General features: G+C 46.4%; 1 protein-coding gene across 5 annotated transcripts; it reads left to right on the top strand.

Moving 5' to 3' along the window:
• Window positions 1-16,419: 16,419 nt before the first annotated feature.
• On the top strand, window positions 16,420-40,484 carry Adamts15 (ADAM metallopeptidase with thrombospondin type 1 motif 15). Of its 5 annotated transcripts, none has more exons than XM_048458769.3 (8): window positions 16,420-17,778; window positions 27,286-27,418; window positions 27,883-28,050; window positions 28,292-28,575; window positions 32,955-33,132; window positions 34,241-34,422; window positions 34,522-34,697; window positions 36,779-40,484. In XM_048458769.3, the coding sequence occupies exons 1-8, from the start codon at window positions 16,822-16,824 to the stop codon at window positions 37,551-37,553; spliced, it is 2,853 nt and encodes a 950-aa protein (XP_048314726.3). In that variant the 5' UTR covers window positions 16,420-16,821; the 3' UTR covers window positions 37,554-40,484. The 5 variants fall into 5 exon arrangements, with proteins under 5 accessions (XP_048314726.3, XP_085545907.2, XP_085545904.2 ...); XM_085689781.2 differs by lacking the exon at window positions 16,420-17,778 and adding an exon at window positions 19,234-19,811; XM_085689778.2 differs by lacking the exon at window positions 16,420-17,778 and adding an exon at window positions 19,823-20,290.
• The last annotated feature ends 30,900 nt before the right edge of the window (window positions 40,485-71,384 follow it).

The raw sequence follows: 71,384 nt of genomic DNA on the forward strand, positions 1-71,384 counted from the left end.
TTCCCCTTTGACATTAATGCTTAATACCAAGTTAGGGGAACTAGAGGTTGTTGGTGCTTTCTGTCAGGAGGGTTTTGGAAACTGCAGCTGCCACTGTTTTAAAATAGGAAGAAGAATCGCCTTTGGATGCCGTCTTTGGAGACAGTCAGCTGCTGAACTTTGGACTTTATCTTGCCCCATTTCATCAACAACTGCAACTATAATAACACAACAATTGTGGGCTGGCAAACTTGATCAGGAGCCAGCCGGGCCTCCCTCTGCTTGCTTGGTTCATCTTTTTGAGAGGGTGCATGCACCTCCATGGTAACTTCCAGGGAAGTGCCTGCCATTTGCAGTGCAACCACAAGGTGTCTCCCGCACTTTAGCTATGCTTAATCCTTGCTTTGCAGGGGTGGTGGATGGCTTGGATCAGAACAGCAAAAATGAACACTCTCACACCCCACCACTGAAAATCTCAAATGGGCCAATTATGGAGTTTCTCTATTATCATTTTTGTCCCCCCCCAAAAGAATATAATTGCCAGAAGGGTCAGCAAACTGTGATGCATGGGCTAAGTCTGTTTTTGTACACCCCACATAATAAATAAAATTGCTTTGTATATTTTAAGCAGTAAATTAAAATAAAAGACGATTAATATTTCATGACCCTTGAAGATGCCATGAAACTCAAACTTCAGTGTTTGTAAGACAGTTTACTGGCAACAGACATTCATGGACTCTTTGTAGAAAGGAGACTGCCTGGCTGTAGAAAGTCTCATACTCGGCTGCTCAGTATCAGCACGAGACTCTTAATCTCAGGGTCATGGGTTCATGTACCATGTTGGCTGCCATTTGTAGAAAGGAGGCTGCTTGTTCATTTTCTGCCCACCCAGACCTGAATAATCACACAGAAACTTTATTAATTACTTGGCCAACAGCTTAAGTGTATTCCTAGCTAGCTCTTACATCTTAAATTAGCCCATTTCTATTAATCTGTGTATCATCACGAGGCTGTGGCCTACTGGTAAGGTTCTGGTGGGCATCTTTCTCTTTCGGCAGCTACATGGTGTCTCTCTGACTCTATCTACTCTCCCTCTATGTTTCTGTTCAGATTTCCTGCCTGGCTTTACTGTGCTAAGCCATTGGCCAAAACAGCTTTATTTATCAACTAATAAAAGCAACACATATACAGAAGAACATCCAACATCAGGTGCCACATATGTGATTCTTAGGGGTAAGAAGACTCAAAATAATTTTTTGCTCTGAATATGAAGTTATATTTAGCAGCCATTCATCATTTAATTAGCATTTAAATAATTAATTAGTTTATACCAGTTTTTATTATAAGGCTATTGCAAATGTTAAATTGTCTTTGGTTATCTTTCTTTTTTTTAAAATATTTATTTATTTATTCATTATGGATACAATATTCTGTGAGTATGTCTGCAGGCCAGAAGAGGGCACCAGACCTCATTACAGATGGTTGTGAGCCACCATGTGGTTGCCGGGAATTGAACTCAGGACCTTTGGAAGAGCAGGCAATGTTCTTAACCACTGAGCCATCTCTCCAGCCCCTGTCTTTGGTTTTCTTAAAACTTATTTAGATTTATTTATTTTATAGGTATGAGTGTTTTGCCCACATGCATGTATATGGACCACGTGTGCCCATGGAGGTCAGAAGAGGGCATAAGAACCCCCGGAACTGGAGTTACAGACAGTTGTGAGCTGCCACGTGGCTACTGGGAATCACACGGAGGTCCTCTGGAAAAGCAGCTAGTGCTCTTAACCACTGCTCTATCTCTCTGGCCTCTTCAGTTTCCTAAAAATATTCATTTATTATGTGTGTGTTTGTGTGAGTGCGTGTGTGTGTGTGTGTGTGTGTGTGTGTGCATATTCTGCACATGTGTGGAGGTCAGAAGAAGGCGCTGAGTATTCTACCTTACCACCCTGTACCCACTGTTTTGAGGTAGGGTCTCTTCCTCAGTCTGGGACTTACCTTTTCTTGGCTAGGCTGGAAGCCAGCAAGCCCCAGAGATTTTCCTGTCTCCATTTCCCTTGGAACTGGTTATGAGGGATGTTGGGCTTTTGTGGCTGCTCATGACTATGCAGCAGGCTTTCTTAACTGGTGAGCCATCTTTGTAGTCCTGAAGTTTTTAATTAGTTCATACCATTTCTCCATTAATCACTAGAGTTTTACACAGTGCTTACTCCACAAATCTGTAGTGTGTGCTAAATTCTGGTAGCCTCTAGGCGTCCAGATTCTTTCAAAACTGGAAGTAATGCTGGTGGTCAAAATCCACTTCTGTTTGCATTTTGAGGAGGAAGGCGAATGCAGGTTTCAGCGATTTGCCCAAAGTTGTGTAAATGGTGACAGCTTTCCTACCACGAATGCTTTGGTACCTTCTGCAGGGAGATTAAAGCCTGCTTTGCCCCAAAGTTTCCTTCACAATTTGTACTTTTTCACTAACACTCACTGCAAACCGTGGGCGAGGCACTGTCTTACACTGCTTCATTTGCTCCGCATAGTGGTAGCTGTCGTCCTTAGAGTGCTTCCTGTGTGCTGAGCACGCAGCAGAAGAGAAAACCGCACAGGTGAAAAAGCAGGCTTGGAGCCCTTAAGAAATGCGCCCAAAGTTACTTGGCTAACATGTGGTAGACACAGGCTTCCTCACCAAAGCTAAGTGCTAACTAAATAGAATATTTTTGGGGAAGAATGTCTCTCGCAGCAGCGTTGACCATGTTGACCATGGTACTAGGGAGCTAGAGAGGAATGTTGGGGGTACACTGGGTCAGTGTCCTTCTTCGGGAGGATGCTTCGAAGTCTCTTTTTCTGGAGCCTGGCCATTTCAAGGTTTCAAAGAAAGAAATAAAATGACTTCTCTCAAAGTCCAGCTACAACCCTTAAACATAAGGAAAGATCATTCCTTCCAAACCTTTCCATGCCACAAGTCATATCCACTTTCTGGCATCTTAGCTATGCTACGATGTCCGCAACTCCACCCAGCAGTCACTGGGGAAAGGACTTCACAGTCCCTCTCTGCTCTGCCATTGAACACACACCCCAGGCTTGCCATATTCCATTTACCAATTTCGTGTTGGTTCATGCCTGTTTTCTCCAGCACTCTGGCTCTGGTGTTAGCACTCGCGTGTGAGAGGGCTCCATGTGCATCTCTATGTGCTCAGTTCTTTCTCAGTCCTAAATGAAACTGCTGGCATAGAGTTCGGTATTCGCAAAAGCATTTGTTCCCTTTCTCAAGGTTACCCTGGCAAAGAATCAGTCTGATCAGTTCCTGCTTTCACCTGGCTTCTGTGTTATTCTCAGACAGTGTCCACAGGCAAGCTTTCAATTGCGTTGTCAGTACCAGTGAGAAGCAGACCAGTACAGACATTATGGTGATACTGACATTTTCTTCCTAACAAGAGTTTAAATACACCAAGAAGCAAACACCAATAACTTCGATATTGACGTTTTCAGTGTCTGTTAATGCATGCACCAAATTGCTTAAGAGATGATCCCTGCCTTCCAAGTTAGTCTCATGAAAGTGTGTTTCAACACACACACACACACACACACACACACACACACACACACACACACACAAAAGGTACCCAGGATTCCAGATAGAATGAATTCATGGTTACAGTTTGTGAATACTAGGAAACTGGTTTGTAAGATTTGGACATTGGAGCAATACAGGCAATGACTATGGGCACAGGGAGACTACTCTTGGGCCGCATATGGCCAGAAGGTGGCACTGCTGGAACTTGGTGTTTCTAGAGCAACTATCTTGTGAAAGAGTAGAAGGAGCGGTCCTTCCCACTTTTACACATCTGGGAGCTAAGTGCTCACCGGATTCCCGACAGCCATTCGTTGAGGGAAGCAAACTGCCCATCTTAGTCAGTGCGGCCAGAGTGCTCTCTCCCCGACTATCTTTCTTCACCTCAGTCTGTGGTCTTCATTAAGACCTCTCAACTCAAAAGGGAGTCTAGGAGGGCAGAAAAAGTTGAGATATTCTCAGTGCCTGAGGCCCCCTCAATCTCAAGAATGCCTTGGCTCCTGTACAGGCAATTAGTTACTCATGCACGCAATACATTTCCCCAAATTGTCACGATTTGTTGCAGCCGCCAGATGGCAGTCTTGTTACATTTGCCTTTGTAGCTGCTCTAAAATTTAGCCTTGTTTTCAAAGGAAAGGGGAGATGAATGGAAGGAGTTAGACACCTCAGGATAGAGAATGATTTTTTTTTTCAGATATGGCAAGGTCCCTAGTCAAGATTATGAAGGGAATTGATGTAAACACTATTATATATATATATATATTCACAAGTGAATATATTTACAATAAGTTAGATTGTGAAGTGGCATGCACATGTAAGCATATATAAATCGCCAGCAGCATCCCTACCACCACTACCACCTCCATCACCATCACCAACATCATGGTCATCCTCTGTCCTTCCATCATCTGGCCTGGGAGAGCGGTTGTAAAACATCTGGAATAAATCTCACCACCTTTCCAGCCAGCTCTCAACTCTAGAGTTGCCTGGAGCCTCTTCTGACCTCATCTGCTTTGAGGACCAGCAGAGGGTCCAGTAAGTGAGGAACACTTAGGCATGAGAGGAACAAGTACTAGGGATGCTCACATTGTAAGAGAGCTGAGAAAAGAGAGCCAGGAGGAATAAACCACGAAGAGGCTCTCAGGCTTTCACGTCTGTCACTGTGGCTGGGGGGAGGCCAGGGTCATATGCCATGTCCCCAGCCGTTGCGTTGCCTTTTGGTTTTTGCATCTAGGCAGACCTCTGTCATTTTAATATGCCAGTGGAAGTATTCAGGCAATACCAAGAGATGTTTGTAAGAGCTTTCAAAAGGAGGATTCCTGAAGTGTATAGGAGATGCTATTGTAGGATACACCTGTTGGAATTAGCAAGTATTATTGAGTAGTGGGACATTCTTTCCAGTTGGAATTTTAAAAAAATCTAGTTTCTATTGTTTGTTGTGTCTTGAGACATCTATTCTTACTGGAAATTCTTCACCTGTCTGCCAGTCTTACTTCCTTACTTTACAAGGATGACTTTTTCCCCAAATATTTTTCCAGACAGCCCAGTCTGTTTGGGACTCATCCTACTTGCTGGCATTAAGGAATTTCAAAGAGAAGCATGGACAGCATAGGGAGAGAGGCCCTGAGGGATCCCTCTGCTGACAGAGAGGGAATGCAACTCATGAGGCGGTCATCTGAACAGAGTCACGCAGCTGGTTGACTTTGGGTTCTCTGGGTTCTCTGGGTTCCATCTGGGCGTAGTGTAACCCAGAACCGTGGGGCTGCTGCCAGAACTGGCTCCTCAAGGTTCAGGTGCTGTGCTGATGGGTTCCAGCATCTCCCTGTCACAGTGACTGTGCACCTTCATCCTGACCTCTTCCTTTTATGATTGCCTTCTTTTAAAAACAAGACTCATTCTCTAATTTTGTTTATGTGTATGTGTGTGTGCCTGCACGCATTTATGTGTACCTCATGCTTGCAGGTTCTCGTAGAGGCCATAGGATGTTGAATCTCCTGGAACTGAAGCTATTAGTAGCTGTGGGTCTTTTGATACTATGTTAACAAATGAACCTGGCTCTTCTATGGGAGCTGCGTTTTTAACTGCAGAGCCATCTCTCTAGCTTTTTATGTTTGTTTCATTAAAAGAATCTCCCATACATTAGAATTTAAGGTCTTCTGGTTTTAGTCATATTTAGTGACCTACAAAGAAGTGCTTTAGTTCATTGAGAATGTGAAACTACTTTTGTGTGCCTTAAAGATTATTGGGAAAGAAGCCAGGCCTGAAGACACAGGAGGAGAATGGTGTTTACAGCCTCAATGCAGCAGGGGAGGAAAGAGGAGGTGGGGACAGACATGGCTTCTTGTGTAATCAATACAAACATTTCAATAATGTTGAAGCTTCAAACGCTGAAGGTTTTTCTTGGAATATTGCATTATGTGTGTGTATAGATGCTCACTTAAACTCAACCCACATACCCATCCACCTACACGCACACGTACATAAACTCACACGCACATGCACATGAGTGCACATGTGTGGACACACACATTTGAGTGGCGATAGGAGACAAAGCTCACTTTTCTATTTCTCCTTTCCTCTCCCAACTGCTTATCACCTTTATCTTCATTTTCAGTCGCTCCACAAATTTACTGTGTGCCAGGACTGGTCCTGAAGTTTATTTCATCAAGCCTTCCCATGGTCTGCCTCAAGATAGCCTAGTACCTGTCATGTGATATTACAAGTGCAAGAATAAAGTTGTGTCTGGTCAGTGGGAGCGTATGCCTTTAATACTAGCACTCAGGAGGCAGAGACAGGCAGATGTCTAAGAGTTCGAGGCCAGCCTGTTCTACAGAGCTAGTTCCGGGACAGGAACTACACAGAGAAACCCTGTCTCAAAAAACAAAAAGAAAATTTAGAGAATAAAGCTGTGTGAAAGCCTGAAACAGAGATTGGGAATCCAGTGAACACTCCTGGGGTGGACTTAATCAATAAGTTATAGGATCATAGAGATAGCTGTACTTTGATGCGCAGAGAGCAGGTTGTGAAAGATTCCATAAGGGTTTTTTTCTTCTTAACTTTAATGAACGAACAGGAGTTTACTAGGTACTAGAAGGAGAAAATCACTTAGAAAGGTGTAGGAGCATGCTTGCAAGTACATGCTCTTTCACACAAAGACATTAAAGTGCCTGGCGTGTCTGGTAAAATAGAATTAGAAGGATGTAGTGTAGCAAGCCTGTATACCAGTGTTAAGGGGTCGGAGGCAGGAGGATTGCAAGTTTGAGGCTAGGCTTCAAGATGGAGGGAGATCCTGATTGAAAACTAAGGGCTGGAAATGTAGCCCTGGGATAGAGCACTTGCTTGTCACACTCTGGTGCCTAAACCCTTAGCCCTAGATCAAGAAAGCAGCCTCACAGGTCTGCAGCGCAAAGGATCACAGAGGGACGTGGTTGGAGGCGCTGGGTGGGCATGGCCAGTGTGTGAAAGGATGTGTTTCTTGCTCCGGGTACTGTGAACTCTCTTCCTGATGGCAACATAGATGCACCAAGGACTTTTAAGCAGGAAAATGGCACGGCTGTCTGGCAGTACTTGGTGATTAGCCTGAAGACCTTTCCTGGCTAAGGTGGCGAGAATAGGAGACTTTAGAATTCTCAGCCCTAAAAGAGACGTCTGTATCACATGTCCTCCTCCCAAGGCACAATGATCGTTGAGGAAGAATGGATGAAAAGACTGCAAGAGCCAGAGGTTGTGGGTGACTACAAGAAAGTGTCCTGCAGACAGCACAACTGGCTGCACATATGAAACCTTGGCAATCATAAACTGTGCATAAGTCCCGTGCAAGGTGAAGCCAGAACACATCCCAGCACAGAGAGGGAAGTCAGCATGGATGTTTGCCTGCATGTGTGCCTGTGCACAGTTCATCGGCCTGGTGCCTGTGGAGGCCAGAAGAGGGCATCTGATCCCTTGGAACTGGAGTTACAGGTAGTTGTGAGCCGTTGTGTGGATGCTGGGAATCAAGCCTGGGTCCCCTGGAAGAGCAGCCTGCGCTATTAACTGCCAGCCCATCTCTCTAGTGCCAGTTTTCAGCCCCTTGATTCCCAGTGTCTCTGAAGATGAGAGAATTCGTACCCACAGGGCTCATCTGTATGGGGCTGTGGGTGCTCAGTAGTAACTTTTTACTCCACTTTGGGCTGTGCTTTTACCTCGGCCGTGCACGAGGCTTGCTCCCATGGTTTACATTCTTTTCCACTTCCAGAGTGAAATGGAGAGGCATGAAGCCTAGAGGAAAGCAATGTGCATCAGTCAGGTTAGTGCCCAAAATGGAATGCTGAAAGATAAGCAGCCGGTGATTCAGTTCAACATGAGCGGCTCGACAAAAAAGCCTCGAGGGCCTGCATATGTGTGACAGCTGTGTAGCATGGTCTGTTTGTGGGTTCCTAGCAGTGGGATCAGGACCTGTCCCCGCCTAAGCTGACTGGTGGGAACCTATTCCCCATTCTGGGTTGCCTTGCCCAGCCTTATGCAGGGGGAGGAGTTTGATTCTGCCTCAAGTTGGTGTGCCATGCAGCGTTGATGCCCACGGGAGGCCTTTCCCTTTCAGAATGGAGGTGGGGGAGGAGAGATGGAAGTGGAGGTAGAGGGAAGGAGCGGGTGGATGGGGACCAGAGGAGAGGAGGGAGGGGAAACTGTGACTGGGATGTAAAATGTTAATTAATAAAAAATATTCATATCATTAAAAAGCAACTTGAGGGCAGTAACTTACTTACTGGGAGCCTCCCTGTCACAGCCCTGTTGGTGTCAGGGAAATGTTGGAGGGATGGAACACAGCCAGTGGACTCAGCTGTTGCTGTATGCGTTTGCTGGTCTTCACTGATGAATCGTGCCCCCTAGAGTTGTGTACGGCCTGTGAATCTGCTGGCAGCGACTCTTGCTGGGAAGGTCTTTCTTTCTCCTTCCCTCCCTGGGTACTATCTGGAGTCTTACCCTCAGAACTTGGCTTCGAAAAACAATTTGATTCTTTTACGCTGCAAATAAACGCACACTCACGGGAGCCATTTTCAAGCTGTTTCCAGGACTTTCACATCAGCGTGAAGGAAATGCTGGCAGCAGGATTTGGAGAAAAAGGAGGGAAGGTGTGCGGGGAGTGAGAGAGCCACAGAAAGCATAGTGGTGGAGAGGCCAGCCAGGGAACGTGTGCACAGCGGGGAGGCAGGCCTTTTCTGAGAAGATGGGAATGGAGGAGCCAGGAAGGGTTTGCCGCTTCTGGGTTTTGCACAGGCTATAGGCCTTACCCTCTAACTTTACCTAAATGAAGTGAGCAAGAATCCGTGACTCATCTCAGGTTGTCTTGGCATAGCAAATAAATTTCAAACTCCTGAAGTGAGAACTGTATCATACGTCCTGATTACGAGGCCCCAATGGCGCTACTCACTCTGCGGATCCGATGTGTCTGTGCTTGTGATAATAAGAATGTCGTCTCTAAGGGGATAGAATTAGGAATTCAAAACACCAGGAGACTGGAGCACGGAGCAAGGTGCTTCCAAATGGAACAGCATCAAATAACTAACTGCCTGGGCCCTGGCTTGCCGAACTGCAGTTGGCCTGTGAGTTAGCCTGTTCCGTGCCCTTCTCTCTCCATCACAGATGGGCTGGCTCATTGAGCTTAGGCCTAGAACAAACCCTTCTGATTTTTCAAACATCTGATCAACTTACCTGCTGTGGGAGAAGAGATTTTTTTTTTTTCTACTTTTTGGACAAGGACAGGACTGGCTATCCTTCTAGAAGTCAAAGACTGGGCTTCTGAGGGGCTGCACATTCCCCAAACTATGGGTAATATCTATGTGTGTGTGTGTGCTTGGGTGGTCTTTCGGGGGAGGTTATGACCTCTGAGGTTACCAGATCATTAAGAATCTTTGCCGTGGTGCCCTGGCGAGCCATGGTGACTTCCAGGAAGTTGAGTCCTCTCTGTGGGACTGAGCAGGGAGGGAATGAATACCATGGACAATACGCTCTGGGTTCCAACTTGAACGGTGCCATTCTATCCTGAGGGTTCATTGTAGATTGCTGTAGATGGTCAAAGAAGATAGACTAAGCCACTTTAGGACTTTCATGCCAATCGTTGACCCAGGCAACTCATTGGATTCTTAAGAACACCATTGAAGCCAGTTTGTATGTGATAAGGGTGTGAGAAGGAATATGTGAGGGAGGGAAATCTGATCATGATGGATACTGTAGACAGAAAACAGGAAACACTGTGGGCTGAGGAGTCCTCTCGGTGGATTTAATGTAAAATAAGTGCCTTGGTCTTAATTCTGCCACTCCTCAACAAGGAGATTTCTGTCAGTCATTCAAATGCTATGAATCTTATTTCTTCTCTGCCTAAATTATTATTTAAAACTTTTTATTATTTTTGTTTATTATTAGTGAATGAGAATTAGTGAATGTGATGTGTGTATCTGATACGTGTAGAACACCCCAGCTACATGGGGGTCTAGGCAAGGCCTGGCAATGGCGCCACGTTGGGTGCCAATTTGTTGATGTACAAAAGAGTTCCACAATCGCCAGAAATGGAGTATAACAAAGGTTTATTTATTTGGGAGTAAACTCACAGAAAAGGTAGTGATTCACAATCCTCTGAGTGCACTGGGAAATGGAACTGAATCCAGCAGCCAAGAGGCCTGTGCAGGCTTTTTGTCTGCATTTATAGTGCATGAGACCATGCCCAAAGTGGGCCGGTGTCTTAAAGGCTATTGGTTCCCACAGCAGATATGATGTGTGTGTGTGTGTGTGTGTGTGTGTGTGTGTGTGTGTGTGTGTGTGTGAGAGAGAGAGAGAGAGAGAGAGAGAGAGAGAGAGAGAGCAAACAAGAGCATGTGTGTGCCGTGTGTGCTGTGGTATGGCTGTGGAGGTCAGAGGACAATTTTGGGCTTCTTGGAGTGGTTTTCTCCTTCCAATATGGGTTCCAGGATGCATTGTACCTGATTAGAAATTTCTTTATCCACTGAGCCATCTTGCTAGCCCAAGGTTAAATGTATTTTACCCAAAGTAGAAGTATCAATAACTCCTATCAGTCCTTTCCCCAAAGTTATTTATAAGGGTAAAGTGAGATAATATGAATGAATTCTAAATTGCATGGAATTTTGTATGTTCCTAGTGTCTTATTAGAAAGAAGAATTGGTTGGTGGAAGAAATTAATTTACTTCTGGAGAATGATAAAAAAATTTAAAAATTATTTTTTTTTTAAAAATAATTTCACATATGTATACAATATATCTTGATTGTATCCCCTTCAACTTCCCATTCTCCACTCCCACTCCCCAGTATGTTCCTTTTCCACCATCTCATCCTCTGGAATGGTGGATTTTATCTTGGAGTTTCATCTAAAGTCTAAAGGTTGCCCTTCATCACTATCAGGATGGAGCCTGAGGTGCTAGGTCAAGTCGGGTCTCAAAGGTTCTACTGTAAATGCCGGTTAGGAAAAGGAGCACAGTGGATGAGCAGCGGAGATGGAGGTTTGCCTGGCAGGCAGGACTGAATTGCTTTCGAAGTCTCTAGATAGGAGTTGAGAACTTACGTTTCAGTTTGTCTCCACTGAAGGCATCCATCCAGCAGAAAGCAAAGGTGTGGCTGTGTAGTGCATAGCCAAGAAGTCCAAAGTAATTGACACTGGGGTGTGGACATGCAAAGCTATCAGATAAATGACTGAATTGGGAAGCCTGAGCTACGGGGTGGTGGCTGGCATTTCAAACTACTCGAGTAGAATTTAGGTCAGAAGAAGGATACAGTCTGGAATTACTTGTGGAGTTTGTTTAAGCCAAGTCAAGACCCTTTCTTTGTTCTGATCTAGCATTCAAAGGAACTAGTACTGGAAGTGCCAGAAGAGCTTCTACTTCAGCTCTAAAACCCAGAGAAAAGAACAAGAGTGGGTGGTTCAGAGAAAAAAAAAATAGAGTTAAAAATTTCCTTGAGCAATGAAGAATAGAACCAGGCCCAGAGCTGTAATTCATAGGGCCTTAGATGAACCTCCAGCAGCCTCAGCTGTCCCCACATCTGGAGAGCTCAAGTAGTAGTGGGAAACAATGGGAAATCTCATTCCTTTGGTCCCCCAAGGCGCTCTCCAAGGTTGTGCCCATTGACATTCTGTTTGCTTTGCTTTTCCCTGGAGTGTAGATTCCATGATGAGAAGATGAGACACCCATGACTTTTAGGGATCTTTGACAAAGAGTGATAAAGACACGAGGGGACAAGGGATGAATTGGTAAGTTCATAAGTTTATTTTCATGTTAAGGTATAAAACATGGTTTGAATTCCAAGGTGGTGAGCCAATGATTCATAATCTCTCATCTGAGAAATCAAATGCTTCCAATCATTTTCCTCCCCAGAAAAATCTTGCCTAACCAACACAGTGCTTATTCCCCTGGTCTCTGCAGGGTTCATCTTGGTATTTTGGGAAGAACTCCCAGGATACCCTAGGCCAACAGAGTCATCTCTGGTCTTGATGTTAGGAAATCACCAGCCTCACCTCTGAAGGAAGGAAAATCGAACCTGACTGTGGCTGCCGTCTCTGGCCTCAGCACTCCCCTTACTGGGCGGATCTTCTGCCTGGAACCCTCTGGATGAACCTGGCCCAGCCACAGGGTCAACACCTGTGCTGGAGACCATCACACAGACTGACCCAGGAGGAAAGGGAACCCTGATTTTGATGAGCTTTCTGAGGCACGACGACTGTAGCCCTGTCTCAGGATGTGGCTCCACACAATTAGAAAAAGTCAAGCAAATGGAACCTTTCTGCATGAGTGCAATAAATGAGGGGCGTCTGCCATCTTTACACAGGCATAGGCGAGATTAGGATGATATCCTAGGCAGGAGAAATGGCTTCCACAGAGCTCCTCATGCGTTAAGAGCTGCATGAAGCAGCTAAGCTGGTCGATTAGGTTGGAGCAGGTGTTCAGTGTTCAGGGAGGGTAAAGACAGGTGAGTTCATGAGCTGAGTGAGGAAGCTGGCTGGCCGGCTGACTTCATATAAACCAATTGACTCATTTAAACTCGAGACATCTCAACCCTGAAACACTGGGTTAGGTGATGAGGTAGTGGACTTCGGCTTGTTTCAGAGTTGTGGGGGGGGGGCATGAAGAATGGCAAGAGCAGTTGGGGAGTCTACTTCATGGGGCAGGCTTACTCCATTTTGGAAGTGAAACTGTTTGCCAAATATTTAATAGACTAAGATAATTAAACTGAGCCTAGAATAGGTTTAATCATTCGGTCAGGATCTATGGAGAGTCTGGTGTGCCCAGTACTATGCTAGGTCCCGAGAGAAAGAACAGTGGACAAGACACATGGGGTTCCACTCTTACTCTATCGGGGCACAGGGAATCAATAAATAAAGAAGACCCAGGGCCAAAGAGATGGCTCAGTGGGTAGAGGTGCTTCTGCATAGGCCTGATGACCCGAGTTCCTTCCTCAGACCCCACAAGGTGGCAGGAGAGAACAGATTCCTGAGAGGTGTTTTGTGACGTCCACACGTATGCTGTGACACACACACACAGACACACACACACAGACACACACACACACATCTATATACTCACAAATAAATGTAATAAGAAAATTAATTTTTAAAAAAAATAAAGATAAATTCTAGGATCTAAACAAAGTATACCATTGTAGTTACTTTGTGACAACGGGTGATTTGGAGACAGCCCTCGGAGACGCTGCATGTCGGCTGAGACTTCCAGGGTATTGAAGACCAAGCAGACACAGTCAGGCTTCCAGTCTCTCTCTGGGGGTGGTGGCACCTTTTACTTTCCAAGGACAACTGCATAACAGAGGACAGAGAAAAGCAGGAGGGTGGTAGCTGTGAGGTCCCAGCATAGACATTGGCAGCAGAGGCCACGAAGGAAACCCTTCCCAGAGCTGGGGAGGATGTTTCCATAAGCTTCCTTCCTTCACCTGTTGGGAATATGGAAAACTTCAGGAGTCTGTGATGCCGATCAGAGGACTTAGGAAAGCCTGGTAGTGGTGACGTTGATGATGATAGCAGATATCTCTAGTACTAATATGTACTGTTGTAAGAAACAATTTTTATGTGTTCCAAACACTGTTGTACTCTTTGGAAGTATTGTTTATTTAATCTTCATGACTATTGGAGCTAAGGTATTATCCTTACCCTCTTCCCCATTTTAGCAGTGGGGAAACTGAAGCTTAGGAAAATACTGTGCAGCCGGCATCTGATGAAGGATTTGTGATTCTGGTCTCTGTTTCTCTGTCCCTGTCTCTCTCTCTCTCTGTACCTGTCTGTCTATCTGTCTCCTCTCTCAGTTATCATACATATAAAGGGTTCCATCCCATCAATCCCATCAAGTTTTCATCTATCTACATCTATTGATCGATGTGTCATTACACTGATCCTGTGCTCTTACCCTTACGCTCTGCGCCTTTTGTAGGCCTCAGTCAGACAGTCATCAATATCTGATATAGTGGTGTCTTTAGAGACCAGAGCATCCAATGTGACGCTCTGACAGAGGACCCCTTATCTAGATTGGTCCCTGCTCATTTGACAGACAAGGAAACCCAGAGTCTGAGAATCAGATCAGTAATAAGAGCAGGGTGGATTCTGAGTTCTCCTAATTTCCACTCGCGTGTGTTTTACACCATCATGTTCCTCTGCCTTGATTTCCTCACTAGAGACCCCTGGCAAAAGTGATTGAATAGCATTGTCTTCCCAAGATGGGAGAGACAAGTAGTAAATAAGATAATGCACATAAAGCTTTTTGTGTAGTGACTGGTCGGTAGTAAGTGTGCAGCATCGCTAGTGTCTTTGCATAAGTCCACAAGGCAAGGTTCCGTGCTCAGGGGTGAGCTCTTTGGGCTGTGACGGGAGAAGGGAGATTGGAAGTTCTTGGGTGGGGAGCAGGTTTCCTCTCCCTGGGCTTGCCATGTTGACTGACAGGCAGCAAGACCTTGTTCAAACCCATCATAGCGAGAGTAAAATGTGGTTGGAAGTCTTGTAATCCACCATCAAAACTGTCGGGTGTAGGAAAGGAACTGCTTGCTCTAAATAAGTGGCTTTTCCTTGCTGAGTTGCTCTTTAATTATAGGCCTCCTTTGAATACTCAAACACAAGGCCTTTGTAAACTATAACTCCCTCTTACACACATTCCTCTCCTAGGCCTACTTTCCCTTTCATTTATAGAGTACAAACACCCATCTCTTACTCATTCACGTAATGAATTTCAGATCTTTTGTCTCAGTTAAGGAGGGGCCTCAGTAGAATTACGGGCCTCTATCAGTCTTCCCATTCCAGGGCCCTAGAGGGGAGAAGATAATGGGCAAAAGGTACTCTTTGTTGATGGACCTCTCCCACCTTTTTCTCTCCTCTGACAATGGAATCTGTTTGCTTGAGCAGCACTTCTCTAACACAGCCCCCCCCCCCCACCCCAGCCTTTCCTCACCACCTTCTTCATCCTTAAAACTGCCGCCATTCCCCTCTGGTGTTTTCTTCTTTCAGCTTATCAAGAGAGACTAGATAGGAAAGCCCCCCCCCCCCCACCCCTTTGGTTTCTTCCTTGTTAGAGAAAAAAGAGATTCTGCCGGGATTTATTTATTTCATGCATGTGCACATGAGTGTTTTGCCTGCATGCATGCCTGTGTCTGAAGAGGTTCGAATGCTTCGGATCCGCTTGCTCTGGAGTTCCAGATGACGGTGAGCCGTTATGTGGGTGATAGGAACTGAACCTGGGTCCTCAGCAGGAACAAGTGTTCTTAACCACTGAACCACCGCTTCTAGTCCAGATTCTGCAAATACATGAGAATCCTGAAGTCTAGTGCCACGCACAGGTCCCCAGCTTATCTCCAAGGTGGGTGGGAGCAGCTGTGCTTTCTCCAGCGGCGGAGCCATACTCTCCCACCCCAGTGCCCTGCTCTCTACTCAGACTAGGATCAAATGACATACAGAAGATGCCTGGTCTACTTTTCTACCGCCCACCAGTCCCTTGGCTCTCCCTGGTAGAAGACAATCAATATTTGCTGGTCTATCTCCTTCAGGCACTAGGGTATTGGTAAATGTTTATTAAAGGCTAATATTAACAGTACCCCCACCGAGACCTATTTTGAAGGCCTATTGCTATGCCCCTGTAGGAGAAATGGAGACACTATGTGGCAGGCGATTTGTATTTCCACCTTCCCCTAATCTCTTCTCTGGGTGCTCTGGGTTGTGGGGAAGGGTTGAAGGTCTCAGCGGCTCAAGGCCAGAGACCACAATCAGATAATTAGGAAGTGATGGAGTTTTGAGAGTTCATCATCTTTGTTTTAAAATACAATTTATTTAATTGTAAGTTTACTTAATTTAATTTTAAACAATAGTTGCATTTAACAGCTGCCTGGCAGAATTCCTGAAAAATCTGACTGCCTGTCTGGGCTCATACAGTACAGCACTGACCCCACAGGGGTCAGTGAGCCATGGTGACTCTGGATTCAAGAAGAGCTGGTTTTGTTCCCTGGAGGTTGCTCTCACAACACTAAGACATTTAAAGGGACCTCCTTGGTTTGAGGTCTTTTAGGAGACTTGATGTTTAAGAAGCAGGGGTGGGGACTGGGAAAAAGAGGTGGCCCTGGGAAGGGGGTGCAGTACTGCCTTGGTTCCAGATTCCAGACTGCAACCGCCTTGAGTGTAAGGCTAAGACTTAGGGAGCTCACAGATGTGCATCCAGGCGGTAGTGACTGATGCATCTCAGTACTGGGGTCCTAGGGCAAAAGGCAAACAGACTCCAGCGTTGGTTTTCTTAGGTCGGTCCACGCCTCCTTCCTCTGCACAACGCCACTCCCTCCCGCCAAGTGGCTCTTGTTCTGGAGGCGGGACCGAGTTCTCCGGTGGCCCCTGGAGGCTCCAAGCTCTGGGAGGCTGGGAGGGGAGTGAGGGGAGGGGCGCTGACTGGGCAGTCCAAAAGAGAAGGGGGCCTTTAATAGGCTCGCCCAGCGCCTGGTTTGCTGCACCGCGAGTGGCTGCGGTTAGCGAAGCAGCCCGCTACCTCGCGCCACTTCTCCACGACAAATTTTCGCCAGTGCACTTGACAGCAATCGTACTTAGGGCTCCCAGAGCGCGTTTTGCTTAGGGAGGAACAGGTAGGAGGCGCGGGCTGCCCTGTGCACGCTTGCAGCTCTGGGAGGAGTCTCCACGAGTTGGTTGGCTGTGCTTTCTGGTAGCTGCCCGTTGTCCCGGGCGTTGGTTTGTGGGCTGCAAGGGGACAGTGCCTGCCGTGGGAGCCGGTCTAAGTCTCATCCCAAAGTGCGGCTGTTCGCAGCCCGGCGCCATGCTTCTGCTGGGCATCTCAATCCTGGCTCTCGCCTGGCGACCTGCTGGCAGCTCCGAGCCAGAGTGGGAGGTGGTCGTTCCAATCCGACGGGACCCGGACATCAATGGCCGCCACTACTACAGGAGGGGTACGGAGGACTCCGGGGATCAGGGTCTCATTTTTCAGATCACAGCTTTCCAGCAGGACTTTTACCTACACCTGACGCCCGATACCCAGTTCCTGGCTCCCGCCTTCGCTACTGAGTATCTAGGTGTCCCCCTCCAGAGGCTCACCGGCAGCTCTCTAGACCTGCGACGGTGCTTCTATTCCGGGTACGTGAACGCGGAGCCAGATTCCTTTGCTGCTGTGAGCTTGTGCGGGGGTCTCCGCGGAGCCTTCGGCTACCGAGGCGCGGAGTACGTTATTAGCCCTCTGCCCAACGCCAGCGCGCCGGCGGCGCAGCGTCACAGCCAGGGCGCACACCTTCTCCAGCGCCGGGGTGCTCCGGTAGGGCCTTCGGGAGACCCCACCTCTCGCTGCGGGGTGGCCTCGGGCTGGAACCCCGCCATTCTGAGGGCCCTGGACCCTTACAAGCCACGGCGGACGGGCGTGGGGGAGAGTCACAGCCGGCTCAGGTCCGGGCGCGCCAAGCGTTTCGTGTCTATCCCACGGTACGTGGAGACACTGGTGGTGGCGGACGAGTCAATGGTCAAGTTTCACGGCGCGGACTTGGAACATTATTTGCTGACGCTGCTGGCCACGGCGGCACGACTCTACCGCCACCCCAGCATCCTCAACCCCATCAACATTGTTGTGGTCAAGGTGTTACTCCTAGGAGATCGTGACACCGGGCCCAAGGTCACAGGCAACGCAGCCCTGACTCTACGCAACTTCTGTGCCTGGCAGAAAAAACTGAACAAAGTGAGCGACAAGCACCCTGAGTACTGGGACACAGCCATCCTCTTCACCAGACAGGTGAGTTGGTCTGTCACCTCTTAGGACTCAACCCCATTTTCTTAGGGTCATTGTGTTTAGCTCTCTAAAGCCCCCTTGTACCACTCAATACCTCCTTTAAATTGGTTTCTCCCGAATTCTAGCGTTGGAAGTTCTAATTAGAGCCCTCTCCTAAACTCACCAAAGCTCCACCTCACGTGCTTCTGAGAGGTTTGGAGGAGAGTCTCCTTCTTCCGAAGGTGTTGTCCTGATGTGGCCAATCAGAGCCTTCTGGATCAGGCGCTGAGGGGCTGGAACCCGGGAAGTTGCCGCCCCCAAGCTGCAGTTCGTCTTCATGGTCGATAGGAAGCGCTATGAGGATGGTGTTGTAAATGGTGGGAGTGGGAACCTCCGCCTCTCCTATGTGGGTGGCTAGGTTTTCTTTGACATCTCCTAGCTGGCTTACTTTGCTGGGTGTAGTACTGGAAGGTGATTCAAGGTCAGTGCCTGCTACATTTCTAGCGGACAACATGCCATCCTTTCTCCGTCTTGGGTCTTGGATCCTGGATTGAGATGGAGAGGTTTGCTAGAATAGTTTGTGGGATATTGTGAAAGGCCAGACTTACACAGCAGCTACTCCATTGCTGCTTCTCCTGACATCCTTCTCTGTTAGGCCTTGCCCAGTGACTTCCATACTATTCTGAACATGCAGTCTAGTAACCTGTTTGCAACTGGGACTATTCATGTGGAGTTTCACTTAGAATCGAGCTGGGGAAACTGCCTTCCAATTTCCTCCGATCCTTGTTAGTAGGCGATGAGGACCTGTTTACCCAGTTGTATTCTAAGGGACAGAGCAGGCAAGACAGCTCATGTTCCAGTCCTCAGACCCTCTCTTGAGGGCAGGGTTCCTGCTCTGCCCTTGCTCTGCAGGATGGTGTGTGTAAGTAAAGTTGAGAGCGTTTGGACATTCCAGCTGCAGGGCTGGCAAGACACTAAGATGGGACTAGAGAGATGAACCCAGATGGGGGATTATAGCCCTGCCTTCCTCACGTCTTTACCTGGCCTTCAATCTCAAGAAGCTGTCAATCGGGTAACGTTTAGGGCCCTAAGTGTTGACTTAAAAGTTGGGCACGGTGACGATCTGGAGTCCTGAAATTCTTCAGACACTGGAAGAAAGAGTCATCCAAGTGCCCCGCTTCCTTTGATTTCGGGGGCTGTGGCTTGACTCCCTTCAGTGCTCTTGTTTTTTTCATTATCATACCCGCAGCATTATGGTCACAATTGAGGGTTCTTGGTTACCTCCATGCCGCTAACTCTCATTGTTACTGAATGGCCACTTAGAGTTGGTCTGGCGCCCACGAGCTGGAGCCAGAGTCTTCCACAGTAACCCATTTGGCACAGCTAATCCCTTCCTGCAATGGAACTTCCTCCTTTCCCAGCCTCTTCTCCTCCCACCACCTGGTTTCTCTAGGGAGGTCTTTGGCCTGAGCCTTGTTTCCTTGTCCTCATTCTTCCAACTGAGGCTCTGTTGAGCAGCCACAGCCCAGCCCGACCAGCCCTGCTTGAGTCATGGGGGAAACTGCAGCAGAAGCCTCAATTTCTGCACCTAGACCAGCTCTGCTGTCAGATTTCTGGGAGAGAAAGCAAAGGCCAAGAACAGGATCTCTTAATGGGGAAAGCAGCTGTTGTTCCATCTGCTACCTGAGATGCCCCTGTGGAGGTCGCTCCCTGGCTCTAGAATAACAGACCTCAGTCCAGTTGTTCAGGCTGAGTTTTGGACCCGGCCCCTGATAAGAAGAACCCCCGCTGGGAAAGTAGGCCATGCCATCGGAAGGAGATGGCCTTTTTGAAGAAGCAATCAAACAGCGTGGAGAATGACAGCTTCTGTTTCTCAGTGGTGTGCTAGACCCTCAGGGGGCCGTGTCATCTGTGTATAATGGGTACAAGCTGCGTGACCACTTGGGTCAGAAGCGGTGGTGTACAAGCTGTGACTGTTAGGAGCCGCTTTTCTCTTAGGCATTAGAGGGCAAAGACAGAGAGAGCAGGGAGTCTGTGTTGGCAGGCCCGCCATCAAGGTACGTGTGTCATGCTTGTATGGACAGCTCCTCCCCCACCTCCTTGCCAGCACAGATTTTGGGGCCTGCTGTACTCTCAGAGTCTTAGGAACTTCTCATTCCTGAGGCAGCCCCCACCCCCAGTCTCCCCAGGGAAGGTACAGTATTGGATGAGAACACGGGCAGACAGCTGTTCTTTCTAGACCAAGACAAATGGGATCTCCAGGAACCTTAGCTGTCCGGAAGAGAGAATACATTGATCATACAACAAGTGTTTTGACAATTGGAAGAGTATCTGTAAAGATTCAGACTAAGTTCATGGACAAAGAGTGCACATCTGATTTTGCAAAGCAGCCAGCCTCTGGGCTCATAACAGCAGGGTGAGGTCAGCCCAGGGAAGGAGCGAGGAGCTGCCGGGATCAGAGCCAGAGTCATCCTCACTTATTTCTATGAGGAGCACAACATCTCTGGCTTCTCACTGCACCGGCTGCAAACGCCAGGTATTTACTGCTGTGACTCAGTCGATCCCGAGTTCCTGTGTCCTCCTTGATTTTCGGTCCAGTGCCTCTGTTGCTTTAGTATCCCTTTGTGGTAACATGGCTTTTGCCCATCCTCTCAGACATTCTCTTGGTACTTGGGCATCTATGACTTCTAGGTACTATTCTGACTGGAGTTGTACGTAGGAATAAGGTATGGCCCAGCCCCCAGCCCCCCTCACCCCTTTGTGTGTGTGTGTGTGTGTGTGTGTGTGTGTGTGTGTGTGCATGCGTGTGCACGTGTTCTCTTTCCAGGAGCAGAGGATGCTCTCTAAGAGCCTGGGTGCAGTATGGGCTCCCGGCCCCGAGGAGCACCAGAGTAGGGAGAGAAGTCTGTCTCTGTGTTGTAAATGACCTTCACGCCTTCCGCCATCTGCTTCACTATTTGTGACATTTCCTCTCTTGACATGACTTCATTTTCATTTTTATGGCTTGTAGTTTATGTTTTCCTCCTGCTTTCGTTCATTTTATTTTTCTTTGCTTAGAGTCATTTCACGGAATCCTCCATCCCTTCTTTAACCTCTTCTCCTTCCTCTTCTGGGGTTATCCAAGGGCACTCAACAGACTTTTTTTTTTTTATTCAGACTCTGAACATTCCCCTCTTCCAACCCCCAAAGTCTGGCACTGATTTTGTTTTCAGTCTAGAGCAGTATCATGGTGTGTGTGTGTGTGTGTGTGTGTGTGTGTGTGTGTGTGTGTGTTTGCGTGTGTGTATGTGTGCATGTGTATGCACACGTGCATACGTGAGTGTAGGTGCCAGTAGAGGTTAGACATGTGAGATGCCCCCCCTCCCCCCCAGAGCTGGAGTCGCAGGTGATTTGGAGCAGTTTGTCTTGGGGCCTGGGGACTGAACTCAGGTCCTCTGCAAAAGTAGTATGTGCTCTTAACTGCTAAGTCATCTTCCCAGAGTCTATGTGGGGCACCAGAAGGGGTGTTTTCTACACGGTGGAACGTAGCCTCTTTCAGGGAACAGACTCTAAGGTTTTCTGTAGAGCCAATGCTTGCAGTGGGGTAAGGCCTTCAGCGTTCAGATGAAAAGCCGCGACTAGTAAGATGGGTTTGTGTGTGATATCCTCCTCCCAGCATGACAAGAAGGAATCTTCATTTCATCAGGCTGTGTTTTGAAGTCAGACTTTGGAAGACATTAGGAGAGAGGGGACGTTTGAAGATGTGGTATTGTCATTTCTTGGTCGCAACATGACAGTGCACTGCTGTTTTTGAAACGAGAAAAGGGAGGTGGGGAAAGAGAGGAACAGTGGAACGTCGTTGTTCCGTGTCTCATAGAGTGAGTACTCCCCTTGTTCTTTCCTACTCCAAATAAGTAAGCCTAATATTAGTGGCAGAAGATGAAGTGGTGGTGGGGAATCCTTCCCTTTGTGTGGCATCTTTCTGTGTATCCAAGGCTAGCTTGAGTGCATGGGCTCATGGGGTCCAACTGCCTCAGCTTTAGCCTGCCTTCCATCAGACCCTCCCTCCCTCCCTCCCTCCCTCCCTCCCTCCCTCCCTCCCTCCCTTCCTCCCTCCTTCCCTCCCTCTCTCCCTCCCTCTTTCCCTTCTTTTTCCCCTTCCTCCCTCCCTCCTGCTTTCCTTCCCCTCCCCTCCCTCCCTCCTTCCCCCTTTCTCCCTCCCTCCCTCCTTCCCCCTTTCTCCCTCCCTCCCTCCCTCTCTCCCTCCCTCTCTCCCTTCTTTCTCCCCTTCCTCCCTCCCTCCCTCCTGCTTTCCTTCCCCTCCCCTCCCTCCCTCCTTCCCCCTTTCTCCCTCCCTCCCTCCCTTGCTCCCTCCCATTCTCCTTCCTTCCCTCCCTCCCTCCCTCCCTCCCTCCCTCCCTCCCTCCCTCCCTCCTCCCTTCTTGTTCTCCCTCCCTTCTTTTCGTTCTGTCTTAACTTTCTCCCCCTCCCCTTTCTGATAAATTCTTACTAAACAGCTCAGGTTGGCCTCAAAGCTCCTGCTCTTCCTGCCTCAGCCACCAGAGTGATGGCTTCCTTTCATCCATCCCTTTAATTAACGGAAAAAAAACCCTGCTGATTTATTCATTTTTATTTTATGTGTATAAGTGTTCTGTCTGCGTGTATTCATGTGCATCACATGTGTGCCTGGTGCCCTTGTAGGTCAGAAGAAGCTTTCGATCCCCTAAAACTGGATTTGTGCATGGTTGTGAGTCACCCATGGGTGCTGGGAACTGAACCTAGGTCATCTGCAGGAGCCATAAGTAAGAGCAGTAGCCACCTGCAAGCCATCTCTCCAGTTCCGTGCCTCCTTTTCCACCACCGAGTTAGTTAACTAAGACCGTTTCTCCTGCCTTAGGGCTTGCTCTCTACCTTCCTTTGAACTTGACTGTGGTTGTGTCCTTCCCTCCACACCTCAACACTCTTCCCACTGTGTCTTGATTCCTTGACTTGGACACATGGTACAGTGGAAAGAATAACTGGCTTGGAGTCAGACAGAGCTGCGTTTCAATCTCAGCACTTGAACTGCCTATCAGTGAGTCAGCCACTTGAACTACGCTGTCCTCATCTTTGGAAGGCGTAGCATCATATTCAACGTGTGTGACTATTTTGAGGATGAGCTGCCTTGTCCTTTAACATAGGTATCCAAAGGTGGCAGCCATCATTTTCGCTACTTTAGCAGTTCCTTTGGCTCTGCTTCTTGTTCTTGGATGAGTAGATTCAGGTCCCTTGCCAAAATGTAAATTTGGGATAGCCTTGATTTAAGGCATCTTGTACCATTGTTCTTGCAAGCCTATCATACTTGCCTGATTCATGCTCTTGTGTATGTGTGGGGATTGTGGGTGCCAGCACTTGCGAATCCCTTCAAGACAGGCATCACCTCCTGTCTTGGTAGCCCCTGCACAGGCCCATCCGTCGAATGGTTCATCAAGTACACGGAGGGAAGGTTCAGGGGAAAATGCGGGCTGCCTGAAGCGATTGGGTGCTTGGGTACTTTGCCTTTGCCCGGGGACCATTAATTCAGCTTTCAGGCTGTCAGGCTGCAGTGTCAATTTCTTCTGGCATTTCTTCTTGGCACTCTGCCGCCAGGCTTTGCCCTAGAGAAAGGTGGGGCCCCATCAAGGAGCATGTTAATCCACCCTGGAGTCAGCAGACAGGGTGCACAGCCGGGCCAGGGTCAGTGTGTCAGTGCAGGTGTGCGGCAAGGAGCCAGCAGCTTGCTCAACCAGCATGGCCTCAGCAGATGCTGCTGTTAGCACTTAGTCTAGCCAGTCCCCTCTCCCTGGGGGCTCTCCTCACCTATGGTCACCAGCACTGCCTTGACCTGGTGGTCTGGGGGTGGGTGTGGGTGATCATTTCCCTTTTGAGTATCTTCTACACCTTCATTCTTGGAGTAAGCTCACTACAGAAACAATAAGTTGTTCTGTTAGAACTCAGCCCAGGGGCTACACTCCCTACCTTTGAAGCTCTGCTCTGCCTAAGTTGGGGCTCTCGGCAACCCTGGAATAATTACATACTTTATGTGGGTCTCTTCTGTAAAACAGAACTTAGTAATGGTATCTCTCCCAAAAGGGGATTCATTGAGTAATCCAGGTAAAACTCTTGCTGCAGTGTCTGGGACTCTGCAGTGACTCAATAACTGCTGGCTGTCATCATATAGTTGACAAGTAGCCTCTCTTGAAGCACAGTTTCTGGAGAGGATCAGCCTTCCTGCAAGTGTTGGCTTCTCTTCTTCCTCAGTGAGGCAATTTCTGTCCTTTGGACTCTACTAGTCTCTTGTGGTAATACCATTTTCTATTTCTGAAAGAATTTATATGATGGTTATATCCATTTTCTACTTTTGAAAGGATTTAGATGATGTGATACCACATTTGTTAATAGGAATAGCCCACCTTCCAGGCTTCACTGCCTACCTATTTTTCTTAGTTGCATAAGCTCTGAATTGCTAGATTTCACTTCTGGAAAAGCCAAGCCATCATTAGAAATTATAAACTAATTGGTTTTGTGATGGACAAAATATATGGTGAGATTCATGTGGGAAAAAAATCAGGGGTCCAGTTAATGCTTTCTGTTGGTGATCGTGGTATCATTCTTAGCAGGATCCAATTTAGAGCAAAGCACACTGTTGGTCTGAATGTCAAAATCTGTGAATTCAAGACCTCGAGCTTCACTTAACAGAACATGACCTTGGGTGTGTAACTTCAGTTTGTCTGCAAAGTGAGAGGCTGGTTCTGAGGTTCTGTGATGGTTTTGGACACTGGAATGTGGTTCTGACAATGAGCTCTGCTCAGGGGTTGGTTACATAAGAAAAGATAGATACTTTTTCCACTGCCAAATTGAAAAAAAAAAAAACTAATGTGCTTGAATTTTGTGGCTCCCCTTCCCTTTTTCTCTGTGCTGTTGGGAAACGGTGTCTCAGTACCCGTGTGTGCAGCAGAGGAGGTGAGGAAGAGGAGCAAGGGAGGCAGCGAGGGATCTTGGCAGCAGTTATGCATGGTGAACGGCATTGTTAAAGAGGTATCTGGTCACCACAAAGTGTAGCCTTATTTACATAAAGCTCCAAACTTAACTAGGAAAAGTTAGGAAAGAAGAGTCCAGGAAGATCAAGTTCTTGGCTAAGAAGATTCTTGGATCCTCTGGAGAAGCTGCTGTGACTATAAGTGAAATGGCCAATTGCCGGAAATAGTGAATCAGGTAGGGACTGGGCTGAGAGATGCCTGCATCTTCTGGGCAGATAGAAACTGGGCAGTGTCTATATTTTAGAGACGGGTGCTAGAACTGACGAGGTTAAAGCAATTCAAGTGGGTCTGAGTTCATTCATGAAGGGTGGAGACATTCCGTGCCATAAATGAGGTACGCCTGGGCCCTGTGTGAATACTGCGGGCGGTCTAAGCTCTAAATCCCAGAAGGGTCATTTGCTCCCTTGAATGGGTGAAGGGGGACAGAACTTCTGACCTCAGTAGCACGTCTTTCCACCCTGAAGGTGCTGGTGATAGGGGGTCTTCTGTTCCTCGCAGCATCCTTCCCCACAGGGACTGTGCTGGCTTTACTTGTTCCCCTTGTTTAATCCATGGAGCTGAGGTTTCCTGATACAAAACCAGGTTGCTCCTGCTCAGGAAGGGCCTACAGCTGCTTGTCTACAGTAGGGAGGATCTACTGTCTAAAGAGGCAAGATGCCTTGCTGCAGAGACCTTCCAGCTGTAGACACTGCTTCAGGAAAGTCAGGATCCATGTCAGCTCTTCCTCTGGTTCCGTCACTTTGAAGGGACAGTGTGGGAATAGGCAGGGGAATGGAGCCTGTGTCTCCCCGAGTTACACTGCTCAGCATGCATCGGTAGATTAGAGGCCCCTCACAGTTCTTTCCGTTCTAAAAGTAGGTCACGCTGTGTGTTCCTGTCATAACCAACAGGGCCAGAAGGGGCTGAGCACTTAGGACTGGACAAGGGAGGAGAAGAGGCTTAAGTCGTTGGATGGTTCAAGTTCTAGTTGAGAACTGGCTCTTCCCCAGAGCCGTAAGGAAAAGAGGCAGTTGGCCAAAGACACACAGCCACTTAGCAATGGGACCTAGATCTCTTGGTTCTTATCCCTGTGTGCCCGCTCTCTTGCTTGAGGTCAGCCTGAGTGTGTGGGTGGCCTGGAAGCCACAGAATGTGCTTGCCCTAGGCACTGTGGGCTTCAACCGCAGGGCTGAAATCTTCAGATCACCACCTCCACCAACAGGGATCTGTGTGTTAGTGTCTATAGACATATGGCCCTGGTCTGAAGGGATTAAGTTATATATTAAGAAATAAATAAATTACTATGCATTTCTTTCCTATCTTCCACATTCCTTCCTGTCCCAAGCTTGTCTGTGATCTTTCGACAGGGGTTGTTTCTTAGGTTTTTAGGGATCTAGGGAGGAACTCTCTGGGAGAGGAAGTCTTTGAAAAGGGAAGGGCGGGAATTTGAGGTCTCTTGTGAAGTTCCTGGAAGTGCGACATCATTCACACAGGCAGTAAAACAAAGATAGAGTTTGCACAGCACCCGTCACTGACTCTGGCACCTCAGGTTCAGGCTGGTCACCCTCACGGTTTTCTCTGGCCAGAAAAACTGTTAACTCATTAGGTGTGATTATCACCTGACTGTGGGAAGCCAAGTTTGACTGCTCGGCTGGTAAACTTCTGAGTGCTTTGGATTAATTTTTGCTGATTCTCTCTGTACTATGACCACTTTCCTCCCAGGCCTTCTGGCCCCACTAACCCTGTTGCTTCCCACCACCCCCAAGGTCAGCGTATATACGCACACACACAGACAGAGACAGAGAGACAAAGACAGAGAGACGCACAAAGGCAGCAGAAAAAAAGAGGGACCCTCCCACTTCGGTGATGATCGCTTTCTTTTATCCCTAGCAACCCTTCAGCCTGTGTTCCCCTTGAGTTTTGGTAGCTCATTAAACTGTGTGTAGACAGTGTCCCAGGTCCACTTCTCTCTGCTTCCTGTCAGTTCAAGGAAGCCAAGTCTCTGACTGGGGTAGATCCTTGGCTGGCCAGCCTATGACTGAGAATCTGAACTTAATTCATAGTTGTCCAAAAGGCAGTCACCCAACAAAGACAGGGACTGCTCAAAGCTGCCAGTGGATGGGGAACGTGGTTGCTTTCTACCCCCACATGGCTCAGGGAACTGTGATCAGAACCCCACCCTACTGTGGGAGTCACTGTTTTCCTGACCTTCTCTCTATATAAAGTTGTGGCCCTTGTGGTCTAATTTTGTACCTCCTAATTTCCTCCCACAGTACTTCCCTGTGTAGGGTACAGTCTTCTCAGTGAGCCACAGAACTTTCTTCTTGGGGCCACTTCCTTCAGCCTAGGTGGGTTCCATGAATAGCCCCACGAGACTTTAGCAAGGAAGATCTGGCTGAAAGACCTGGGGCTGGATGGCAGCGGCAGGGCCCGTAGGATGCCCTTTCTTTTCTTCGGGCCGCTTCTGTTATTATCTTTAACTTTAGCCTGGCTTTGCTTCTCCTCCACCTGGCAGGACCTATGCGGGGCTACCACCTGTGACACCCTGGGCATGGCTGATGTGGGGACCATGTGTGACCCCAAGAGAAGCTGCTCTGTCATCGAGGACGATGGGCTTCCCTCAGCCTTCACCACTGCCCATGAGCTGGGTAAGACTTCAGTGGAGAGAAGGTGCCTCTGGGGTGGATCTAGACTTGTGCTGGGTGCTTTGGTGGGAGAGGGAACGCTTATATTTGATTTATCATATTTTGGAGCTTTAGGAATCCTTTCTTGGGGCCAGCATCTGCCTTGACATTGGCTTTAATTTCTTCTGCTTGCTGTAGCCCCATTGACACTTGGACACTTTGGTGAGGAATACCTTAAGGACATGGTGACACTGCTGTCCTTAGCTGGCTCACAGCCTGATGGAGGAGATAAGAGATACAAGCTTGTGTCCTACAAGATACAAGTTAGGCTGTAGGACATCTACAAAGAAGACAATGGATAGGTGACAGTAGCCAACTTAAAAACCATCGCAGGGTTTTCTTGCTTCTCTCACCTCCTCTTGCAGCCGCTCCTACCTGTTCTCGGGCCTTTACTCTTGTCTCCTGAGTCCTCTTGTTTCATCCCACAGGTCATGTGTTCAACATGCCTCACGACAACGTGAAGGTGTGCGAGGAGGTGTTCGGGAAGCTCAGAGCCAACCACATGATGTCTCCAACGCTCATCCAGATTGATCGTGCCAACCCCTGGTCAGCCTGCAGTGCTGCCATCATCACTGACTTCCTGGACAGTGGGCATGGTAAGCTAGGAGACAGAAAGGAGGAGGGCTGAGTGGGAAATCCTTCACTGCTGTCCTTGGTGACAGTGTTCTGCCACCTCTTTAGATGGTCTCTGTACCTGAAAGATCACAAAGAACTGGGCTCTGATTTGGGTTTGTTCTGTTTGTCCTGTATGTCACTTCCCCCTACCATTTAGATTCAAAGCCAGTCAGGCCTCACTTTCTCCGGCTTGTCCTAATACATGTCCTTGGATCTATGCAGGTGACTGCCTCCTGGACCAGCCCAGCAAGCCCATCTCCCTGCCTGAGGACCTGCCGGGCACAAGCTACAGTTTGAGCCAGCAGTGCGAGCTGGCCTTTGGGGTGGGCTCTAAACCCTGCCCGTATATGCAGTACTGTACAAAGTTGTGGTGCACTGGCAAGGCCAAGGGGCAGATGGTGTGCCAGACCCGCCACTTCCCCTGGGCAGATGGCACCAGCTGTGGTGAAGGAAAGTTCTGCCTCAAGGGGGCCTGTGTGGAGCGACACAATCCAAACAAGTACCGGGTGAGCGCTTATGTCAGGGAATGCTGGGAGAGGGATGGGCCGGTGTCTCCACTGCCTTGGTCTTCTATGGAAGTTGCTGGTCACACTATGACTTATGCCATATTGCCTTACAGTACCTCCAGTTCTGTCTGTGGTCTCTCTCATGTGGTGTGTGTGTGTGTGTGTGTGTATGTGTGTGTGTGTGTGTGTGTGTGTGGTGTGTATATGCATGTGCATGTGTGTGCTTTTCCAAGTGCATTTGCCAGAGATTTATGTCAGGTAGTTTTCCTCAATTGAACTTCCACTTTATTTTATCTTATTTTGTTTGTGAAAGGGTCTTTCATTGAATCTAGAACTTTCTAGTGAGCCCATGGGTTACACCTATTTCTGTTCTGTAACACTGAAGACACAGGCACCCAGTACACCCAACTTTTATGTGGGTGCTGGAGGTCCGAACTTAGGCCCTCAACTGCATAGCAAGCTCTTTATCCACCGAACCACCTCCCAAGTCCCCTGTCCTTTTTTTGACACAAAGACAGAGAAACACTATAGTAAGCCAAATAAGGTCAAGAGACTTTGCATGCATGAGATAAAGCCTTCGGTAGGACTGGGGATTCTCAGATCCAAGCCTTGGGCTTTCTTGCATAGGGAGATGCTCTGGGATAAGACTGAAAGTCTTAACATGAGTCTAAGCTCGCTCTGTCTTTCTTCCCTCATCAACCACTTCCACATCCAGGGAGGTGGATCCCACAGATGAACCAGGTGTAGGAATGAAATGAGTGAACCCCTGGGTGTGCTTCAGTCACCTGACACACCCCGAGCTCAGCTACAGTTGTGCTTTTTCTTTCTTTTTTTCTTTTTTAGCTGAAATATAATTGAACAAAGTTTTCCCCGAGGTAAACAAGATTATCAATTAAGCTGGACCAATAGCACCAAAATATTCTCTGACTGTATAATCTGTAGGTCTCATGTTAGGAAAGCAAAGAAACCTGTCCTTTCCCAGTCAGGAACAAGAAGTCCATCCTTGACCCTGGAGATGATGTCCTTTCTCTTACTCTTGTTCATAGCTAGGAGAAAACAAAGTACAGTGTTTCAAAGAAACAGCGTTACTAATAAGCATTTACCAAGAACCCAATCCATCCATTTCTGGAAATGGGTGTGGTACAGAATTACTTTTTTAGAATCCTTTTCTGTGACCTGAGAATATATATATTTAACTAAGCCTTCAGCTACTTACTAGGCCAAATCCATTGAGTTCAAGGGTTTAGGAAACATTTGAGGTAGAAAACAAAATGCCACACAGGCTGTCAGAGAGACCATGGTCTAGTGTGGGTTGTCATTAGAGTTCAAGACGGAGTCATGTGTTCCTTGTTGGAAAAGATGGGCATGCGTGCTTTACGGAAGAACTGAGGGTGAGAGACTAAGAGCAATTGGATGCCACTGAGGAACCTTTGAGGAGGAGGAAAGCTTGGAGGGGCAGCAGGATGTCGATCGGATGGGTAGGCAGGAGCAAGGCCAGAAGTGATCTGAGTGAAAGATGGCGGTGGCAGGCTCGTTTGCTATGCATTTAGGTAGACAGTTTGGGAGGAAGGTTGTCTTGACTTGATGGTCAAGCTGATGAGCTCAGACCGGAAGATTCTGAGGACAGGTGAGTCATGACTGGCTTCTTCTCTCGTGAAGAGAAATCCAGAGCATGTTGGATGCAGGCAACATTGCCAGGATACAGTCTTTCCACTATAGTCACACCTCCTATACTGAGCGGCCACTTCACCACCCCATGAGCCCGTCCCTTCATGGGGGACATTACCTTGATCAGCCAAAACCCAATGACTTATCCTATAAATGCCTGCAGCCTTGAGAGAGTTCTTTAGCTCTCCCTCTCATAGCATCCATCCGACCACGGTGTCCCGTCCTGGCACTTACTTCTGTCTAGGATTTGGATTCCAGAAACTCTTCGGTCTGGACCTATAGTCGCTCATACAACGGCATTTCTCTGTTTTCCTTCTCATGCCCCCCCCCCCCCATTCTTCCCTGTGCTGCTGAGGGACTGCAACCCATTGCTAAAAATCCCTTTGATCCCCTTGCCCCATCTCTCTGCGTCACAATCTCTTAGATTAGTCACCACCTTGGTTCAGTCCCGTTCAGTCTCCTCATGTGCGCCTGCCTTGATGAACGTGGCTGGAGTCAAACTGACAATTGTGCTCATTGGTCTCAGTTTAAATAAAAACTCTGGAAACTCCAATGGGCCAATAATGCATGTAGAGGACCGAGGTCAACCTTGGGTGACGTTCTTTGTCCACACCAGATTAAGTTGTGTGCCACTGAGCCGCTTCTCTAGCTCCGAACTACTTCTATGTTTAAGTGAATCTTGGCAAGTCAGCGTGGACACCTGATAAACATTTTAAACATGGCAGCCATAAAACTGGGCTCCTCACCACATCCCCTAAACCTGCCTTGGCAACCGCACCTTCCACTTGTTTATGCCAAAACCCATTTGCTTATACACTTAACATCTGATAGCTCAGCAATTCCCATTGACCCTGCATTCAAAATCGACCCAGAACCTCATTTCTCTCTACTTCCTTGCTGTCAAACCGTTCCAGGCCACATTCCCTCTTCCCTGGAATTTGGCAGTTTCTCCACATCTGCTCTCTGCATTTCTGATCTTTCAGACTGTGACGAACAGAGCAGCCGGTGGGATCCCTTTTAAAACAGGAGTTAGGTTTTGCCGCTTTTCTGCTTGTACCCTACAGGACCTTCATACTTAGCCTGGAAGGAGACAGCGTAGTGTCTGCCTCCATTACCCACTTCTGGTTTTCTGCTCACTCTGCTGTGATGACACTGGGCCCTCCATGTACCCTTTCTTGGCCACGTCTCTTGCTCTCCATGCTTGGAATGCTCTTTCCGTAATACCCACCTGACTCATACCCATAATTCATTGAGGCAGATGCATATCTGAGAACCCAGCAGCCTCTTCCATGGAGCAGTCTACCTCACAAAGGCTCCTGTTAGCACTCCTGCCTCTTCAAATCACAGAAACTCCAGCTCCTTTTTATTGTCTGTCTTCCCCTGACTGGGCTGTCACGGCTTTCAGGGCAGGGACTTGCTGCACCTAATGCCAGGTATACAGTAGGAAGTCAGCAAATCTTTAGTGAATGAATGGATGAATGGCAGGGGCACAGTGAAAGTTTTTGTACAAGTAGGTAGGAAAAAAATTCTATCAAGTAGATTTTGTCTACGGTGCTGGGCACTGAAGAGAAGCTGAGACACGAAGGCCTGGGTGTAGTAACTCGTTCTTTAGATGGTCACTGCTCACTTTAGAGAGAGCATCCTAGTGAGGGGCTACTCACATGTAGAAGGCTATCACATGCAGACTTCAGAGAAGCTCAGGTGAGAGAAGGGCAGGCACAGAGATGACTCTCAGAACACGAAGGATGGAATGTTTGAACTTCATGCAAGTAGTTTCTGCGTAGGGCCACGTAGTCCAGCATCTATGGATGCGCTGTGAGTGACAGCTGTGCACCCAGCTCAGCTGCTTCTCTATGCCCACCTGACATGTGTGCAGGGAGTGAGAAGCCTTTCTGCTATCCTCCTACAAATAACACCATACAGATCAGGAATCTTCTATCCTCTTAAAGAAACTAACGACAACAACAAACTCACTGTAATTTATCCCAAAGCTGAACAGTGGCTTAGGGTTGTTTCATTCCCTCTAACCCATGTTGTCTCTGGGCACAAATGTTAGCATTGCTGATACACGTGGTGCCTTGAACTTTCTCAAAGGCAGTCCTAATGGAGGACGAAATCATTCTGGTTAGAATGATAGACCATTTACACCTAAAAATGTTCCAACACCCGTGGCAACATTGTGTATTGACTTGGCTGTTGGCTACACCTGCCCAAGGTTTGGAGACTATAGACACACTAATGCAGGCAGGGAAGACTTTGAAATCCTTCATGGAGGTAGGCCAGGGGCTTTCATACATGCCACCCAATTTGAATCTTCCATGCAACCTCAGATTGGAGTATTTCTGGCCTCATTTCATGCAGGTGAATTGTGAAACCCAAGAAGGTTTGGTTACCAGCTAAGCCCACTCCTGTGGCGCGGGCCCAGGCACTGTAACGCTCAGTCGACTGGCTTCACAGCCAACGATGCCTCTTCCCAGAACTTGTTTCTAACTGGGAGCAGTTGGTGTTTGCTGATGAATCAGTTTAAGTGTTGGGTGGGTCTTGAACATACAGATTGTTTGCTTATCTTTTTTTGTAATCTCATGATACAAAGTGGACTTCATTCTAGTGAGGTGGGCTGGGAACTGATAGGTTTTACTGGGAGCTTCTGTGGGTGAGGGGCTGGGTGTGGCACCCGAGCCTGCTGGAGTTTAACCTGCCCTTCCACACAGGTGGACGGCTCTTGGGCCAAGTGGGAGCCTTATGGCCCCTGCTCTCGCACCTGCGGCGGGGGCGTGCAGCTGGCCCGGAGGCAGTGCAGCAACCCTACCCCTGCCAACGGCGGAAAGTACTGCGAGGGAGTGAGAGTGAAATACCGATCTTGCAACCTGGAGCCCTGCCCCAGCTCAGGTGAGACACAAGACAGCAGCAGCCTGGGCCTCTGGGCCCTGTGCCTGGAGGTCACTGGTGGTCAGAAATCTTGCAATCAAGACCTCAGTTTCTGGGAATGAGTTCAGAATGAGTCAAGTGCAGACTCCCCTTGGCATCATTCTTTAGCTGTCCAACTCTGGCAAGGGTGTTTTCTTCTTTTCTGCTTAGATGGAGGCTAACTGACTCCGGGGGTGGGCTTTTAGAAGTCTTCATACTTTATCACTCACAAGCCTGTCTTGTAAGCAGGAATCCAGGGTCCATGAACTCAGTGGGAAAAATTTATTCTAATTTCCAATGAGGCTTCTATCGAAAGCTTGGTCTCTCTTCGAATTAGAAATTTAGCCCTTTTCTTTTTTTGAGACAGGGTCTTATTATGTATCCCTGGCTGGTCTTGAACCCACAGAGATCTGCCTAAAGAGATCTGAGATTAAAGGCACGCACCACCATGCCCAACTCAGTGCTTTTAAATTCACCTTTCCATCTAAAATTCACTATTTCCTTCCCTTGGGCAGTAAAGGACAACAGCAGCATATGTACCTGTGCCTTTGTCATTAGTTGGCACTCTGAATATTTTTACAGGGTACTTGAATTGTGGAAGAATTCTCAAGATGCCATTATGTTCATCCTGACCTCAAAATCATAACAGTTATTTCAGTCATCACTGATCATTTTTTTGAGCATTTTTTTTGGTGCATTACAAAGAGCACACATGCCAGAAGTATGTTTCAAAGGATATTGGTAGTTGCTTATCAATAGAATTGGTAAATGTTGTGATTTGTATAATGCATTTAACGAAGTAATGAGAAGAGATTTAATAGGCTGCTGAAGGGTTTCATCATCCAAAACATGTTTGGGACACCCGTTATAGAGGGAATTTGAGGCTAGATGCTGGAGAAGGCGGTCCATTGCTTATGGGATGTCTTATTGTGCACGGTACCTTTTGATTCCAGGTGCTTTACCATTTGGAGGTAGGAATGAAATCACATGGCAGAGGGATTTTATTTGGGCTCCCCGGGAGGGATGCCGTCTTCTGTACCTTCCTTGGCTCCTCCTTTTAGCTTCCTTTATGTGCTTTCTTCCTGTTCAGCCTCTGGCAAGAGCTTCCGGGAGGAGCAATGTGAAGCTTTCAATGGCTACAATCATAGCACCAACCGGCTCACCTTAGCTGTCGCATGGGTACCCAAGTACTCGGGCGTGTCACCACGTGACAAATGCAAGCTCATCTGCCGAGCCAATGGCACTGGCTACTTCTATGTGTTAGCACCTAAGGTGAGTGTACAGGGACAAGAGACAGAGGCAGAGTCCGGTCTTCAGGGGAGCACCACACTGAGTAACTGGCCCTGTCTTCTTTCTCTGGGGATGCCGCAGGTGGTGGATGGCACCCTGTGTACTCCCGACTCCACCTCGGTCTGTGTCCAAGGCAAGTGCATCAAGGCTGGCTGCGACGGGAACCTGGGCTCCAAGAAGAAGTTTGACAAATGCGGGGTGTGTGGTGGGGACAACAAGAGCTGCAAGAGGGTCACGGGACTTTTCACCAAGCCCATGTAAGTTCTGAGCCCTGGAGGGTATGGGTAAGGAGAATGGGAGCTGTGGCGGTGGAGGTGGAATTAAGTAACCCTAGGCGTTGAAAGCTTGGGTTAGAGCAGAGTGAATGTTAGGATGGGCGTATTACTTCTCATTTTGGGCTGATAATCCATCTATGTATCCGTCCATGTGTCCATGTATCATTCAGCCAGCAAACAAAGATGAATTCCAAGGTGAATGCATGAAGACATACCCCAACAGGAGTTGAGATTCAGGGAGATGGAAATGTGGTTAGGTTCCATATAGCATTCTAGAGCTGGATTGTGCAGGCTTGCTTTGTGTCAACTTGACTCAGGTTAGGGTTATCAGAGAGGAGGGAGCCTCAGCTGCGAAAATGCTCCCATAAGATCAGGTTGTAGGCAAGTCTCTATGACATTTTCTTAAGATTGATAGGGGCGAGCCCAGCCCACGTGGGGGATTCCACACCTGGGCTGATGGGCCTGGTTTCTAAGAGAGCAAGGTGAGCAGGTCAGTAAGCAGCATCCTCTGTTCCTCTGCATCAACTCCTGCCTCCAGGTTCCTGTCCCATTTGAGTTCCTGTCCTGAATTCCTTCAATGATGAACAGTGATGTGGAAGCCTAAGCCAAAAATCCCCTGACCTCCCTTAACTGATTTTGCTCAGGGTGCTTCATCACAGCAATAATAACCCTAACCAAGATGACAGAACTGCTTTCAAATCTCAGTTCCTTGATTTCTACCTGACCTTGGACAAGGGATTTATTCTTCAGATTTCCCGACACCTATTTGTAGATGAATTTCATATGCAGTCTCATGAGGACTAAGGAACTTAATTTTAAAAAGTTAGTGCAGTACCTGGCATATAATAAATGCTTACGACATGTTCACTAGGGAAAAGAGGTGGCATGTGAGAGCCCCCCTGCTCTTGTGGACTTGGAGTCCTGGCCCGGGGTGGCATTGAGAATGAGTGGAGTTTCTGTTTCCAGGGAAATGTGCCCCATAATTAGTTTCTTTTAGTCCAAACTCCAGTGTCTGCAGCTCCGCAGCTGGAGCTTTATGAGGCTGACCACACCCTCCTGTGGAAGTCCCAACCTATGTTCTGGGAGAAACAGGGTGAGCGGTGTCCTGGAGAGCTCAGTTGGGAGCAGTATGTGTGGTTAGCCTAAAAGTTCATGGGTCCGAACACTGAAGATAGAAAGACCAGATGGCCTTCCTTGAGTTGGACTGTCCCCTCTGGACATGGCATCCTCTATGGAGCCCCTAGGGGTGGTGCACAGGGAAGCCCCCAGCTCCATTTCTCAGAGCTCAGTTGTTGCTAATGCAGGGTTTCTGAAGCTGCTTTTCTGCAGGACGTGCAGCAGGGTGGTTCCATGAGGCGTAGGAGGAACTGGGTGGAGCCCGAGATAGCATCTACCTTAACTCAACCTGTGCGGATGTGGATGCAGGAACCCAGAGTAACTAACTGTCTCACTTAAAGGGAGTTAGTATCTGAATCAAGGCCCAATTCCTAACCCTGACTCCAACGTCTTTACTCTGACTGCATCCAATAACCAACCTTGGACTTGAGCACTGTACACTAACATCCTCTCCGTTCCTCCTCCAAGTAACCAATGCCTAGGGAGTCCTCTGTGTCAGGTGCTCTGCTCTGTGGTTTATGTTCTGTGGGCTTCTTTATCCCGGGACAGTTCTGTGGTAGATGTGGTTACGAGCTCTATTTTTCACGGATGAGGAAGCATACTTAGAGATGCTGAGACATATCCAAGATCAACAGTAACACAAGGCCGGGTGGTTCTTTCTAAGCCTCAAACTTGTGTTTTTATTATACTTTGAATCTACCCCAAAGACAAGTTTATTGAAGGACAAAAAGGTCGCTAGGTCTTACAGCCTAGACATTCAGCTTAACTGAGTCTGACTTTCAGCTTTCTGACTCCTTGAGCCCTGGATGGTGGTGGTTAAGCAAGCTTACCCTCTGCCACCATTTTTGTGATGTATCTCAAACCCACAATTGGTTATTACTTTGAAGGGGGATAAAGGGTATTAATTGGTTCAAGCATCTGTGTAATTTATAATCTCTTTACTCTAGGCATGGCTACAATTTTGTAGTGGCCATCCCTGCAGGTGCCTCCAGCATTGACATCCGCCAGCGTGGCTACAAGGGGCTCATTGGGGATGACAACTACCTGGCCCTGAAGAACAGCCAAGGCAAATACCTGCTCAATGGACACTTCGTGGTGTCGGCTGTAGAACGGGACCTGGCGGTAAAGGGCAGCCTTCTGCGGTACAGTGGCACTGGCACCGCGGTAGAGAGCCTACAGGCTTCTCGACCCATCCTGGAGCCGCTGACCGTGGAGGTCCTGTCCGTGGGGAAGATGACACCACCCCGGGTGCGCTATTCCTTCTATCTGCCCAAAGAACCTCGGGAGGACAAGTTCCCTCGCCCCGAGGACCCTCGGAGTTCCCCAGTGCTGCGCAACAGTGTTCTCAGTCTTTCCAACCAAGTGGAGCAGCCAGACAACAGGCCTCCTGCACGCTGGGTGGCAGGCAGCTGGGGGCCTTGCTCGGTGAGCTGTGGCAGTGGCCTACAGAAGCGAGCAGTGGACTGTCTGGGCTCTCCAGGGCAGCGAGGAGCCTCTGCTTGCGATGCAGCCCATCGACCAGTGGAGAAACGAGCCTGTGGGGAACCCTGCCCAACCTGGGAGCTCGGCAACTGGTCGCCCTGTTCTAAGAGCTGTGGCCGTGGATTTAAGAGGCGTCCGCTCAAGTGCGTGGGCCACGGAGGCAGGCTGCTGGCTCGGGATCAGTGTGACCTGCGCCGTAAGCCCCAAGAATTGGACTTCTGTGTCTTGAGACCCTGCTGAGGGGGGACTGTCCCTTCTCCTCCTTTATTCTTCACCCGCTGTTGTGCTGGTGCTGCGGTCAGCTGGAGCAGAGGACGGTGGCCAGTGGCCTGTGTCACAGTGTCACTCACAGAACGAGGACCATGGGTCTGGGCGAGAGGTTCCTTCTTCCTTGGACTGGGCAGGGGGACGCTAACTAATGCACAGTCTACCTCATGCCCTGCTTCTCGGGGCCCAGTTGTGGCTCGGAGAGGCTTCGACAAATGGGTGCTGGGCAGAAGGTGCTGAAGCCCAGCTTCCAAGGAACCTGGAAGTTGGGTGCCTTCTAGGCAGAACTTCAGGGACCTTGCTCCCCCCCCCACCCATGGAGGCCACAGGCTGCTGGAAGAGCCGTGGCCTGCAGCTTGGCACCCTCAGGTGATCCCAGGAGCTCTGAGCTATCCCTGGACATGGCAGGGGTCTCATGGTGCTTTCGGCCTTCTTTCTTTTTGACTGATGTGGACCTAACAGTAAAATCGTTCAGGAGTTACTAGAAGCCAAAGGGACAGTGAGGTTGGGTTCATTTGGGTGCAGCTTTCCTGTTTGGGAAAAGGTGGGCATACAGGGAGTTCCATGCTTGTTCTTCCATCGTGACACTCCGTGAAAGACTAGGATGTGCAGCCTGGATGGCCAGCGCATTAGATCAGCAGGAGGTAGCACTGATATGGCCCCTGATGCTTTGTGGGCAGCCAGAGAAACTGCAGGACCCTCTTCTTGGTCAAGAGAGCATGCATTGCAAACAGATGCCTGCCATTTAAAAGGGGAAATGATTTGGTGGCTGAAGCAGGGAACACGAGAGCTCTAGAAGGTTCTGCTCTCACTGGGGTGAGGATGGGTAGGTGCTGAGCTTTGGGATCTGACTTTAGGGATGACATCACTCTGGGATGGGGAAAAGGAGTTCTGATGCTTTTGTCATCTTGAGAGGAATATGCAAGTAAGGCCAATGACGAAGACACTTCATGGCCCCAGGAAACTTCCACCGTGACCATAGCCCTTTACCCATTGAGAGAGGAGTGAGTGTGCTTGGGTGGGTGAGATGCTGGCAAGTGAGCCTTCTTCCCCAGCAGCTCCTGCTGTCTCCTGTGGGTATGCTACATTGCATCTCCAAGCCTTTACTTTTCTTGTAGGTCAATGGGGCTCATCATGTGCTACCTCAGATCATTCTCTGTAGGAGAGAAGTAACTCCATGCTTCTACCACACTCAGCTACCATCCTCATAGCTGGATCTTCCCATAGAGATGAGTATGGGCCCGACTTCTGGGTTCCTACAGCCTGGCTATCTGCTGGGGCTCTAAATACGAAGACAGAGTGAGGCAGAGTGTCTTTTTCCTCAGGTTCCTTGGGATCAGTTTTTTGGAAACACTAAGAATCAAAGCCCTGACCCAGGGACACTGGGAGCCCTCAGCGGAACTACTGGAGACCCATCTGTCATTCTTGTGGACATGTCAGGGAAATAGGAATCCAGGTGTTTCTTATAGCAGGGTACTTCTGGAAGATCTGGGAGCTCCAGTGTATATAGGGTACCTTCAAAAAATAGGCAGTGTGTCCAGGACCTTAGCGGAGGAACTGATGGAGATAAGACCAAAACCCTTGTTTTCACCGCAGGAGACGGGGGTCCCATGTCAGTTCTTTGACATGTTCCCTAGTAGTTGAAATCTACATCCTGGTCAGCGGCCAGTTTAGCCTCTAGGGCAGCGGTTCTCAACTTGCAGGTTGCAAACCCTTTGGGGATGGAGTGACCTTTTCACAGGGGTCTCATATTAGATATCCCGCATAGCAGATATTTACATTACGATTCATAACACTAGCAAAATTACAGCTATGAAGTAACAACGGAAATAATTTTATGGTTGGGGGGATCACAACATGTACTGTATTAAAAAGTCCCAACCTTAGGAAGGTTGAGAACCACTGCTCTAGGGTGCTATTCTAACTCTGGTCAATTTCTAGGCTGGAGACCTCGGATAACGCTCCTACAGTGGGTGAAGAACATGCGACCCTCTGAGATTGGGCTACAGTCACCACTGAAGGACAGCGTGAGGGGAAGCAATGAGTGCCTAAGAGCTATAGTGACAAAAGGACCCCGGGGCCCGAGGCTGGAGGGGAGCCTTGCTAGCTGGAGATAGTATGGTGCCCTGTGCTTGGTGCAGTCTATCCCGATGAGTAGAGGTGGTGCTGGGCTGTGCAGAAAGGGTTAGGGGTAGGGGTTGGCGGGAAATGAGGTGCCCTCCTTGAGGTGACCGGCCTCTAGTGGAGCAGTATTGCTGCCAGCTATTTTACAAATTATTCCAAGGAGGGAGGGCTGCTCTTGTTCCTGACACATGCCAGGTGTCCACACTCTTTTCTGTCACAAGAATTTTTATTTTCGTTTTAAAACTTCTTCTTTTTAAAAGAAGTATGACGGAGACAACTTGGGAAGGTTGTCTTGCCTTTGAACATTTTCTGTCAACCCGTGCTGAGCAGAGATGAGGTCAAGGCACAGGTTTCTTGTGGAGGAATAAAAAGTCAAAATGATGTCCCGTGCCTAGAAGAGAAGAACATTCTGGGGGGCTCCAGGAACTTCTTCCCTGGGATATGGACCAGTAAGACTTTGGGTTTGGGATCCCCCTACCCTCCTTTGCCTATTGTGTGCACTGATTGGAGGATTTAGACCCAAACACCCTCTTATGGACCTCATCATGTTGGGGAGGGGCTGGAAGGAGTCCGGCTTGGAAGTCAGTCCCTGGAGACTCTAGGGTCTGTTGTTGGGAGAGTTCCCCCCTCTTTGGGCTTGTTTCTTTTGCATTTTGTGTACTGCAGAAGGATGAGAGGGTCTGGGGGACTGGTTGAGTGTGTATACTGTGTATACATGGGAGCTGGCTGCTGAGGTGACAGCAACCTACCCCTAATAAAGTTGGATGTATTTAAAACTTGCATCTAGTCTCTGTCACTGTAGCTCATCCGTGGATACATTCTTCAGGCTATGGCGGGTGATGGAGAAAGCATTGAGTAGCAGGAGGTGGAGCCCAGGCCAAAAAGCAAAGAGACTGTGTCATGAGAGGCTGCAGTGTGAAGAAGAAACCCAACCATCTTAAGAAACATCCAGAAACTCATTGGCCCAGAATCTCAGATCATCTCTCAGAATTGTATTTCCTATCTATAGAGTGAGAAGTGAAGATTGAACCCTGCTTTATGATGCCCGGGGCTTCAGCCTTTTGACTTCTAGGGACAACAATAGTTGAGATGTTGGTGGCGATCTAATTTTAGTTTGGGATCAGAAATAGATGGCTTTTTTCTTTTTGACTTTCTGGTTGAGCAAGACCATGGGGAATAATTTCGCCATTAGTTTGGCAGCCCCTTTAGGTTTTCTGGTGAGGAGGACAGAGAGGTTTACACAGAGCTTCAGCACTTAGGGATTCTGGGAAAGGCCGGATGAAGCTACAAGAATCTATGAAGTACCAGAGGCCTGGAAAGGGCATTGAGGGGCTTGGGTCAATGCCTAAGCTTAACGGATCACTGTAACAACTTGGTAAAATTGCTCATAACATGTTTATCTTCCTGAGGGTAATTTTTGTTTGCCCTCTGGTTTTCATTGTAGCAATTGCTGGTAGGATTTATCTAAGGTAAAGGTCCCGTGGGCTGGTTTTAGGGAGAGGGGTCAGAAAATGGAGAAAACAAAAGGAACTGGGTTCTACTGGGCAACCAGGCCTGGAGCCTCAGAAGAACAGCCAAGGTAACACAGAGGCCAGTACCCATGCAAGCTGCCTCCCGGAGCAGACAGACCTGCTTGTGCATGTGTCTACGCTTTCTAGAGAAGGAAACAGAACTTTCCTAACTTTTCTGGCTTTTGATGAGGGGCAAGGAAGGTTTGGTTTGTGATACATCTGTAGGAAGAAAATGCATCCTTGTCCCAGTAAGGAAAAAAAAAAAGCCTGGGTAACTTTGTAAAATATTCTTGATTCCCTGAGCTGAGCTCTGCCTGCCTAGTGAGTCCTGGCAGGTCCCCAGCAGGCTGAGCTGGCAGAGCCAAGGGCAGCGTGTATGACCCTAGAGTCTTTCCATTGATCCTTGGCTTGTACCCAGCCCTCCCTGGGTGAGTCAGCCCTCAAGTTGCAGCCCTGGCAACAAATCCCAGAAGAACGAGTCTCCCTTCGGGCCCTTCAGACGCCACCGTGTCACCTCCCAGCCCACACAGCCCCGAGAAGGTTGCCATGAAATGTTCGCCGCTTTCAAGCAGGGGAGGCTGCTAAGCAGCGTGCCGCGGCACAGAGCAAACCCATTTCTCGCCCTGCCCTTCTCCGTCCACCCCAAGCCCCTGAGGGTTCGCCCCACCCGGTCTGCTCTTGGAGTTCCAGTGTCTTGTCTGGGCGACGACCAGTACTGAAAACTAAGTTCCAAGAATTGACAGGAATGTGGTTAAGGAGATAGGCGACGTTCTAAAGGAAGAAACAGGCCATTTGGAAGGGAAGGACAAAGCCAAGGGAGGTGGTGAGATAGGGACAGCTGAGAAAAAAGCTGTATTATGGGGAAAATAGAGAGAACACGGTCCTGGTAAATGGTTGGAGGCAGATGAGGTCAGAGTTGCATCTCAAGTCCCACTTTTGCTTCCTTGTCCCCTCCCCACCCCTCCCCATCCTGCTATAATCTCAGACAAAATACAGGGCTTTGAACACTCTGTCCTTGACACTGACCAACTGTTCTGATGGCAGCGAGACCTCTCTTGAAGCTGGAGAGTGAGCAAACATGGCAGGGTTTGCCTATGGGAAGACCATGAGAGCACAGCCTTTGGGTCTCCCAGGGAAATGTGACCAAGAAGTTGACCTCTTGGAGGGCCCGCTTTGGGTGAGGTGCGGTGAGCTTCCTTCTAGGTGTTTCCCATGTACCTGAGGAGTATTTGTCAGTCACTTAGAGAGGCAGGGAGACAGCTGCCTGACCCTTTGTTTTTCCCTAAAGGATTTCTGGTATGGGGCACGTTCCTGATACAAGCCTCTGTGGCCCCTGAAGGGGCCATCAACACACCTGGAACTTGCCCAAGATCCCTGTAATATCGCCTAGTAGGAAACCTATTCTCTTAATTGCTTTCTTGGCACGATTCCCAGTGGAGCTTCTGACATCTCAGGGTTGGGAACTGACACGTGGAAACCACTTTACCACCGAATGAACCCTAACTTCAGAGAAGCCCCGGAAGCTGGATTAGTCTGAACTGCTCTGAGTGATGACCAAGGATGAGAAAAATGTGAGAAGTGAACACATTCTGGGCCCAGGGCCCCTGATTTTCCCTGAAAGATCTAGAACGGTTGCCCCCTCCTTCCTTTAAAACAATTATAAAATATTTGGGATATACAGAAGGTACACAGAATAAGAAAATGAAACCTAGGTACCAATCACACAGTGCAAAATATAAAAACGCTGATGGTTGCATGGTTTGTAACTGTAATTTTAGTACTTAGGAGGCTGAGGTAGGAGGATTGTGAGCCAGACACCAGCCAGTGTTGCATAATGAGATCCTGTCTCGACCAAACCAAACCAAACCCAAAACAGACAAACAAACAAAGCATCAATCAATCACTCAATCTATTAGTTGGATGCAGTGAATAGTTAAGACCTTCATAGACTCCTCTTGAGTTCTGCCCTTCTCCTGTCAAGGTAAAGATTATCTTCAGTTTGGTGTTTATCTCTTCCTACCGTCGTCTTCTGCTGCACATATGTATTCCTAAGCCATGGATGGCCTGCTTTGCATGTTTCTAGCCTGTGGACAGACAAGGTAGCATGTTACATGCTCTTTTTTTCCAAATTACTATAGTAATACTAATCACAATAGCGAAAGCATATAATTTGGGCTTGTGGTTTCAGAGAGTTAGAGTTCTTGAGGGCAGAGCAAAGGCATGGCAGTAGGAACTGCTGAGAGCTTACATTTTGATCCACAAGTTGGAGGCAGAGAAAGACAGACTGAGAATGGCCCCAGTCTTTTGGAACCTCAAAGCCTATCTACAGTGACACACCTCCTCCAATAAAGCCACACCTCCTAATTTTCCCCAAACAGTTCCACCAACTGGGGACCAAATATCCAAATACATGAGTCGACAAGGGTCATTCTCATCTGAACCACCATATCTACTGTCTTCTATAAGTACCCTTACCGGTATCTTTTAGTTTTTTCCCCAACAAAATATTTTTATTGGTTATTGATTATTTGGGAATTTCACATCGTGCACTCTGATCATACTCACTCACTTCCCAATCCTCCCAAGTCTGCTCCCCACTCTTGCGACTTCTCCCCCAACTCCAAATAAGGAAAAAAAACCTCCCTATGTCTGATTTGTGTTGCCATATACTTACTGGGGAATGGTCAAATGCCCAGTGGCCAGTCTCTTAAATAAAACCGAGTCCTTTCCCACCCCCAGAAGAGGTCAGTTGTGAAGAGCTACACTTCAGCATCCTTATCACAATTTTAAAGAGTTTTCTTCTATGGCTTTCTGTCTAGGCTGTTACTTTTGGGAAGTGGGAGTGGGGCTAGGGATGTTGCAGAAGCCTTCTATGGCCCTCTTTCTCCGCCGTGAGTGTGCAGTCACCATGACCACTGCAAAGGTTTACAGTCAGCAGAAACAAGGATCATAGATTTCACATGGTTTCTGGCAACAGCACACGATCTACAGCTTCACCATGTGCTGCGGACCTCAGCATGGTCTCTGATGACAGTACAGACCATGGACCATGGACATCAACACAGCTCTTTGCTTCAGTGTGGGCCCAGATACCACCATAGCCCTCAGAGGCAGCACGGGGCAACAGGGTCCACAGACACCAATATGGTTCCAGGTGCAGCTGGACTCATGGACATCAAGATGGCTTCAGGTAACAGCACAGGCCATGGGCGGCCTTTGGTGGCAGCATGGATCATGGACATCAGCATGGCCTTAGGCAGCAGTTCAGGCCACTCACATCAACATGGCTCCCAGTGGCAACATAGACCATGGACACTAATATGGCCTCCCGAAGTAGCACAGACTACAGATGTTCACCTGGTCTCCGGTGTAGCATGGGTCACGGACATTCACACGGCCTTCAGTGACCACCCAGACCAGGGACATCCACATGAACACTGGGCTTCAACACAGCCTGGGGCAGTAGACCATGGATACCAACATGGCCTTCAGGAGCATCACGGACCCCAGAGTTCTTTTGAGGGGGATCCAATCCAGAAAATGAACTGCTCTTCCTCTTGGACATCCTGTCATTGCTCAGAGCCAGGGTGCTCATGAGCCCAGTGGATTGAGTTTGCACAAGGTCCAGTCTGCTGCACACCACCCTGCTGATCCGACCCCTCGACCGTTCCCCAGTTAACTGTAGCCTTCTCTCACCCCCGCCTCTTGTCGCCATGCGTGCACCATTCCCTCCTCCATCTCTCCATCTAATATTCCTTTGTCATAGTAGCATTGCAAACTGCGGGGTGCCACACAGTAAATTTTTTTGTTCAAGCAGCTTTACATGTAAATGTTCACTGCAATGGTTTGTTCTAGTTCAAGGTTTTCGGTTTCTGACACACCATAATTACTGGACCATCACAGAAGCTCATCTTGGGTATCTTGCTGTTGCCCAGAGTCAGGGTGATCTTGTGGCTAGGTAGGGCTTCTTGGGGGTAGGCTGTGTGCGAGACACAGGCTGCTGTAAACCTCCCCATCCGCAGTGTAGGGCATCCCGAGGCTTGTGAAGCTTGACCTTTGTTCTTGTAGCCTGCAGGCAGCACCACTGTGTTCTCTGTCTCCCAGCAGGGCAAGCCGTGTGGGCTGCAGCCACAGTGGTTCCATGCTGGCGGCTGGCCTGCTTGCTAGGACCTGCCTTATTCATTAGTGACATCTGGTTCTGCAGGACATCGCCCCAGCAGCACTTAGATAGAGTAGATGTTTGACCACAGCTTTTTATTTTCCAGGTCTTTCAACCCATATTTCTGTCTCTTTCTTCTTCATCCTTCCTCTTCCTCCTCTTTCTCTCCCATCTCCCCCACCCCCTGCCCCACCTTTTCTACTGTCAGCCAGGCTTCCAGGACACATGCAACATGCTATTTAAGAGTGGGCTGAGGAGAGAGTTGAATAAAGAACAATTTATGGACCTGGGCAGAGAGCATGGTCAGTAAAGTGCTGACTGTACTATACAAACATGAAGATGTGAGTCTAGTCTTCAAAACCCATGGTTTCTTTTTTTTTTTAATTTTTTAAAGCTGGACTTGGTAACACATGCTTATACTCCTACAGTTGAGGAGGCAGAGATAGGCGGAGCCCTGGAGCTTGCAGGCTGGCCAGCCTTGTGAGTTTCTGGATACTGAAAAACTGTCTCTCAAAAAACAGGATGATATTTCCTGAGGAATGACAGCTGAGGTTGACCTATGGCTTCTACACACACAAGTGCATGTATGTGTAGCATCACAAACACATACACTGACATATATATATATATATATATATATATATTTATATGTAAACACATACATACACACACACATACAGAGAGAGAGAGAGAGAGAGAGAGAGAGAGAGAGAGAGAGAGAGAGAGCAATTCACAAGAAATGCAGGAGGCAGGGATAAGAACATTCCATGGCTTAAAGTAGCACCCTAGACTGGTAACTGAATGGCCCAGGATGCTGAAGGGATAGGTGGTTATGATGACAGAGTTAGAGAAGTCTCTAGATAGGGCTGCCACACAGGAGCTGTATTAGGTCTGTTTACACTATCGTAACAGAATCCTGGAGCGTGAACCACTTAGGAAGAAAAGAAGCTTATTTTGCTTGTGATTTTGGAGACAGCACTGAAACAGCCTTGCTAGCTCTGGTGATGGTGCCGTTGGCTTCTTTCCATTGTGATAGATGACATCATGGTGGTGAACACATGAGAAGGTTCACATAGCAAGACAAGACAGGAAGCAAGATAGTGGTAAGGGGCCAGTGAAAACTAACCCGGGTCTCTGGAGAATTAGGCTGACTTCTTTTGAGGGTGACGCCCCCAAGGGCCTCCCACTAGACCCCAGCTATTAAAGGCCTCACTATTTTTCACGTGACCACATTGGAACCCGTGCTTCCTACACACGGACTTGGAGAACATGCTCAAGCCATAGCAGAAAGCGAGGCTTTGGACTAGAAGACAGTTTCAGGAAACCTCAACCCGATAGTGTGCAAAGCCAGAGGGATTAGAGATTCAGTGTGGGCTTGTCATAAAGTGAGTGTTCAGTTTGCCCAGGCTAGACACTGCTCCAGACAGAAAATTTCTCAGGGAAAGAATTTCCATAGTTGCTACTTTCCGTCTGTGCTCTGTGTTAAATTAGTAGATAAAGACAGGTTTGAAAGCATATATTTTTAGTCCCTGTACTCGGGAGGCAGAAACAGGTAGATCCCTGAGTTTGAGGCCAACCTGAAACTACAGAGTGAGTTCCAAGACCGCCAGGGTTACACAGAGAAACCTTGTCTAAAAAAAAAAAAAATCAACCAACTAATCAATCAATCAACCAACCAACCAACCAATCAACTAACCAAAAAGACCGTCACTGAAGTTAGTCTTATAGCTGTTTCCCTAACCTGTCTGGGGCTCTGCTTGCTCTGGTCCCCGGCTCTCATGTGTTACCAGGAAGCCTGCCTCCTGGACACTGCTGATCTGATTTGGGAAGGCGCCTCTCCAAAGTTATGTAGACTAAATTTCTCACACTTTCCTCACATATTTAATTACAAAAAAATAGCAGATTTTGTAAACTGAAAGGATAGTCTCTAAAGAACAATCTTGATGGAATAGCAGCCACATGTCTCTCCCTCACAGCTTGTAATTTTATCATATCTGATCCATCCCTTTCATAGAGAGATTTAGACAAGCAGGAACGTTGCAGGCTGACACTGTGCTAAGCCTGTATTTCCTGAGCACAAAGTCTTAGAGATGTAGAAGATTAAGGTCTGTCTCTCCTTGATGTTGAAGAGTCAAAGACAAGCAAAGTGAAATAATAGGTGTATCCTGCTCTTGTGAAGGGTCTTTTCTACACTTTTGGATTTAAGTGGACATTTAAATCCAACTATTTTTAAGATTGCGTCTTTATTTATCTTGGATGAGTGTGTGTATGTGTGATGTCACACTGCATGGGGAGGTCAGAGGTGATAGGAGTGGTTTTCTCCTACTGCCATGTGGATCCTGAGGCTCAAACTCAGGTTGTTATGTGTAACAAGAAGCCACAAGAGTCTGTTAAGAGTGCTCAAGGATTTATTTAGGTATAGAATAGGGGTAAACACTGATACAGAATGATCTAGATGCCGCTGCTGATCCTGCTGCCTTTGTCCTGCTTGTTCTGTCCAGGTATAAAGAACAAGCCGCCTGTTCTGTTTCAACCACTCAAAAGAGTGCGGGAGCCAGAGAGCATAAGGCCCTCCCTCTAAGCTAACTTAGACCCTCCCTCCAACTGTCATGTCTGCAGACAAGACCATGCCCTAGGATTTGTAATCCCCAAAAGCCATTGGCTAAAGGGATCGAAATCCTACAACAGTTTGCTTAGTGGTAAGTTCTTGTACCGGTTGAGCCACTTTGCTGGCTTCCAATTCAGACATTTTTAGAGCACATGCTTAACATCCATAAAGCCCCAAGTTTAATCTCTAGCACCAAAAGAAGAAAAAAGTTACCCCTTCATATATCCTATAAATATCACCTATGCATCTACCAGGTGCCAAACACAGAGACTATGAATAATGTTCCTCTTGCTTCTTTGCTGCCTCTGAGCCGGAGTTATTTTTTTCTGTGGACTTTTTAAGTTCAGTTTCCCACGAGGTCTTCTTTCTCTATTGACCTTTACTTTCCAGTGTTCTGGGCACCATGTGCACTTCAGGAACCAAGACAGGAAGATCCTGATATGTACCCTGGGCTACAATGTTTCCAAAAAGGGGGAAAGGGTGAAACAGAATTACAAAGCACAGCAAAAGGTAAAAAATATATATTTTGAGACAGATCAGCATCAGAATCAAATTTAGCTTGCCGCACACACTTTCTTAGAAGGTTCCTATGCTCACTCATGGCTTGAGGTAAAACCAGTCTATCAGTAGCTCCTGAAATATGCATACTTAGTTTTCTTCAGACCCCCATGGTCAGCACCTCAGGTTTTCAGTTGATCTGTGTGGGCAGCTGGAGGTTATGAGAACAGAGTTAGAGATACTCATAGGTTTGGGGACTGAGCACTGAAACAGTCTGCACCGGCTCTGGTGATGGCTTCCCTTGACTACATTACATCATGGCATCGTGGTGGAGAACACCACATCTGCCCTCACAGCATGATATTATCTGCAGAGTGTCTTTAAACTTGGTCCATTCCTTTCCTCTCCATTGTTACAGTAATACAGGCCAGTATACCTTGTCTGGAATATGTCATATTTGCCTCTGTCTTAGGGTTTCTACTGCTGTGAAGAGATATCATGATCATGAAAAACATTTAACCGAGGTGGCAGCTTACAGTTTAGAGGTTTAGCCAGTTATCATCATGGTGGGAAGCATGTTGTCAGGGAGTAAGGCAGCCTGCAGACCGATAAGGTGTTGGATAATTCTCCATCTTGATCCAAAGGCAACAGGAAGTTAACTGAGACAGTGGGTGGTATCTTGAGCATATATGAGACCTCAAAGCCCACCTCTGTAGTGACATACTTCCTTTGACAGGAGCACACCTACTTCAAGAAGTCCACACCTCCATACAATGTCACTCCCTTTGGGGGCCATTAGTTTTCAAACCACTGCAGCCTCCTTTCAACCCTCCCCCTAGGAAGGTCTTATAGCCTCAGCAGTACGAGTTCCATCCTGGGCTCTCCTGGTCCCCTCTCCATCCTCTGTCCCTGATCTGTCCCTGATATTGAATGCATTGCTTGTCTTAGCTTATACTCTGAGAAGCTGAGACTTAATTCCATTGTACTAAGTAAGTGTTTGACACACAGAAGTCATATTGTTTTAGTTAGGGCTCTCTAAAGGAACAGAGCTTCTGGAATGAATCTGTATATAGAAAGGGATTTATTAGAGGGACTCACAGGCTGTGGTCTTTCTAGTCCAACTGTGACTGTCTACCAACAGAAAGCCCAAGAATCCCATGGTTGTTCAGTCTACAGGACTGAATGTCTCAGCTGGTCTTCAGTAGAAAGCTGATTCCTGTAGAAGGAAGCTGTGATGCCAGTAAAGGAATGGATGCGCCAGGGAGAATGAGAGCAAATCGGTGAAGAGCAAGGACTTCCTTCTCCCACGTCCTTTACGTAGGTTGCCACCAGAAGGTGAGACGCAAGGGTGGATCTTCCTACATCAAAAGATCTGGATTAAAAGTGAGTCTTTCCACTTCAAATTATTATTATTATTATTATTTTACTTTTTTATTTTTTTTTTGTTTTTTTGAGACAGGATTTCTCTGCAGCTTTGGAACTAGCTCTTTTAGACTTGGCTGGCCTCGAGCTCACAAAGATCTGCCTGCCTCTGTCTCCCAAGTGTTGGGATTAAAGGCGTGTACCACCACTAACCTGCTATGCTTCAAATTATGTAATTAAGAAAAATATTCCTCAACAGAATGCGGTGGTGAATGCCTTTAATCCCATCACTTGGGAGGCAGAGGCAGGTGGATCCTCAGGTTTGAGGCCAGTGTGGTCTTCTCACTATGTGTGAGTTCCAGGACAGAGAAACCCTGTCTCAGAAAACCAAATTAAAAAGAAAAGATCCCTAGCAGGTATACTCGATCATTTGAATTTTAGTTAATTTTAGATGTAGTCAAGCTGAGAATGAAGAATAGACATCACGGTAACAATAAAGGTCAGCCCCTAATGCCAACAGTATATTAAGGGCTATTTTAGTTTGAGTTTCTATTGCTATGATAAACCACCATGACCAAAAACAACTTGAAGAGGAAGGAGTTTGTTTAGCTTATAGTTTCAACAAAGGAAGTCAGGGGAGAACTCAAGGCAGGAACCTGGAGGCAGGAATTGAAGCAGAGACCAAGGAGGAAAGCTGCTTACAGGCTTGCTTCCCATGGCTTCCGTGCCTGCTTTGTTATACACTCCAAGACCTCTTGCCCAGAGGTGGCAGCACCCACAGCGACTGGGCCCTCCCATATCAATCACTGTGTTCCCCAGGCTTACCTCGAGGTCAATATTTAGAGGCATTTCCTCAGTTGTGGTTTTCTCTTCTCAAACGACTTTAGCTTACGTAAAACTGACAAAGAAAACAAAACAAAAAAACAAAACAAACAACAACAACAACAACAAACAACCCAACCAACCAACATAAACACCCTTGGTTTATAACATTGCTTTGAATTATGTTCTATCATTGCCCCTTTTTATACATGAAGAAGCGTACAACCAAAGATGTTAGGGACATTGTTTCTGCAGTTTGAAACTGCAGTTAAGTGGCAGAGTTAGAAATATGAGCTGGTAGTTATGGAATGAGTTGTAGGACGAATTCCTTTCTTCTGTTCCTCAAAAGACATCTGGACGGGAAGGCAGGTACAAGCAAGGCCTAGGCAGCAGTGTGATGGGGTCTAGAGTAAGGCTTGTGGGTTGAGTATATGGCACCAGCAGAAGTCACTGCAGGACTGTTGAGGTGATCTGGAAAGATCTCCCAGAGGAACTCATACTTCAGCTGAGCCTTTGACAGTGGATAGAAGTTGTGAGGATTAGCAGGCTTCCAAGCTTGCCAAATGTCATGGGAAGGCTGGTTTTCAAAGAACTTGCTATGGCGAGACAAATGCAACAGACAAGAGACATGTGGATAGGCTTGAGCGCTGGGCTAGAGTCTGATCAGGAAGAGCTCATGTGGTATATTGGGAACTCTTGCTTCGTTTGGTATGCAACAGAGACCCACAAAAGTATTTTACATCTCTTCCTCCAATCAGATCAGAATTTAATCAGCCTGTCAACTGGTGAGCTGGTAGGAGCCTGGTTTGGGATAAGAAAAGATGGAGTGGAAAGACCAAGTAAGAGACCCAAGACTGAGTTAACACTGTGTGTGATAAAACTTTCTCTGGGGAGACACAACACACATCTATTTACCCTAGACAGGAATCCCATGACAGACCAAAGTACAGATACCACCAAAGTCCAACTTGGTAAACCAATGAGTTTTATTGGGGTTATTACAGGAGTATGGGTAAGGGGTTACTTATAGGAGCAGAAATGACTCAAAGACAGCTGCATCACCAAAGCTCACCTAGCATAGGTGACAGCTCACAAAAGCTAGAAATCTGGAGCACACCCCGCAGCCTGCAGGCAACTATACAGGTTATAAAGTGTCCTTTCCAGCTGATTCAGTTGGTCTACACCTCTCTTCCCGGTGGCTCAGCTGGCTTCTGCTCCTTCGAGGTAGCTTGGCTGGTCTTTCTTTGCAACTCCGTTCATCTGAGAATCTTTGTAGCCTGATTTCTTTACCCTGGGGGGGGGGAGTGTCTAATGAATCTAGTCAGTTTCAGGGACTTTCTGAAGCTGTTTTGAATTGTTTACCTTACTGCTTTAAGGAGCTTTCCCTACAGGATGGAAAGCGCCAATCTCCGAGGAAACTGTTACAAAATAGCACTGCAGATGATTTTTCCCCCCATCTCAATAATTTCTCCTCTTTATGAAAGAGACACACAATCCCGGAGACTCTTTAACTGTGAACATGGCTGTGTAATGAGAGGAGAATAGCTGGCGTGCTTAATAACCTCTTGGGACGAAGCTTCTAAAACCCGATACTGCCAGAATTCAGAGGGAGGGGATGACTGACTTTTCTGCTGTTCCCGGCTCCCACCCTACCTCTTTACACATTGTTTCAATTTCCTCGATCACACCTCCCAGAGCTCTAGTCTTAGTATTCTGTGCTTAGCTTGACTCTGGGAAAATGTACAAGAAGTCATGGGAAATTGAAAGAAAGGAGGATAGAGAGATCAGAGAAAATGTCAGAGAGCCTCTACGTATATTTTTGCAAAGGCAACTGGATGATATTTCAAATGTATTTCATCACAGGTCATACAAACATATTTATTTTTTAATATACCCCCTGTATCTTTCATTTAACTATATGCTGTACATAATCTATTTCAATGTTCATCTCTTAGGATGGGAATAGCAGAAGCATATGTTAGCCGAGTTCTATTAACTCTGGAGACAATATCACAGAGTTACGAGATATTATGGCTACAAGTTTCAGTAACATATGTTACCCATAAGGAACTCTGGGATTTAATGTGGAATATAGTCCGGACTGGACTGCTTAAGTGGGTTGGAGTCAGGCTGAAAAAATAAAGATCTTCGGAATGAGAAGTGCTACATATTATATTTGGGTCAGAAGACCTTCCTTATGTAACTTGGCTCCCTGCTGCCCAACCTCTGTATAAAATGGAGATTCCCATTGGTTTGGGACACTGCCCTTTTGTTCCACCATCTTGAGAAAACTTGACCCACATATACTGCCCTGGGGATCATCAGATAAATACTTCATTGCTGAACGGAAATTTCTCATAGCGCCCATGAGTCCTGGGTACTATGTTTGCTTTATTTTTATTTGTTCATAACCCACCTGTTTGGAGATGGGTCTAGTGGCTTGGACAACTACTCTGATGGTTAATCTTGATTATTGATTAGATTGGATTAAGAGATTCTCCAGAGATTAGTAGGGTACATTCCTGGGTGCATCTGGGAAGGCATTTCAGAGGCAGTTATGTAACGGTGTGTGTGTGTGTGTGTGTGTGTGTGTGTGTGTTTGTGTGTGAGTGACTTGGGTGGACTATAAGAAGGGTAATTAGAAAGTTCCACTGCTTGTGTAACAGGAGGAGCGGGCTGCTTGTCTTCTGACCACCCGCCTGAATAGCTTACACCCAAAATAATCACACAGAAACTGTATTCATTTAAACACTGCTTAGCCCATTAGCTCTAACTTCTTATTGGCTAATTCTTACATCTTAATTTAACCCATTTCTATTAATCTGTGTATAGCCACATGACTGTGGCTTACTGGCAAGATTCTACCCAGCGTCCGTCTCAGGCAGGAGATCCATGGCATCTGCCACTCTGCCCTTCTTCCCAGCATTCAGTTCTGTCTACTCTGCCTACTTAAGTTCTGCCCTATCAAAAGGCCAAGGCAGTTTCTTTATTCTCAATGAAAGCAACACATAAACTGAAGGACCTCCTACACCATGCTTGTGTTCCCTCTGCCTCTCTGTCTATCTCTGTGTCTTTGTATCTGTTTTTTTTCTCCCTCCTTTCTTCCTAGCTGCCATGATGTGAATAATCTCCTCTCACATGCCCACCATCATGTTTTGTTTTATTAAGACCCAGAGCATCAGCTGACCATGGATGAAACCCTTTAAAACTATGTGCCCCAGATGCCTTGTCCTTTAGATGAATTCTCTTGGACATGCTTTCCCAGGGGTCCAAATCATAGCTCTGGCAGCCAGTGACCTTGTGGAAAGTACTTGTTCTTTGAGGGCTCTACTAACCTCAGTGATTAGATGAGGCTCAGGCTTTGATCATCCTCACAGTCTCCCTTCCAAGTGAAGACTCATTGACTCCGTAACCTGCAAGGGGATTTTCAGGAGCTTTGGTCTGCAGCTTCCCAGACCAAAGGAGATGCGTCATTTTGATGTTGTACTTTGGAAACTTCCATGTCTTTCCACTCCTTTTGGGATGTTCCTTGCCCAAGGCATGTCTACCTGTTTTTCCATCTGTAGGCTGTCCTTCTGTGGGAGAACAAACCATTGGGAAATCTCAGAAGAAAGGCTTGCAACTGTCTCTGGGGTTTCCTCAGTTCTCTCAATGCTAAAAGAAGTTTTTGAGGTCAGGGACCAGGAAAATGATACTTGAATGTTTCCTTTTTTTTTCTTCTTGTGCTAATTTATTTACCATGCTCTCCCCACCATATTTAGCAAAGGGGTCTACTTTGAACTCTGTGTTGTGGCCTAGTGGGTAGCTCTCTCTGTTCCAGGCCTTGAGGAGGGACATCTAGACGCCTTTAGGAAGGTGGTGTCATAATGCGGCTGTTGTCTCAGCTAACAGCAGGTTTTCTTTTTCTTTCTCTTTTTCATTTTGTTCTTTTTTGAAAATTGATTTTATTGAGCTATACATTTTCTCTGCTTCCATCCCTGCCTTTCCCCTCCCCTTCAACCCCTTCCTATGGCCCCTGTTCTCCCAATTTTCTCAGGAGATCTTGTCTTTTTCTACTTCCCATGTCGATTTGTTTCTAGGTTCTAACAGAGGTTTTCTATATGCACATGTTAACTGTGTTTATAGATTGCAAGTGTGTGTAAAGTGCACATGGTTTGCCTTCATAGCAACTCAAGAAAGTGCACTGTAGTATTAACCCCATTTTGCATATAAGAAAACTGACTCTTGCAAGAGTTGGTAAGTGACCGAAGCTTGGTAGGACTCAGGGCTAGCGACAGTGGGCTGGCTGCTCCTGGACTTCAGAGCCCACAGAGAACCTCAACAGTCGGGCTTCTGACCCAGCTGCTTGGGTGGATCAGTGGTAGCCACTATTTTCAGTTCGGTGTCTAACCGCCTGTGTTAGCATGCTCTCAGAGGCGAAGCATGGTCCTCATCCTTCAGTTCAGGGGTAGAGTTTAAGTTTGCTAGAAAGTAAATAAACACTACAGGGCTGTCCAGCAGTTTTCCTGGAGGAAGAGGGAGAGACAGTTATAGGTTGAGTTTGGAGGCTTCAGAAGAGAGGGTAGATGTCCAGTGGCTGGGGGACTTACAAGGATGATCTTGAGGCAGGGACTGTGTCCTTTACGGTCCCTTTCCTCCTCCTACTGTTCGATGTTTATGTCTTTACTGTATTCCAGGAGTATGGAATCCAGACGGTTCAATGGTGAGACTATGTGCAGAAGTGCAAGACAGGTGTTTTCTGAAGCTTCTTTGTGGGTGATAAGGAAGGTGTCTATCAGTGCGCCACGTGCCTTACAGGATTGCGTGGAAAGGGAGCAGAGTGAGATTGTGATATGCCCCAAACGGAGTCTTGATGCTGAACCATAGCCATGGAGAGTCTGGTTTCTAAACAAGGGAATAGCATTCGGAAACCATGTGGCAATGACTTTTTTAGGTAAGAGAAATTAGGGGAGGAGAGAGGAATATGGTTTGTGCCAGAAACAAGTCTGTGTTAGACGTGTGGAACTTTTTGAAACCAACTTTGGAGAACTCTCCCCCTCCCCACTGTCATGCCACGGCCTTGCTCCGCCCAGAACTATTCCTGGAGGCATTCAACAGTGACATATTTAGCACTGGCAGCCATATCGACTGCTGGGGTTGCATTGCTGCCTAGGTCCCTTTAACGTCTCCATGAGTTTAAGAAATTTCTCAGGAACCTGACAAGATGATGATCCACCCACCGTGAATCTAGAGACCCACTGTAATCTCTAGAACAGCACTCCTTGGTGGCCATGGAGTTGGAGGGTCTGCCATTTTCTAGGGTTAAGTATGTGAATGACTTTTTCCACCCTCCTTTTCAAAAACTGATTCTCTCTAGGAAGGCCAAGTTCAGTCTAAGAAATAAAGGGCCACCTAAAAAGGAAAGTAGGAAGATATTTAACTGCTGGGAAAGAACTGGGGTGGATTATATTTAACAAAATTATGCGAGTGGAAGTCAAAGATTCCAGGAAACATGTATAAGATAGGTTTCTTACTCAACATGAGAACTTTTTGCTGCTGAACCTGAAACACAAAAATATTCAGAAAAACAATCACTTCTTTTTTAAAAAGTAATTTTCGTAATTGAAAATGAAGAGAGAGATTAGATACCTAACAAAAACGAGAATTATTTAAATAATTATGGTTCATTCATAAAATAGAACCCTATGCAGCAGTTAAAAAGAAACTCAGCAGAGCTGCGTGTGGTTTTTACTGGACCTGCCAGGGAGATTAACAGCAGGAGTTGGGCTTCTCACCACTCTGGACACTACAAGACTGAGAGCGAGGTGTCAGCAGGTTGCTTCTGAGCCACAGCTGACAAGGTCTGCAGTCTGTGAGTCTCTATCTCATTGATTTCCTTCTCCCTCTCTCATTGCACTGCTTTCCCTGGACGGATATATGCTGCCATGGCTTGATCTGGGCCTTTAGAAACTTAAGCAGACTAGGATGTTTAGAGGTAGGGGCTTTTGGGAGGCCATTTGGTTAGATAAATTTACCAGAGTAGAGCATATTATTGAATCCCAATTGTTATATAAGAAGAGAGAGACTAGAGGACACCACACACACACACACACACACACACACACACACACCATTCTTCTTGGCAATGAGTTCTCTAAACATCTGAGTCACATTTGCACTTGGGAAAATAATAAAATTTTGTGTGACGGTCAATTAGACCATGAAAGCAATACATTAGGCACAATGCTTGGTACCTGTACTAGCTAGTTTTATGTCAACTTGACACAAGCTAGAGTCATCAGAAGAGGGAGCCTCAGTCAGGACAATGCTTCCATAAGATCAGGCTATAGGGACCTGTAGGGCATTTTCTTAATTAGTGATTGATGGCAGAGAGTCCAGCTCATTATGCATGGTGCCATCCCTAGGCTGGTGGGCCGGGTTCTGTAAGAAAACAGGTTGAGCCAACTATGAGAAACAAGCCAGTGAGCAGCACCCTTCCATGGTGTTTGCATCAGCTCCTGCTTCCAGGTTCCTGCCCTGCAAATCCTGTCGTGGTTTCCTTTGATGATAAACAGTGCTGAGGAATTCTGGGCCAAATAAACCCTTTCCTCCCCAAGTTGCTTTGGTCATGGTGTTCTGTCATAGCAATCGTAACCATAAGACAGCAACCAGCAAGACTAACAATTGGTAATTATTTTTATTACAATGATAACAAAGGAGAAAAACTCTCATTCACAAGGTTGGGGCAACAGTTATGGTATTCTTTTTTTTTAAAAAAAAGATTTATTTATTTATTTGTTATATATACAACATTCCATGTATGCCTACATACCAGAAGAAGGCACCAGATCTCATTTCGGATGGTTGACGAGCTACCATGTGGTTGCTGGGAATTGAACTCAGGACCTCTGGAAGAGCAGTCAGTGCTTTTAACCTCTGAGCCATCTCTCCAGCCCCAGTCATGGTATTCTTAATCCCAGGATGCTATCAATGAAATACTGAGCAATTTAACTGCTCAAAAAACGGAGAGTCTATCATACATGCAATGCACACTGCTAAAATCTGCAGAGGAAAAAGGGATTAGACCAAAGTCTGCTTATCCACAGCTTGACAATAGCCAGCTATGAACTCATCTATACAATCACATCTTTATAATCTCAGTGGTATTATGACTGTCTCAGGAGGAAATAAATTACTTAGAATTCAACACTTGGCAATAATAATTGGTTTTTGCTTGCTTGTTTGTCTTTTCTAGTAAAGCATACCTGGAAAGTAAATTTAGAAGGATGATCAGATGTTTTAACTTTGGCACAGGGGCTGTGCCTTATTCTACTGCTATCTCAGCCAGCAATTGCAGCTTCACAATTACCAGCCTGCTTCTCTAGCGGTGACCTGGCCACGCAGATCGCAGCCTGGAGGGCATTCTGCTCCTTCACGACTGGCCCTGTTGCTGTTGCTAAAGGAAGCTTTAACAAAGTCTCTATCATTCTATTTATGAATAAGACTCGAGATTCAAAGGCTGGGGTGAAAACTTGCTAGCTCAGAGAAGCTAGGTTCCCATTAGCTAGCCTCTAGCAAAGACACCACCTCTTTGCTGGTGTCTCAGAAAGACCTGTGCTACTGCTCTGGCTTTTGGCTTCTTTTCCTCCCTCACTTCCCTACACAGTAAAATATTTCCGAATTCTGCAGATTCCCATCCCCGAGTCTTGAAATGTGGTTTGTTTGTGGGCCCCAATCACCTAGTCCTTGGTCCTCTCTCTAGCATGGCCATCCTCGGGAGGGATGATAGTGGGGTTCTGCTCCCGAGCCTCGTTGGGTCATAAATTGGCCTAGGTTCGTAACTGCATGCCAGGAGTGCATGTCTGACCACATGTACTCACTGCATGAATCACAACCCGTGTACTGTGCTGGAGTCTGATCAAGTGCAGCTGGACAAGCTAAAGAGTACCTGGGTGAGACTTAGGGAACTACTTTATTTGTGTCTCCATTTTTCCTTTGGGGAAGTTCTGTGGGATTGAGTCTCTAATTGAATGAGATGTGGAAGGAGGAATAACTACATGTCTGCACGTGTCACTGTTGGTGGCTCTTCTGTGAAGGATGTCAAGCGTGTTTGTAGTTGTGCAAACATCATAGTGTGCACTTACACAAGCCTACATGCTTAGCCTCCTACACACCTGGGCTGTATGTTGTGTATCTGTGGTGCAGCTGGTCACCTCCAAAGTGTGTGCACAGCCTGGGGGAAGGCGATGCCGGGTAGACAGCAGAGGCTTCACTAGTCACACTGTGCTTTATAGTAAAGTGCTTTATAGTAAAATTTGTTTAAATAAATGGAGGAAATATTCTAGAATGGCAAAACTATAGAACCGTGAATAGTGACTGCATAGGTCCTCTGTTATCGCTACTGAGTCTTAAGGACCATGCAAAACCACAGGTGCTAGCTACATGTTTGTTCCTCTGGGGTTGTAATATCACGAAGGTGTGACTAATGTGTGTTGCCGTGGTGTTAGGACAGCTATGACCTCACTAGGTGATTAAGAGTTTTCAGCACCATTCTAATCTTACAGGACCTCTGCTGTAGCTATTGACCGAATTGTCCCCTCTATGGAAAAAGACTGTGCTTACAGGTATTGGGGTTGGGCAGAGTATGGTGAAAGGCAACTCAGGTGAGAGCCTGGGGGCAGGAACAGCCAGGCTGGGTGTGTGGTGGGTCTGTGGGAAGGAAGGCAGCTGCAAGGGAGAGGGTGGAGGCTCAGGGACTCAGTTCTGAACTTCGGGTGACCTTGGGGGATCCTTGCCCCGCCCTGTGTTTGGTTTCCTTATCTGTAAACAGAGTTAAAGGGTTGTTCCCACCTCTTAGGCTTGCGGAGGGGATTAAATGTGATCACCTGGGAAAGGTGCTAGGCACACAGAGGGCCTGACTGGAACTGCTTTGCCCCTGGTACTCATCACAGCTCAGCAATGGGGAGCAGGGCACCAGTGGGGAGGTAACGGGGCGGGACCTCCTGCAACTCCCAAGCCTCTCCCTTCCGGCCTTCCAGATCTAACTCTACGTGGGAAGAGTCTTTAAGGAAAAGGTTCATTTCCCAGGAAGGTCACTTTCTCAAGGCTTTAGTTAGCGCTGGAGGTGCCACCTCCCTGACCGACGGAGTCCCTTCTGTATAGAGCGGACTCTTCCTCTGTCAGTTTTCTCAGCCCTGGACATGCGCGGCACAGCTGCACCCGTCCCTGGGCAGGCTGCTTCCTGGAACAGAGGGCCTGCAGCTCCTCCAGCCTTCAGTGGTGAACTAAGCCTGGCCCTTTTTGGACATTCATGTTGGAAATATGAAGTGTGACTTCCCTTGCCCAGTGAAGCCTGAGCCAACGCCGGGCTGGCCTTATCTCGCAACTCAGCCCAGTGTTTGTTTTAAGAAAATCAAAGCATGTTCTTTTTCTGCTCTCATCAAAGGAAAGAAGAGAAAGATGCTGGCCATGGCAACAGGAGAGGGTACTGCAACTTGGGGGTGGAGTGGTTGCCTCAGAGCTTCCTTCTCAGCCTCTTTGTTTCTGGTTAAGTCTTATTTCTTCCCCAGGCTATCTATACGGAATTGTTAGACTGCATTAATGGCCCCAAACTCAAGGTTTTGCATGGTGCCTCCTCTGAGTTCAGCTCTGAATGGTCATCTTGCCTGGAGTTCACCCACGTATGTGGCTCCCCTCATTCCTAAGTCACCATCCTTCACCTCCAGCACCCCTGAAGTGTAGGGAGCTGAGGAAGCCCCAAGTGAGTGAAAGTCTTTTGTTGTCAGGAGCATGATGACTATGTCAAGGGCTCCAAGGCCTTGGACACGTGAGAAATTGGTAAAGTTCTTACCCATATAGGCCAGGCTCAAGAGGGGGGACAAAGTTTTCTTTGGGGGTCCCAGTATGAGTGTTTATGAATGAGTGACCACTGTGTGTAAAAGCTAACAACTGCAGCTTCGTCCTCCTGGATGTTTGTTACACCCAAAGTCTGGATCCCAAAACATCATCACAAGATCGTATCCAATGCAAGAGCGAAGGGTCTTTATTGCGAGTTAACTCGGGTCCCTCCTTTTGTCCTAAGCAGCAGTAGCAGCAGCAGCAGCAACAACAACAACAACTATGGCAGCAACAGAAAGAGTGCAGGAGAGACCCCCCACCCCAGTGGCTAAAAGAAGGGGTTTATATAAGTGAAGAGACTTGGGGCATGCCAAGCCTCTGGGCTTGTGATTGGCTGTTCTCGAGTGGAATGAGGGGAATTCCAGACTTCCAGGAGTGGGATTGGCTGCCTAATGTAAGAAGATTTCTAGAGTCCAACTGCCAGTAACTGTCTGAGGGGCAGTCCAAGCCTCTAGGGGACTCAGTGATTGGTTTGTTTTCCTTGCTCAGGGATTGGCTGGTTTTGTGTCAGGGGCAGAGATGGTTCTGATTCTGGGACAAAACTGTGTTTCTGTCTTTGGTTCTTTTTACTTTTTTGACTCTAATTTTGGGACCAAGGAGAATATCTCTGGTATTCTCTGAATCTAGGGCCTTAGTGCATTCTTTTGATTCTGGCTTCAGGGTCTGGGGACTTTTCTACAACTTTAGGTATGGGGACAAAGTGTCTCTTCCCCTGACTTTGATCCCATTTTCAGGGTGTTTCTTTCCCTGGCTCTGAACCTGCAGCCAGGCTGCTCAGGGGTTGTACTAGGGCTACAGACTCGCTGAATCTGTTGGGACCTGGGCCTCTCAGTTTGTAGCCCAAGACTGCATGCCTTCAGAGATCTCCTACCAAGACTAATTAACCCCTCCTCCTATGCTTAATAAACACCCGAGTTCAAGGCTATAGAATGGCTGATCCTTCTGACCCCAGATTTCTTATACATGTGTTTGAATGTCTGTCCTTTGTAGCAGGCCTTTTTCTTTTAGGCCACCAACCAGCTCCCAAATAATGACATGGAGACTTATGATTAGTTATGAATGTTTAGCTTTGTCTTATGCTGGTTTCTTGTTAGCCCTTATAACTTACTCTGTTTCTCTTTATCTACATTTTTTCTTTGGAGCTTTTTATCTTTCTTTCTTAATGTTCTACTCTGTGTCTGGCCCCAGGCATCTCCCTCTCTTCCTCCCTCTTTCTCTCTCTTTTCTCTCTTTCTAGATTTCTCCTCCTACTTATTCTCTCTGCCTCCCAGCCTCACCTATCCCTTTCCTGTTTAGGGATTGGCTGTCAGCTTTTTATTAGGCCAATCAGATGCTGTAGGCAGGAAAGGTAGAACAAACGCAATACATCTTTACATATTTAAACAAATGCAGCAAAAACAAATGTAACACATTTCTACATAGTTAATATTCCACAACAGTCTTTTCTTCATTCACTCGATGCCCCTAGTTAACATTCCAGGGACCAAACTGTGAGGCTTTTCAAACACCTTTGGTTACTACTTCTGTTCTATAGTGTTTGAAGGTGGCAGTCTTGACCTTCCTGGAATGCCACTATACATGCCTGCCTGTTTAAGCCTTTTTTCTTCTCTGTCTCTCTTCACATCCCTGGGGCCAGTACCACATTCCTCCATTCCCTTTCTAGGGAGGGTCTTAATCCTGAACTGTCTTCTCTGTCTCTACTGAGGATCAGTTTTTTAATCTTTGTTTTTGCTTTTTTTTTTGAGACATTTGCCAGAGCTGAGTTCAGCCACTGGAATAGAAACAATCTATTAATTGAAGTGCTTCTAGAAGCACTTAGACACTACTAGGTTCCTAGGTGGACTCAGTCATGAACTGAGTAGGGCAAAGCTTATGTGTGAACTCTTCAAAGCTGTTTTGAATGTTGTGATCTGTTGTATCAGAGCATCAATGACCACGTATTAGTCCCTGAATGGTGCTTTATGACACTCACATTGCTTTTCATATCTAGAATATTGCTTATATTGTTTATAAAATGCTTAAAGTATTTTTATTCATTTTTATTTCATGTATTAGTTGTATCCATTAATTGGACCCAATGTCATATTTTTATATATGCTTTATGACTTACATTGATCAAATCCAACCCCCACCATCACACTCTCTAATCTCTTATAATCATGATTCCTTATTCTACTTCCTGCTTGATTTCTTCTTTCCCCCATCCTCCCCTCCCCGCTTCCCTCCCTTCACTTTTCTTCCACACCGAGAACATGATACTTCTGATCATTGGTGTCTGATTTATTTCATTTACCATAATGTTCTCCAGTTCCGTCCATTTTTCTGCAAATGGCAGCACTTTATTTTTTACTGACAGATTCTACTCCTTTGTGTATATTGTGTATATTTGCTATACTTTCATTATCCATTCATCTGCTGACTGCTACCTCGTGGTTCTGTGTTTAACTGGTGAGAATACTGTTGCAATAAAGTTGGGGGTACAGATGTCTCCTTGAATGCCAAATTCATTTCCTTTGGGCATACACCTCAAAGAAGGATATCTGAATCACATATATGGTAAATCTGTTTTTAGCTTTTCTAAAAAAAAAAAAAAAAAAACCCTTACTGTTCTCCATAATGGTTGTGCTGAGTTAGATTCCAAACCATGTTTAAGAGTCTTGCCCTCACCACTCTATCTTGTCAGAGTTGGTTGGTTTTGCTTTTGTGATAATTGCTGTTTTACCTGGAGTTAGATGGCATCTCATAGTAGATATAACTTGTATAAAAAATTTTTACTGTTGAATATGATGAATGCCCTGTAACCTTAGGCCCCGGGTGGTGGAGTTAGTACAATCACGGATTTGAGGTCAGCCTGGGCTGCATAATGTGACCCTGTCTCAAAATTTTTTTCTATTATGGGTATTTAAACATATACAAAAACAGAGATGCTGTACTGAGAGTTTAAGTACTTGCTACCAGGATTCAGTCTTAGGCTCCCTCCCCACTTACCCATCCCTTTTCAGCGCTGAGTGATAGGTTCTCTTACAAACAAATAGTCACGACTTTTTGGATGAATTTGGCATATCCCTTTTTGCCACCGTAAACAGGAAACCAATGCTATTATTATGATTCATTATGTTGGCTCATTTTTTCACACTCAAGAGTCACAGTCTATGTTTTACTAAGGATCTAAATCTGATGGCCAGTCACTGTCAGGAAGAACAGCCCCACCTAATGACAAGTTGAGAAGGTCTGTTCCAGCCAGAGTTTTGCCTACATCCAATCAGACAACATCAAAGGATGATGTGACCCGCCAATTTAGGCAGCTGCTTGGTGTTGGATATCAGCTGAGGACTAGTTCATTACTGCCAGCTCTCTCCAATCCTCCACCAAAGCAGAACCCCTGTAGATTCGGAGCCTTTCCCCAGCCTTGCTAATTTGCCAATGGTTTATCTAATGATGCCGTTCACAAGTTACCCGCTGGCCCTCTTGAAGAAATGACACCACAATTCCTCCTAGCAGGCAGCGCCAGGAAAGGCTTGTGTTCCTTAATAACTGGCATGTTCTTTTTTCTTTCTATAATAACATCGCTGTGTTTTGTTTCTTGCCTTGACTACCAGGAAGCTTTCTGCTGAATTTAGGGCTTAATGAGAGTGGCGATTTCACCTATGACTGCAGTGAACTTATCTCAGCACATTCCCTCTATATGATTTCCGATTTCTCTCTTATCTTTATAAGCCTAGGGTACAGAGGTTTTATTGTATCTGAGTTTCATTTCCATCTCTTTAAAATTAGGAGTGGTAGAAAGGAAAAATAAAAGCAAACAGAATTGAGCTGCACCTTTTCTGCAGACTCTACCCGTAGAGTCTTGTTTGCTGGAAACTCAAAGAGTCTAAAGTACTAGTTCAAGATTAATGGTGGGTAAATGCGGGATCATCAGAGCTCTCAGGCGTGCAGGGTGTTTGTGCTTTATCATGTAAGATTTAAGCCTTTAAAAGAGCTTCCTTGAGCCCTGATTCAATTTTTTCTTGATTTGTTATTTCAACATACATTCACTTCCACTTTATATACTAGGTGCTATAGGTGGACCAATAAAGATAAACAAACATTTATCTGTAGAGACTTTATAGTTTACTGTTGAATACCATACAAGTTCATCTGATTAGAACAAAGATAAGAAGTGTGGGAGTGTTTAGACAAAATTTAATGACAGGAGGGAGAACTTACCGTATTTGGAAATGAGGAATGAGAATGGGTTTTGGATAGATAGTTGGCATGTAAGTTGCTTTATTTTTATGTATGTATTTATTTTTCTGCTGAAAATGGGTTCTTTTCTCATACAAGACATCCCAACCATAGTTTCCTCTCCTTCTCCCTCCATGCCTTCCAGCTTCCTCTGACCTCCTTCTCCCCCAGAACCTACTCCCTCCTCCCTCCTACCTCTCCATTTTCTCTTCAGAAAAGAACAGGCTCCCAAGAGATGACAGCCATTCTTAAAAGGAGAGGAGATATAGATATATGGACTACTTTGTCTACTATTTTCTTCATTCTACAGAGGATAAAATCGGTTCAGAGAAAGTTTTCTGCACTCCCCAGTTAGAAGTTATTTTATTCTAACTGTATATTACAGCCTGCGTTGAAGGTTGATTTTACAGCATCTGAAGGCTGAGCTCATTTATTCATAAGTGACCAGTGTGGTTGGTCACTCAAATTTGTAGGTTCTGTGGCTCTGGACTTAATGAATGATGAACTGAGAATAGCTACCTTGGGTAACTCCTACTCGGTTGTGGTATATAATCTTTTTAAAATACAATGTTGGATTGGATTTGTTGACAATTTTTACATGTATAAGTATTGACCTATAATTTTCTCTTCTTTTCAGTGTTTGTCTTTCATCATAAATAAATTGGGAAATATTTCTTACTTCTGCTTATGTCTCCTGAAAAAGATGTTACAGAATTGGCATAATTTTTTCATTAAATGTTTGATAAAATTTATCAGTGAACTCAGGGAACTTACCTCATGGTTTGAAAGGTGATTCACTTTTAATCCATTTATTTATTAAAATTATTTGTTTCTTCCTATACAAGTTTTGGCAGATTGCATGCCTTTAAAGGAGCTGATTCTCTTCATTTAGGGAACACATGGGCATAGAGTTGGGTATATTATTATTTTTAAAAAGTTATTCTTTTGAGGAGGCTGAGGAGATATTTCAGTAGTTAAGAGAACTTGCTACTCTTCCAGAGGACCCAGGTTTGATTCCTGATGCCCACAGGGTGGCTCACAGCTATCTGTAACTCAAATGCTATGGGGATTCAATACCCTTTTCTGGCCTCTGTGGGTACCTGGCACACAAGTGAAACACATACATATATGGAGACAAACATTCATAAACATAAAATATAAATAAATAAATCTTAAAAAATTTAAAAATTTTTCTTTTGAGGTCATAGTTTTGTTATGTGCTTCATGCTGGCCTTGACCTCAAGCTCTTTCTGCCTTAGGATTCTGAGTGATGGATGGGCACATGTTAACAGATGGGCACTGTAACTGGAGGTTTCTCTCCTGCCTGTCAGTTCCCAAATAACCACTCTGAGGCTTAATATTAATTACAATCTGTTTGGCCTATTAGCTCAGGCTTATTATTAACTAGCTCTTACAACTTAAATTAATCCATTTCTGTTATTCTATATTTTACTCTAAGGTTCCTGGCTTGATACCTCATATCTTGCTTTCCTGGCGACTGCTGGCATCTCCCAGACTCTGCTGTCTTTTACCCTTTATCTTTGCTTGGATTGCCCACCTGGCTCTATACTGCATGACTATTGGTCAAATCAGATTCTTTGTTAACTAATGGTAATAAAACATATTCACAGCATACAAAGGGCATCCCACATCAGTGCATCACCTTGTCTGGCTCAGGATTATTATCATTTGAATGTTCATGGGATCTGTAGTGATGTTTCTTTTTTCAGTCTTGATACTGTAAAGTGTGTAATCTCTCTTCTTTCCCCTCAGGGAGTCTAACTGTAATTATTAACTTTCTTGACTTTTTTTTTTTAAAGAACTAGCCCTTTCTAAAAAAAAAATTCTCTACTAATTTTGTTTTCAGTTGCCTTTATTTTTGTCTCTAATTTTTATTACTTCTCTTTGTGTACTCTTGTTTTTCAAGTCTTCCAGGCATAAACTTAAATTACTGAATTTATTATACTTCCATTTTTATATGCTTCTTATTTATTAAAAATGATTGTTTTTTCATACAATATATTCTGATTATGGTTCCCTTTCCTCATCTCTTCCCAGATCTTCCCCACTTTCCCACCCACCCAACTCTATGCCTTCTTTCTCTCTGTCTTCAGAAAACAAACAGAAAAAAAAAGAGTAGAAAAAAAAAACAAAAAGAAATCTTGAGAACCTCACCCCCCCCCTTGGCCACACACACAAACAAGAACAACAAAAAACCAAAACCAAATCTCCATAAAAACACAAAATCAGAAACCATTATAAACAAGCAAATGATCAGGGTAAAACAAAAAAAGTCAAATACAACAATATGAAACCAAAAGAGTTTATTTTGTGTTGGCCATCTACTGCTGGGCATGAGGCTTTCCCCTAAGTTTCTTCATTAGAGAAAACTAGTTTTTCCTTTACAAGCAGTTGTCAGCTGCAGATAACTTCTTGGTTAGGCAGATAGGGGTGGGAGCTTGTGTTACTTCCTCTCTCAGTGCTGGGCTCCTGTCTGACTTGAACCTGTGCAGACTCTGTGTGTGCTGCCACAGTCTCTGTGAGTTCAGATGTGGAGAGATATTTGAGTCTTTGATAACAGGATTGATAACCATTTATTACTGAATTCTATCAGATTTTGCCTTATAGGTTTGGCATATTTGAATATATTAGGACACTGATGGGAGGTTAACATGGTATGTATTTCTTCATCTTTTTGTTTATCACATCATCTCTTACTCTTTATTTTTATTTCCTTCGTGGTCCTGAGGATTGAACCCAGGGCCTCATATATACTAAGTTTTACAACTGAGCTACGTGCCAAGTTCATTGATTCTTTTATTTTTAATGTGCATGAATCATTATCTCTCAAGTGGGTTTCTTGTAAACAGTATGTAGTTGGGTCTTGAATGACAATCCTTGCCTTTTAATTGATGTCTGGAGGCCATTCATTCATTGATGGATAAAGTAATTCTTGGTATGGCTGGATTTAAGTCTACTGTAGTTTCTACTGTTTTATATTTACTACCCTTAGTGTTTTTTTTTAATTGATTATATTTTTGTTTTTCATTCATTTTTTTTTGCTTTTTGTGGTTTTTTTTCAAGATTTATTTTTAAGCATTCTTGTGTGTGTGTATGTGTGTGCTTATGTGGTTGTGGGTGTGTGCTTGTGCGTGCACGTGTGTATATGTGTGCATATGTGAGTGCAGGTGCCTGTGGAGGAGGGGGCACCAGATCCTTTGGAACTAGAGTTACAGGTTACTGCGAGCTTCTGCCATGGGTGTTGGGACTGGAACTCCGGCCCTCGGCAAGAACAGTACTCACTCTTAACCACTGATCTATCTATCTAGATCCTATTTGTGTTTTTTCTGTGTTCTTCTTTTGTGGTTTTAGTTGAACATTTCGTATTATTCTTTCTCTCCTTTCTTCACAGTTACTGTTTTTTTTTGTTTTTTTTGTTTTTTTTTTTAAAGATTTATTTATTTACTATGTATACAGTATTCTGCCTGCATATATCCCTATAGGCCAGAAGAGGGCACCATTTCTCATTATAGATGGTTGTGAGCCACCATGTGGTTGCTGGGAATTGAACTCAGGACCTCTGGAAGAACAGTCAGTGAGTGCTCTTAACCTCTGAGCCATCTCTCCAGCCCCCCTTTTTTTTTAAAGTGTTTTTTTTTTAAAATAAAAGTTGCCTACTAGTTATGCCACACTTTGTAATGTACATTCACAATCAATTCAAGTTCTCTTTCAGATAACTCTGTATTACTCTAGAAGGAGGACACCCTCCTCCTCCTTGAATCATTGCTGTTATCCATTGCACTTCCACACACATGTTACTTATAATGCTTTAAAATGTATACAATAGAATAAATAATCAAACACATTGTTGTATTGTTATTTTAGAAAATTTATGTGCTGCATTAACAACACCAAGCAAGAGAGAAGCATTTTTTGTCCTTTTTCTTTCTTGATGCTGATCTGAGTTTCTGATGTTTTTAATTTTTCCTCTTTTGAGAGATTTTTGAAAACATTCCCTGCAAGCATGTCTGTTGGGAAGAGAGTCTCTCTCTCTCTGTCTCTCTGTCTCTGTCTGTCTGTCTCTCTCTTTTGGTTTTTTGAGACAGGGTTTCTCTGTGGCTTTGGAGCCTGTCCTGGAACTAGCTCTTGTAGACCAGGCTGGCCTCAAACTCACAGAGATCCGCCTGCCTCTGCCTCCCGAGTGCTGGGATTAAAGGCTTTCGCCACCACCGCCCGGCTTGTGAAGAGATTCTTTCAATTTTTGTCTGCCTGAGGAAGTCTTAATTCTTCTTACACTTTTGAAGGATAATTTCACAGAAGTTGTTTAAAGAACTTGCTACTAGTTCCTTTTCTGTTGCTGTGATGAAACACCATGACCAAGGCAACTTAGGGAAGACACAGTTGATTTTGGCTTAAGCTTCTGGAGAGATAAGAGTCCATCATGGTGGAGAGACATGGCAGCCAGAACCCGAAGCTGAGAGCTCACACGCTCAACCACACAGGTAAAGCAGAAAGGGTGAACTGGAAGCAGAGTGAGGTGATACACCCTGAAAGCTGCCCCCATGATGCACTTCCTGCATCAAGGCCACACCTCTTAAGCTTCCCCAAACAGCACCACCAGCAGAGCCTATGGGAAACGTTCCACATTCAAGTTACCACAGAATTCCAGGTATGGTTTTTCTTCTCTGCTCTCTAAAGTGTCTCTGTTACCCCAGTGGTTTTTAAGTAGTTAGATATAACTCTTACCTTTGTTTCATGTAGATAAGGTATTTTCTCCTCCTGGATTCTTTGAAGATATTTTTCTTGTCTTTGATTTATCTGCAGTTTGAAAATAATTAATCAAGAAGCAGAGGCTTATTTATTTATTTATTTATTTATTTATTTATTTATTTATTTTTTAATTGAGATCGGATCTTGGCATGTAACCTGGGCAGGCCTCCAACTTGCTGTCTTTCTGCCTTCACCTTCTTAGGGCTGGAATCATGGAAACTTGCTACCATGCTCGGCCTGTGTTGCTTAATTCTCTTTGCTAATATTCCACTAAGTATTTTTATTTGACATTAATATTCACGGAGCATATTAGTGTATAGTTTGAATTTTTTCTTACTGATTTCTTTTTAGGGACGGTGAGATGACACAGCAGGTGGGGCCTCTTACCACCTGAATGTGACCCCTCTGTCTCTGCCTCCCAGCTGCTGGGACTGGAGGTCTGGACCACTGTGCTCATATCAGGTTCCATTTGTTTTTCTGTACTGCACCTCTCTGGTTTGGTTTGCAGGAGATGCTGACCTCGTGAAGTGGGCTGAGCAGCAGCCAGACTTTCTGGATTACAATGGCTATACTCAGTGTGACCTCTTCTTTAAATGTCTGGCAGAGTTCTAATCATCTAGCTATGGAAATTTGTCTTTCCGGAATTTTAAAATCACAAATAATATTTTCTTAGGAGTAATAAAATTATTTACCTTAAATTTTTGTATCGAGTAAGTTATGACAGATTGGCGCCTCTTCTTTATTGATTCTTTGGGGATGTCACATCATGCACCCCAATCCCACTCACCTCCCAGTCCCTCCAAATCCTCCCCTCACCCGTGCAGCATCCTCCCCAAGAACCTCCCAAAATCAATGAAAAGCAAAACAATGCACACACAAAAACCCCACCTTGCTCCTCTGTCTTTCCAACACCTCCTTGTTCATCGTAGCAGCACTTGGTGCGGCAGCGTGTCACACAGTACACCCTTCTGTCCAGTCAGCTCTACCCACAGAATGTTCATTGCATTGAGTCACTGATCTGGGTCAAGGCCTCTGGCACACCATCATCCCTGGACCCTCACTGAAACTCCCCTCGGATACCCTGCTGCTGCCCTGAGTCGTGGAGACTCTGTGGTTATTGGTTGCAGGACCAGTCCCTGCACACATGCAGGTCATAGATATGGTAGATGTTACGGTGGGCCAGTCAAGGGCCCAGTATATGGGTATAGGTGGTAGTTGAGCTGGTCAGTTTGGGCCACTGCAACTGACCCCTCAAGTGAGATGTGGAGCTAGCTCTCCCAGGCCCATGACATGGGAACCAGCTCTCCCAATCCTGTGGTGTGAAGTGGAGTCATCTCTCCTGGGTGTAGGGGCCAACTCTCTTTTGGGGCTGGAGCCAGTTCTCCTGCTGCAGTGTCCAATGAGGGGCGGGGCCAGTCATCCCAGAGACAGTGAGGGGTGGGACTGGATCAGCATGGCTCTCAGATTTTAACATTCATGGTTTCTATGACCCTCCCCCCACTCCTGCGGCAAGACGGAGTCCATGGACATCATCACATATGGACCCTGGTCACAGATCAAGCCCAGATGACTCCATGGTCCTGTGTGACAGCCCAGGCCAATCAGATCGGGAGAATCCCTGCTCTGGCATGGCCCTTGAGTCCTTATGTGGCCACATGTAGCAGCCCTGATTATGGGTCAGTCTTAAACGTTTGCCTGCTTTGTTGATTTGCTGAAGAACTGAATTTTTTGCTTCATTAATTTTACCAGTTCCATGATTTTATGCTCTTGTCCTTATTTTTTTCCTTCCCGTAGCTTGGATCTGCACTGTTCTTGAGTGGCCGTCATTGTTGAAGCATATCTTGATACTG

The sequence above is a fragment of the Myodes glareolus genome, chromosome 4 (genome assembly GCF_982192425.1).
Source record: "Myodes glareolus chromosome 4, mMyoGla1.1, whole genome shotgun sequence".
NCBI lineage: Eukaryota > Metazoa > Chordata > Mammalia > Rodentia > Cricetidae > Myodes > Myodes glareolus.

Bases quoted from the DNA above. Each gene is read 5' to 3' on its own strand.
- Adamts15 (XM_048458769.3), top strand. From the start codon at position 16,822: ATGCTTCTGCTGGGCATCTCAATCCTGGCTCTCGCCTGGCGACCTGCT. The intron at 17,779-27,285 runs GTGAGTTGGTCT...TCCACCTGGCAG, and splicing joins CCATCCTCTTCACCAGACAG to GACCTATGCGGGGCTACCAC. The intron at 28,576-32,954 runs GTGAGCGCTTAT...CCTTCCACACAG, and splicing joins ACAATCCAAACAAGTACCGG to GTGGACGGCTCTTGGGCCAA.